At 46.2% G+C, this 72,089-nt stretch overlaps 1 protein-coding gene across 2 annotated transcripts; it reads right to left on the reverse strand.

Moving 5' to 3' along the window:
• Nucleotides 1–383: 383 nt before the first annotated feature.
• CD82 (CD82 molecule) lies at nt 384–47,754 on the reverse strand. Of its 2 annotated transcripts, none has more exons than XM_029582186.1 (9): nt 47,626–47,754; nt 25,690–25,771; nt 13,310–13,382; nt 9,823–9,947; nt 9,149–9,223; nt 5,785–5,892; nt 3,548–3,712; nt 3,374–3,457; nt 384–2,462 (listed from the first exon to the last, which is right to left on the reverse strand). In XM_029582186.1, exons 2-9 carry the CDS (start codon nt 25,750–25,752, stop codon nt 2,385–2,387), a joined length of 771 nt encoding a protein of 256 aa, XP_029438046.1. In that variant the 5' UTR covers nt 25,753–25,771; nt 47,626–47,754; the 3' UTR covers nt 384–2,384. The 2 variants fall into 2 exon arrangements, with proteins under 2 accessions (XP_029438046.1, XP_029438047.1); XM_029582187.1 differs by lacking the exon at nt 47,626–47,754 and adding an exon at nt 26,105–26,125.
• Between the last annotated feature and the right edge of the window lie 24,335 nt (nt 47,755–72,089).

The raw sequence follows: 72,089 nt of genomic DNA on the forward strand, positions 1-72,089 counted from the left end.
CAGAGAGAGGGTCTGTGAGGAAAGCGCTGTTTTACCCTCGCTCTGCCCAGGCTTGCACTGTGAGGTGGTGCTGCTGGCAGCAGGGTTAGGCTGGGGGTGGGGACTGCACAGGTGCAAAGGCCACAGGTTCTTTGTGCCCGTGACCAGTTTTCAGAGGTTAACGACTGCTGTACTTTCCCTTTAAAAACTAAACCACAAGGTCTCTGGGCTTTCTGCAATTAAGGAAGATGCTGACACTCATGGAGCAATAGCTCCCTCTTGTGGACAGAGCAGATTGCACTCCTTTACTTCCTCCTTTTACATCCCTGCAAGTTCCCTTTTAAAGAGACAGTAAATCTAAATGCACACAACATCATATGTAGGAATGACGCTGACACAGAAGCTTAAGGGTGCACCAAGAATGACCAGAAATATCCTCTGTACAATATTTTATTTAAAGACTAGAAAAAAATTTACAGAAAATCAGCGATACTTTGTATCAATTTTCAGAGGTGCTGGTTTCGTCTCATGACCGGAGATAGAGGTCAGGAATTGGCTCACACCTCACTCCCCCTGGAACTTATTCCTCCTCCTATAGCGGGAGGGTTTACACTTCTGAATTTTTTCAACCTTCAAGGCAGATAAAGACAAATCTTCACCGTAAGAGCACATCCATGACAACAGCTCAAGCACCTTTGACTGAAACACTGCACCTGGCCAAGTGAAGGCCAAGGCTCCTTGTGCCCAGCAACAGAAGGGAATCCTCCATCCAAGGAGCAAGAGCTTGACCTTTTCCCATGGTCAGTACCGTAGGTATCTGGGGCGGTAGTTTCTTATAAACCACCTCCCTCCAGGAGTCAGGTAAACCAGCGGTCCCAAGTAATAACATATTCCCATCACCTTTATAATTAGATCAGCCATAACAGAGGGGATCAGCGTGTGTTTTACCTGCTACAATAAGCAGGTCCAGATGGCTCCATGTTAGCCCTATTCCTTTTGCCCTCAGGTCACCCCCTTCACATTTTGTGATCATCTTCAGAGGCTCTATTGCTGCTGGGATGCTACTTTCCCATGTCTCATTTCACGCTGCTTGCACCCTTTTCTCAGTTGATCCAACAGGCTCTCCACCACCACTGGGCAGGGGTCACAAACACCACACTGGACATCTTCCTCGTCCCCTCTCTGCTCCCCATGGAGCTCATCTCCATCCATCAATTTAAAGTTAAACAAACTAACATATAATAATTACAAAACAAAACCACCTACAAAATAAATGTTGGCAAGTTGAGAAGGTGCAGAGCTTGTGAATCGTGTACGGTCTCCGAGGGCAGGGAAGCAGCAGAAGAAACCAGAAATCAAACCTCTGCACCTCCTCAGCTACAATGGCATCTCCCCCACCCCTTGCCAGACTGATGGCAGAACGGTCCTACTGCCAGAAGAGGCTATGGCAAGGATGGGTTCTGATGCTGCAATGCAATAATATTGTGTTCAACTGTGAGGAGGAAGTCCTGAGCAGCTAAGAGCAGGTTAAATCTGGGCAAGCCATAAAAAAAACCAAAAACAACAAGAAGATTTTCCCAGTCAGGAAGGGGGCAGGCCTTCTCACCAGCACTATGTACACCCACTCACAGGACCCTGCTGCCGCTAGCATCCGAGTCACCTCCTGAACACTCCAGGGCTGGGTGGCACCGCTGGTCCTGAAAAGTGACTACTACCAGAATTATATCAATTTTACTACCAGTCACAAAAACACATATATACACAGAGCACAGCTAGAGGCGGGATGGGGGAGTGGTGTACTGCAAAAGGTAGAGGATATCCCTATAAATGCTGTGGCTCTAGCAATCACGGGTGGGAGTGTGAATATATGTAGAGAGATATTTAAAGTACTTGGGAGACTGACTGTCCCCTGGAATAGCATCAGGCAATATCAGCTCTAGAGATCACTCTTCCCTTCCATTGGTTCACCATTACTGAGGGCTGGAGGCCTACGATTACCTCTAGAATACTAGTCTAAAAATTAACATTCAGAAAATGGATAGCCCAAGGATGCCATCATCACATCCACAGCCCACTCTGGAACACGGCCTGGTCAATAGTATAGGGGGGGTCATGCAACTGTGTCTGAAACAATGAAAAGTGCGGTTACACACAGCTGTGACCACCGCTATACCAACACCAGCAGCAAGGAAGGGCTGGGAACAGGTCCCCACTCCAGCTATGCCCAGGGAGCACTAAAGTGTATTTTACAGAAGAGTGCAAATCGTTGGCTAGGAAGACATGAAGGTCTGGTGAAGGATCTGCGTGGTGGTGTCAGCACCGTGATGCAGGGACGTGGATAGGGGCTGCAGCCGGAGCTCCCGCCTTCAGGTCGCTGCTGCTGCCACCGATAGGAACACGCAGGCTCAGTACTTGGGAACTTTGCTGTACTCTTCACTATGAATGTTCCGGCAGAGACATACGGACAGGACCATCCCAAATACCTACAAAGACAAAATGAGAAGAGTGTGATAGAGACAGAAGGAAAACCCAGAACCAACCCAGGCCCCATAACAGCAAACCCTATATTGCCAGAATTGCCCCCTTGAACAGCAAGCCCGTCTCCTTTCTGCTAGGGATGCAGCCAATAGCCACTGACTTGACCCACCCTGACATTCAACTCCTTCATTCACTTGACCATTAGCAACTCCCCCATGACTTGACTTCCATGACAGGCAGCAGCTCCTTCCATCGCTCCTGCACACAAGAGGGCAGCAGCTAGGAAGCACTTGACCCAACCACTCTGCCCATTAACAAGAAAAGCTGGATATGCCCTCATTAGCGGAGATGCTCAGAGCACCACCTCTGATTTATTTACAAGTTTTTATATACCGACCTTCCTCAAAAGACATCAAGTCGGTTAACAATACATCAATACAGTTCTTTAAGATCATAATCACGTATAATTTCACCATACAGAGAATAAAACAAGCATTACAAAATAAAACAATGCTATAGTTAAACAATTTTTATCTAAATAGATCACCAATATTATCCATACGTCTAAATATCCTATCACATTCCTCAGCTAGTAAATTACTAACCTATCCTCTTACATTTCTATATTTAAAATTCTAAACAATACAACTAAATACTAAAACTTAAAATATTCTTAACAAAAATTAAAAACTTAATAAAACTGAAGTGCTCACATGGCTCCACTTGTTAAGATAAGAACACAGTGAAGAAGGACCACATGACGACAGAGGAATACAAAGTAGGAGTCACGTGATAGCACTGTAGGAGGGTCACATGACCATGTGAATCATAAGTGAGGAATACCAGCCTGTAAAGCTCATATGACAGATGGATTACAAGAAGGAAAAGGAGACAGATGTGCAGCTCTGGTACTCACCTCAATGACTGCGACCCCCACGCAGATCCCCAGAATGATACCGATGTTATCCTGCAGCCAGCTCTGCACCCCTTCCATACAGCCCTAGATGGAGGAAAGGCAAGGAACCTCTGTTAGGCCCCTATAGCCGAAGCACCAGAAGGATTAGCCCATCTTCTCTCCCCAGGCATTTACCTTGGTATAGAGCAGCTCAACTGTGGTGTTGGAAGGCTTCATGCAGAACCCATTGGTGTCTGAGGTGTTAGCGTTGCAGGAGCAGGAGTACAAGGATCCAGAGCTATTGGAAATAATCTTGTTGTGGTTCCAATCACTAAAGTTTGTCCATCCACAGCACTTAAGCTATAAACAAATTAGGATTCAGTAAGAAGGAAATGCTTCCTGCCACCTCTCTCAGCCCTAGGCAGCGGTGCCTCCCTACTCCCATGCATCTCCCTCATCCCCAAGGGCACTGCCCAGCACGTATGCCATTTATTTAACGTTAAAGTGATGTAACAAGTGGTCATCTCGCAGGAGATGAGGACCCAAGGGTTCACCCGTGCACCTTTCCCACTTACTTCTGGACCCTGGCTCTATAGAAGGGGTTTCTGGGCAGAGGCTTAGGAAGGAAGGTGCTCTAGAGAGCTCATCTGAAAAGGAGCAACACGGAGCAGCTTCCTTTCGATAGCAGACACAAAACCGCCACGACTCCCCCAACGCAGGAGGGCAGTGGCCACTTGGGCAGGAGTTGGACGATGCAGGCCAGTTTTTAAGCTGCTTTCTGAACTGGTGGCCGACTTCATCCCTAATAAACTTTGCTTGGGGAGGTCTCTCCTCCCTGGCTTCAGATCTGCTCATCCCAGAAATTAGGCTCCTTTAGTTCTGGGTGGAACTTCTCATTTCTGTTGATGGCAATGGAAGGCAGAGCATGCTTAATGAGTTTTAGGTTTAAAAAAAAAAATCAGGAAGCTTAAAGAGCCCAGCTGATTCACAATACTAAGACAGAAACTAAGATGTTTCAATCCTTGCTTTGTTGTTGGGAGCAGCATTTGCAGTAAAATAGTGCACAGAATTTGGAACAAAGTAATTTATTCATAATGCCAGCAGAGGGCACCACTGCTCCCTCAGGTTTATAGCACTAAATCCCTGCAACAGGAGGGACTCGCTTTCTGTACTGGGAATGCATTCTCCATTAATCTGATGGGAAAGAAAGCCTCGATGTCCTTTTCTATAAGCAAGCCTCTTCAGCCTGGGGTTTTATTTACTTTTCCTCAACAACTGGTCAGTATAATACAAAAAAAAGGAGAAAATCTAAGCCAAAAACCCTACAGAGCAGACCAATTTTAAGGCCAACTAACCCATCCTGTCTGCCTTATTCCTGTCCACACTGCTCAGGATACACAGAGCAGGGCCACCTGTAGGAGCTCCTTATCCAAGTGCGTATTTCTCTCTCCTTTCTCCTCCAGCCTCTTGGGAGGGTGAGCATAAGAGATCCCCCTTAGATCTATACATCCTGCCAGACAGACCCAGCTGCAGTCAATTGGCTGACCCCCTAATCTGTATCCTGCTAGGCAACCTGGCTAACCATCTATTCATCCTTACTCATGTAGTAGCCCACGGGTACCAGCCTGGTTACACCCATAATGGCCTGTGGTATTGCTAAGTCTTGCTTCTACTCTCTCTCCACTTTTTTGTGACTGAGGATCTGCTAATTGTGGGCCTTCCTGAAATCAGGCTAAGAACCAGTAGGTCCTGCACTGGATATCCTCAGTTACAAGCAAGAGAATGAGACAACTGAAGTGCAACCTATCACCTCCTCAGGCCATGGAAGTCATCGCATCAGTCCCTGCAGAAAAATGAAAGGGTGGTAGCCAGGTAGGCCAAGTCCATCAGGATTTATTTCAGTAGCCAGAAGGTCCGTGCACAGTCAGCAGGGGGAGCTGGGGCAGGAAATAAGCACCAGGCATTGAAGGGGGCGTTTGTGAGCGGGTAGTTTGCTACTGGGGGATGTGGGACCAAAAACTAAAGTCTGTATCTTAAGAGTATTGGAAAAAGTGCAGTGAAAAAGTTAAAATTAATACACACACACACAAAATCTGAATAGGTTGTGTAAAACCCAGGTCTTTCCAAGCAGAAATTTGTTTAAATTGAAAATGAAGGGCCCCAAGCATAACACAGCTGTTTGCTTCCTGAAATGCAGCAGGGATGTTGGTGGATTTGTAATAGTTACTTGGCCTGGGTACGACAGACCCCTGCTTTGAAGGTCTTCCCCCTTTCCTCCACTTGTTTACAGTCAGCAGAACCCAAAACAAGCTAAGGGAAAGCAGACGCACGGAGCTGGAATTTCTCCTGCTGACTTCCAGGTGGGGGCACTACTCAGCTGGAGGCAGAGACAGGAAGTCCTGGGCTGTTGCACACTCAGGGGTGCCACTCACCTGTTTCTGAACATAGTCCCAGGTTTCCTCAGTACTGGTGTTCTTTCCATCCATGTAATCATAGTTCTCAATTAGATCTTCAATGACTACAGAAAGTTCTGTCTTAAGCTAAGAGAAAAGCAAAATGGGGGAAAAAAAATGAATATTTTATTTGTAAATATTTGCAGCGCTTTATATATTTTGGTGTGATCTAACCAAGCTGGGTTTTCCGCCAGTGAGCGGTTCTCTTCTTTAAGTACTAATGTCACAAAGGAAGGTTTATAGAACGACACCTGATGTGAAAAAAGGCTCTTGCAGGACTTCTTAAATGAAATTAGATAGGATTTGGAACAAGCCAAGCCTCTTTACAGAAAATGTTCATTGTGTGCAGCCAGGTTGCTTCCCAAGTCTGAAAGCCAGCAGAAGGTGCCCTGTTCAGCATTTATTTTACACAGATTCAAATAATGAAGCCCCTGTATATTCTAAAGGGTATAGGATCAGGAGAGAGCCAGAACCCACTTAATCCAGTACACGAGCAATGAAACAGGAGATGAATGGAGAGCAGACATATTTACATTGCTGCTTTTCCTATTCTAAATACAGATTGAAAAAAGTTAACATAAGTCATAGTATAGAAAATACAGGGCAGGAACCTAGGTGCCATCAACTTCACTGAAGTGATGATGTAAGAGAAAAAACGGACAGGTCCAGAAGGCTTTCATCGCAGTGAATATCTGAGTCATCTCTCTATTCAAGGCTCCAATACCCCTGCAATTTATTGGCTGCAAAATTTGCTACTTGCCCCAGAATTGTCTAATTACCAGGGAATCAGCTCAGGAGACCAGGGGCAGAGCCAGTTTGGGTCTCCTTCATGGACTCTGCCACCTGCAGTGATCTGGGCCAGCAAGAGCAGTGACAACACCTCCAGTCAGGTCCATCCCCTCTGCCATGTGGGTCCTGACTGCTCAAGTTATTTTAGCCATTGAGATGAAGTCCCAGTACATACACTGGGCTGCAATAGTTTAATCACTTGATAAAACTATATTAATACAGGCATTTTCAGCCCAGTTCTCAGGACATACCTAGGCAGTCAGGTTTACAATGAATATGCATGAGATTTTTGGAAATCTCTCATATGCATATTCATTGTGGAGACCCTGAAAACCCAACTAGCTAGGTGTGTCCTGAGACAGGGTTGAGAACCACTGCATTAACACAATAGCAAAAATATAGATAAATCATAGCAATAATGCATATATAAAAACAAAAATAATCTGAGCACAAAGATACAATAAAAAAAGATTATACATCCGAAAAGGGGAAGCATGGATGTGACCAGGTGTGCAAAAAGGGGGACGTGTGTGATGAAGTGACAGCAAACAATTCGGACATAAAGTAGTGCGCCAGAAACAGATGGAGTTGTAAAGCAGCAAGAAAGGGATCAGATGAACAGGAGGAGGCTGGGAATTGTAGAGCCAGGGAGACCAAAGCTGAATCCAGGGAAGAGAGAGGCCCATGAAATTAAGTTGTTCAATGCAGGTAAGGTTAATTTGGATTTACTTACAGAAAAGTGAAGTTGTCTGCCAGAGAGCACCCAGAGGGCAGCTACGGAAGGACAGGGGGACTGGGAGACCTGCTGCTTAGGGCAACAGTATAGGAGGAGTCAGCCAAGAGCAGCGTTTTGTTGCTGCGTGAAGTTTACGGCAGCCTGAGCAGGACGATGTTTTCCTGTTCTTACATACAAGTGTTTGAGATCTTTATCAGCCAGCCTCCTATTCCAAAAACTAGAGGAGCATGCAGAATTGCAAACTGATTGACAGCTTGTATATTATTTTATATAAAAGGATTTTTTTTGAAAAATCAATTTCAATCACCTACATTCTTTACTGGTTATTCCTCCCACCAACTTGTGAACTGTTGCACCTTCATCCATAAGAAATTGCCATACTGGGTCAGACCAAGGGTCCATCAAGCCCAGCATCCTGTTTCCAACAGTGGCCAATCCAGGCCATAAGAACCTGGCAAGTACCCAAACACTAAGTCTATTCCCCTAGACATTTATCCTGTTCAAATTATTTTATGCTACAGTGCTCAGTCAAAGAGGGGTTTTCAGTTTTGCTTAATTTTGACTTGCAGAATGTCATCCAGCCGCTGTTTCTCCCAGAATTAGATTGAGTGTTTCCTGCCCATTTGTTCATGGGAAGTGGGCATCTCTGAAATCTGCACAGTACTGAAGGAATGGACTTCAGCTCCAGTTCATTTAAGGACTTAGGGTCAGAGAGATTGCTATCAGGACAGGAAGAGTATCTTCAGGCGACTATAACCTATATCTCATGAGATTTATCTTGAGATGCAGGGTAAATTGTAAAAAAGAGTGGAGGTAGTGACAGTTACCAATAATTACATTTAAAAAACACATCAACTCGGTAACTGAAACAAGTCCAAACCGCAGAAAGTCAACCAATTGAAGATAAGTTATTATAAACAGCGAAAATCTCATTAAATGTTACATCTAAAAGATATTCTGTACATGGCCATCTCGCTCTGTACTTAGATCAGTAACGACATTTTCCTGCTTAATTATTTAAAGTATATGATTAAAAGGTAAATAAAAAAATAAGTTTAGACGTTCTTGAATGTTTGAACTGATCAAAAATGTCAGAAGCATGGACCTTTAGGGGCCATCTGTCTAAAGACATTCACTTTCATTCCTATTTTGCAATGACAAACCAGTGCCTTCAGCGTCCCTGTCATTCCCCTTGTGCAAGGGGCGACTGGGTCTGTCTGTGAAGGGGAGAGACGGTATTTGTGCAGCTACAAGTTTGTCATTCTGTCTCAACGCCTCTTGCTAGTAACTTCATTCTCAACCAAGCGTTAGTTCAGTGCTGGGGATGAAGGCCTTCAGAGGGTGCTGCTCTTTACTTAGAACTGTGTTGGGGTGGCGGAGGCTCCCGAAATCAGAACCCGACCTCCAGGTTCACAAGCGGCTCGGAGAGGGCTTCCTAGCTCAAACACTGTCCTCTCAAGGCAATAGGCAAGAGAACAGCAGCTCAATCGCTCACTGCATGAGCAAGTTATCTAACGGTGCTTGCAAGCAGTGGACAAGGAAGCAGAAGGAAGAAGTTAGAACAGAAAAAAATTCAAAGGATAGAAATTTAGATCTGAAAAAAAAAAAAAAAAAGCCAAGAATTGATGCGAGAAGGATGAAAGATGTCCTTAGATTGCTGATGCGGTAGCTCCCACAGCCTCACAGTATAGGAGCTGTACTGCCCTATGTTGTATTTAAGTACATCCATATTCTGAGGATGCAGGACATTTTGCAGCTCTCTCCAGAGTCACAAAAAGATCCTCGTGTCTTGCAGAGGCAGGAAAGGAGGAGCCTTACCTTATCGCGCTGGAAATAGATGAGCACGCCAGCCGTGACTTGGGCTATCAGGATCAGTAGCAGGCAGGCACAATACTACAAACCAAGAGAGAGAGAGAGATCAGGAGACTGAGCCACAGCTGAGACCAGGGGCCACTAGGGCCCCCTGCACAGAGCTCCACAGACACACAGGGGTCAGAGGGCAGTCAGGGCTGGAGATCTGCAGCCAGCTGGTTACGTAAGGGGTAACATGACCGAGGAAGGCAAATTGTACAGGCGGCATTAATCTACTTATCTAGCCACTCTCCCAGCGTGAAAGCTGCCAATTGTACAGACACCCACGTCTCAGTCTCCCGCCCTGAACTCATCTCAGACCAGAGGCCATGCAGCAGGGGCTTCAGTCACAACACAAAAATATTCCTGGCTAAAATACAGATAAATCCAATCCGGCAGCAGGGCCAGGAGTGGGCACCATAGTGCTCATGCCAGTCTCAGCAAGTGACTCTTGCCAGCTCTGCTCCCCTCCACGAGGCAACTCTTTACTTTTCTCAAAGTGCATCACCAGCCAGGAGTGTACCGGTGAGGCGCGGAAGCCAGTGCACACCCTCCCAAAAAGGTGGAGAGCAAACCATGAGAAAGAAACGCCCAGGAGGACCAAGAGCCAGAGAGATAGCACCAGACAGGCAATTACTCACCAGCCCTAGGAGACATCGGATTTCGTTTACTGCACCGACACAGCCCAGGAATCCCATCAGCATGGTGATCGCCCCCACCGTGATCAGGATGTAGGAGGCAACCTTCAGGGAGGCGGAGGAGCTCTCTGCGGAGAAGAGAGAAGCAGTGAGACTTCCAGGTGGAGTCGCCATCGCATGCTCGCTCCTTTATCCAGGTGTCCGACCCCTCCTGTGGGGGCAGAACCAGAGAACACCTTTCTGCCTCAGTCTTTACTGGGCTTGAATTTTTCTCCTCTCACTGCTAAATAGTCGGTCTCAGAATATTTTGGACATTTAGCTCCTATGGTGGGGTGCAAACCAGACAACGGCAGAAGGAGACTATTGGAAAAGAAAGGAAACAAAGATGCTTACCTGTAGCTTATGACCTCTGTGGACATCCAACAGCCCCAAGATCTGACCATTACTAGTTTCAGCTAGAAAGCTTTCCTACTCTTGCACAGTCAGCACCATGCGGCCCCCCTCAGTCACATAATAGTTTGCAAGAAAAAAATAAAAAGTAGAACTTCAAGGAACATGCAGCCGATTATCCTGCTGTGCACAGAGAACACAAGATACAGGTAAGCAGCAGTTTTCTCCAGGAACCAGCAGGGTGAATTGATCACACTCATGAGAAGTCCAACACCCATATTCTCCTTGAGACAACATACGGGTCTGGGTTTTGGCAGGAAGGAGTTTGAAAAAGTTTCAGTTAATCTTTGAATACATTTCTTGCTACTGACTGACCAAGATGTATTGCTTTGAGAGCAGTCAGTCTCTAAGCCTTAGTGTGGAGTGAGTGACGTACATAGTCCAGGAGAGCTATAGTTACTATGAACTTTACAGCCCTAAGGAGACAGACAGAAATCCAACTAGCTGTTGTATATTTGGTGACTTCTAATCCAGACTTGTTAGAGTCAAATAGAAAATCCACCCAGCTGTTTAGTGCAACATTTTGTGTCCTGTTAATATGGAAAGAAGAGTGCTCTTTTACAGTCTGAAGCTGTGGTATTCACTCCTAGCCTTTGAGGGCTACAAACACGTTGTGTTTTCAGGACACGCCAATATTTCATTAGAGATATTCTGAAAAAAAGTCAACCTGTTGACAGCCAAAGACTAGGAGTGAATAGCAATGGTCCAGGTGTGTAAAGCCTAAGGGAGATGTTAAACAAGACAACAGTTTGATCAATGTGAGAAATTTAAGATGTGTATGCAAAACTGCTATCTTTAGGGACAAAATCTGCGAAGCGAGGTCACTGGCAGTTGAAGTTTGCCGAGGTGACTGCCACAAGAAATGGCACATTCCATGTTAGATCTTGGTAATGGTATATATGTGTATATGTGTGTGTGTATGTGTGTGTATATGTGTATGTATGTGTGCTCAGAGTTCTCCTTGAATGAGTGACTGCCACAAGAAACGGCACATTCCATGTTAGATCTTGGTAATGGTATGTATGTGTATATATATGTGTATATATGTGTGTGTATATGTGTATGTATGTGTGCTCAGAGTTCTCCTTGAATGAGTGACTGCCACAAGAAACGGCACATTCCATGTTAGATCTTGGTAATGGTATGTATGTGTATATATATGTGTATATATGTGTGTGTATATGTGTATGTATGTGTGCTCAGAGTTCTCCTTGAATGAGTGACTGCCACAAGAAACGGCACATTCCATGTTAGATCTTGGTAATGGTATGTATGTGTATATATATGTGTATATATGTGTGTGTATATGTGTATGTATGTGTGCTCAGAGTTCTCCTTGAATGAGTGACTACCACAAGAAACGGCACATTCCATGTTAGATCTTGGTAATGGTATGTGTGTGTATATATATATATATATGTGTGTGTGTGTGTATATATGTGTGTATGTATATGTATATGAGCTCAGAGTTCTCCTTGAATGAGTGACAGCCACATTGAGATCTCAAGAAAGTGCAGGTAGTTTGAGGCTTGAGGTGAAGTAAGGCTTTCATAAAATAAGCTACAAAAAATAAAAAGAAATCTGTTGTCCCATCATCTCAGTCACAGTAGGCCTCTCCCCACACTGAATAATGATTGAAACCAGTGAAGGTTGTGCTCTAATAACCTTGGACAGGGGGGATTTATGAGCATCAGGAGGTTCCCTGGATGTTACGAGCACTTGGGAAACTGTTTCCGAACAACTGAGAAAAGAAATTAATCCATTTTCAACATTCGTTCTGTTAGAGGTAAGGAGTGGATGCCGGGATGGCACAGAATCCCTTGATATTCTGAAACAAGATTGGTTTCCTGAGCAAAAAGTGAGAGGAGAGAAAAGCCAAAGACAGAGAAGGAATGTGGTACTGGAGTAAAAGGTTTGAACCTGCTGTGGCAACCGGTGGCAAATACGTTACCTGCAGAGTCACCGCAGCAGAGAAATGCCATTCATGTCCCAGCTTGTCTGCTACCATGTCCTGCCCCCCCAAGGACTGGTCTGAGCACCCCTGGACTAAAGGATCCTAGCCCTGAGCAACACAGGACAGAGCGCTCCTTGCTTCCGACGGTAGAACCGGTTCTGCTGGGCATCATGGGGGCAATGGCTCTGGGCTCTCTGGCGGCCATTTTGAAAAACTAAGCTGCAGAGCAGAAGTAACGGGGGGGGGAGGGTGAAAAGAGGCCACTCTTGCCCCTGCAAGACCTGCCCCCCTCCCCCATGAGGAGGTAAGAACCAGGGGGGGAGAGGGGGAAAAAAAACAAACAAAATCATGAATTTTTTTTTTTAGTGAAAATGAGTCCTTCATCCGTGGAAAGAAATGAGATGTGGCCTCACAGTGCATGGCTGAAAGGTTTTTTGCCTTTTCCAGTTCAACGCTACTAAAAGTTCTGCTCTTGGTACCATCAGACGACATCACCCACATGCAAGAGCAATTTCTCCTACTTGTCCAGGAGACTGAGCCCTCTCCCGTGGAAGAGAAGCACCAAAGAAAGGAAATGGAGACCAACCCTCAGCAGCTGTGCCCACAGAATCAGAGACTCAGACTGCCCTGCCCACCCGAGAGACCCCTTCACCGAGGTGACGCATGCGTCTGTCCTCCAGCACCGGGGGGGCTCACGCCAGGGGAGTTCCGAGGATCCCTGCCATAGCAGCCCCCAGAGCCCCCATCAGGACCCTCTCTCAGGGCTCCAGGCTGCTCAGTTGCGCCTTTGCAGCGCACAAAGCGAGCGGAAGGAGACAGCCGAGGGTAATCATGAGCAGATGTGGGCGCTCTCCTGCAAGCGTTAGCCGTTTCTTTTCTGGAGGTTTTGTTGTTAATGGAAGCTAGAATGCCTAGCAGCTCGCTAGCACAGCCTGTCCAGAGAGGAGCGGGTCTTCCCTGCCGTTACATGCGCACGTTTCCTAATCGCAGACAAATAAGGCTGTCCTGAAATAACCCAGAAACCACCAACTCAAAATCCCCTCCCCAAAAATTAAAAAAAAAAAAACCCCACAGGAAATCACTTACGCAACACTGCAATGAAACTTGTATTGTCCACCAGGATCCATATCCCGAAGCCCAAGATCAGAGCACCAAGGATCTGAAAAACAAAAGCCAAACCACAGGGAAAGTTTTCACTGGGGTCAGAAAGAAAAGCAGGGAGGAGGGACTCCGTGTGCCAAGGCCGCACAGTTACGACCACCTTTCATCTGCCGAGACACGGGATCCAGTGCTCAGTTAGAAAGGTTCACAGTGCAATGGAAGAGAATCGGGCAGGGAGACCCAGAGGGGCAGCTTTTCCCTTACACTAAGCACCACTTGTTGAGAACGTGACTTTATAGATCTCATGCCAGCCAATGGGCTCAGATAGCACAAGTCACAGGCCTGCCTCAATGCCACACTCAGTAACTGCCGTTCCTGACCCCATCGGCTGCACGACTGCTACTGGTCCTACAGTGCACGATGTACACGGCTAAGGAGACAATTCCTGGGAAGGACGGCACGCAGATCCCACACTCTCAGGTCAGAGGGGACTCCTCTACTATTCAAGTTATTATTAAATATAAAAAAAGAGTGACCTTTCAACTTCACTCTGCAATCTGAATCTCACAGCTCCTCCCTTCTGTTTACAGCAAAAGCCAGCAAGGACTTTATTGCCCTCCTCCTCCTGCACACTCCCTTCCCCTCTGCCTCCTCCTCCTTTCACAGAGCTTCCCCTCCTGATATTCCCATCTTCACCTGTAGAAAGAGCCTCTCTGCAGTTCAGAGGGACTGCAAATGCTGCGGAAGCAGACTGGCCACATGGCAGAGACCATAGCCTTTTCAGAGGAATTACCTGCTCATGCACAGGGAGAGGAAAGGCTCTGCCGTAGAGAGGACTCCAATACTTGGCTCACAAGAAAAAGCTTTGAAGTACAGAAGGGGCTGGAGCTGAATATGGAACAGCAAAAGGCTACAGCAGGGGTAGGGAACTCCTGTATTGGAGGGCCACAACCCTGTCTGGTTTTCAGTATATCCACAATGAATATGCATGAGAGAGATTTGCATGCATTGCCTTCATTGTGGATCACGAAAACCAGACCCTATTGTGGCATCGAGAGCAGAATTGCCTGCCTTGAATCTGATTATTGATTAAGTCAGTGCCAGACAATGTATATAGGAATAGAGAAAACTGATTCTGATCCTGGCCATCTCACAAATCGGTTAAGTTAATTTACATCTGTACAGGCCCACAGAGCTGTTTCAAACATCTGATCCCCCACTACTTGCATAATTACTTTCCTGCTTGCTAACCTTTATGCAGAAGGGACGTGTATCTCAAGAACAAAGGTCTGATGTGCTTAACTGTGGCACCAGGACCGATAAGAACACACAGGACGATGTAATATCAGCGGCGCGTGGAAGACGGGTGCTCATGATCGAGTGCCTGCTCCAACATGCCCCGATCGACCTCTCCGGGACACCCGATGCAACATGGCTGCCGTGGTTAGAGGAAGGCGCTAGGGGAAGTTGTGCACCCCTGGTGCCTCCTCAGCAGCGGGCGCCCAGGAGAGGTGGTGCTCAGCGGGTTAGGAAAATGGACGCTCGTTAATCGAGCATCCCGCGGCACTTTTTTCTTATTATGTTTTAAGTTCCTCCAACTTAATATCGCCATGATATTAAGTTGGAGGAAGTACAGAAAAGCAGGATTTTCTGCTTTTCTGTCAAGTTCAGGGACTCCTCAAAACATAGTGCCTGTTCCAGGCAGGTGTTAACCTTTGAAGGTAAAAAATGTGCGTGTCGGGCACACTTTTTTTCTTTCAGTCGGAAGTAATAGGTAATAGCCTCATCAAAATGAATTTACATGTGATGAGCGCTATTAGCTTTGCAGGCAGTTGGACGTGCTAATCTGCTTATTGCATAAGGGGTTGTGGAGGTGCATCCAAAACGCGCGTCCAACTACAGGTTAAACAAGTGTGCTCGGCTGAGCGCACTGTACTGGATCGGCCAGACAGAGGAGGGGGATCTCTTCCTGCTTCAGGCAAGGTTAGATTTCTCACTATATAAACAGCCCGATCCAGTAAAGTCCGTGGGAGAGCGGACTAACGCCCGCTCTCCCGGCGCGCGCACCGGCCCCTCGCCGGTGCGCGCGATCCAGTATTTAAATGAGGCGACGCGGTGCAAACGAGGAAAAGGAGGCGCTAGGGACACTAGCGCGTCCCTAGCGCCTCCTTTTGGCCTGGAGCGGCGGCTGTCAGCGGGTTTGACAGCCGACGCTCAATTTTGCCGGCGTTGGTTCTCGAGCCCGCTGACAGCCACGGGCTCGGAAACCGGACGCCGGCAAAATTGAGCGTCCGGTTTTCGGCCCGACAGCCGCGGGCCGAATTCAAAATTTTTTATTTTTTTTTTTTTTACTTTTTTTTACTTTTGGGGACCTCCGACTTAATATCGCTATGATATTAAGTCAGAGGGTGCACAGAAAAGCAGTTTTTACTGCTTTTCTGTGCACTTCCCTGGCGCTGGAAGAAATTAGCGCCGACCTTTGGGCGGCGCTAATTTCTTAGAGTAAAATGTGCGGCTTGGCTGCACATTTTACTTACTGGATCGCTCGGGAATACCTAATAGCGCCCTCAACATGCATTTGCATGTTGAGGGCGCTATTAGGTGCCGTGGGTGGGCCGCGTGTTTTCCTCCCCTTACTGAATAAGGGGTAAGGGAAAACACGCGTCCAGAGCAGGGTGACAGTGCGCTCCGACGGAGCACACTTTACTGGATCGACCTGAAAGTAAATAAAGCTGTAATGCAATCAAGACCCCAGAGGTGGCAGCACAGACAGGAACCTAAGCTCTGTATATTTGGGTGTTCTCTGTGATAATTGTTATTGTCTGCACTCAACTATTTACTGTTATTTGTAAATTATTTCTAGAAGCTAATAATAAATCCATTATTGCTTTCACTTTGCAGCAAGACGTTTTAGTATTAAAGTTAAACCTTGTCAGATACTAATGCAAAGAGTGAGTGATTGGTTTGGACCTGGAACAGGCCTACATCTTCCTGTAGCAGGAAACAAGGATCCTAAGTGATAAGAATTAGATCAAGGGTCAAGCATTTAATCTAGTGAACGGGAGTGGCAGATAGAAGCCAATGGAGTTGGACTGCCACTCTCGACAGATAGAGGAAGTGCATGAGAAGAGAACTCAGCACCATAGTCCAGTCCTCAGAAAAGGAGATGAGGAAGAAGAGCAAGCCATGAAGGAACCCCTAGAAAGCCAGAAGCACAAATGCTCATAGGCTGGGCAACAGAGTTTCAGATCTTCAGGCCCTAATCATGGAGGCAGACTTGGATGTTGTTACTATTCCAGGGACACTGTTCAGCGAGCCTCACGAATGGGATGGAGCGAGATGACAGAAACGGAGTGGGGATGGGGTTAAGTACAACATCCAAGCTACCGCGGAGGCATGGGGACATGAAGCATTGTTGATAGCAATTCCATTTGTATTGGCGCAGTCTACAGCCAGCCTCCAACTCCGACAGAGGAACTGGGCAGAGATCTAGCCAAAGATATCCAGAAGATGGGAAGGGAGGGAGAAGTGTTGCTGCTGGAGATTTTAAGTGGGGTCTCTCTTCTGCCCTTCCAGAGACTCTGCTCACAGAAATGGGGGATGGACGCTGCTGGTCCTGACACTCACAAATGGCGACAGGAACTCCCAGGGTCTGGTAGGTGCCCTCCTGAGCACCAGGGATCGGACATAACAGCCAAGCAGGAGAGGAAACAACTGATTTTGGTAAAATGGGGGAAGGCTGGCAGAAGATGGAGGGGGATGAACAATGGTCTGAACTAAAAAGACAGCAACATTTCTCTTCCATAAAGAAAATAAAAGGATCTGGTTCTCCAAAGAGGTGGCTGAAAAGATAAAAGGCAAGAAGACCCCAGAGAAGAAAAGCTGGTGCATCTGAGAGATGAGGAAAGTAAAGGAATCGAGATGGGAAAAGCTCAAGTGGAAGAAAGGTGAGAAATCATTTTTCAGATACGTTACAGAAAGGAAGAAGGCCAGAGCTGGAATTATAAGAGTGAAAGGCAACAATGTGGAGGGAGACCAGGAGAAAAAGCAGAAATATTAAATTGAGTATAGGGTTCACTAAAGACGACCTTGGGGGAGGATCTCTGTTGGTTGGCAAGAGTACAGATAAGTGGGGGTGGATAGCAGCCCATAATCAGATGAGGGTTTGGGTGGAACCACAAAACGTGAGAGCAGACAAGGCCACGAAGCCCGATGAGCTGCAGCCCAGAGACGCTGGCAGGTCCGCTGGAGGAATTCTTCCATAGATCACTTCAAAAGTGCTAGCAGAGAGGGGGATGGAAACCTCACGCCTGTTAACCCTAGCCCGAGAGTGGGAAAATTAATGACTGCTGAAAGAAAGGATAGTGAACTATCTACAATCCAGTAGGTTTCAGGATCCAAGGAAACATGATTTTTACTGAAGGAAGATGGTGTCAAATGAATAAAATATCAACCTGAAATTTAGTGACCAAAGAATTAGATCAAGATGTGGTTTACTTGGATTTTAGCAAGTCCCAGAAGGTGATACAATCCCACCTAGGAGGTTCATGAATAAGACGAGCAGCCTGGCAGTGGGTCCCATGGTGACAGAATGGACTAGAAGTCTTGTTGGCTGACAGATGTGAGTGGGGAGTGGGAAACGGACCTCACTGAGGAGAGAAAGATTAATGGAGCATTCTCTGTGCATTTTCTGGGTGAGTGATATTACAAAAAGGTTAGAAGAAAATAAGTGTGATTTTGCAGAGAACACTAAGATTATAAAGTGGACACCACTTCATTCTCTGCTCATTCAGGGATATAAAAAGGAAGTTTGAGGAGAAGTCGAAGGTTTGTCAGCTGGGATTCTATGCCAAAAAATGCAGAATCAAGCATCTGGGATGCGGCACTCCCAGGGAGCCGTACTTGATGGGAAGGCGAGAGACATGTGTATGGATTGGGCGAGACCTTGGATGATCTGAGGCTAGCGACGCACTGCAACAAGGCACCAACTAGGGCCAGAGGGATACTGGGCAAAGTGGCAGGAAATAGGAGGCAATAAGGCCCTTCTACAGGTCACTGGTGAGGCTTTACATGGAGTACTGTGTTCTGGGTGCCATCTCTCAAAAAAGGATAGAGAGGTTAGAAGCGATACAGGGAAAGGCAATAAAGTGGTTGGCGTCTGCACCAAAGACATGAGGAACTAAATATACAGTTTATACCCTGGGGGCGAGGAGAGCTAGGAAGGATATGATTCAGATATTTAAAATGTCTGTAAGATATTAATAATGCACATGGAAAGGAAGCTGTAGGCCTAGGGGTGACGATATGAAGCTCTGAGTGGAAGACTCAGGAAGAACGTCAGCAAATAGCTTTCCACAGAAGGGTGGTGGATGGCTTGAATGCCCTCCCTGAAGAGGTGGAGAGCACAAAAACATAACAGAATTCGAAAGGGCATGGGATCAACACAGAGGATGGAAATGAGCTGAGATCAGATGGCAATTCTGGAGTAACCTGCAGTAAGCAACAATTTCACTCCTGATCACCTTGCTAGGCAGAGTGGATGGAGCTTTTGGTCCTCACCTACTGTCATTGTGACTCACCCCCAGGACTCTTCACAAACTGGTCCTCCCTTCCACTTGTTTTTCTGGGCTGCTGTAAAATCCCTAGAGAGAAGGCATGCGATGGCCCAAGCCCATTATTAAGCCAGGGAGGAGGAATTAGTAATTGACATTGTGCACCATTATGTACTCAAACAGCTGCAGAGAAGATGCCAAATGAAACCAAGACGAACCGCACCGCACTCAAAACCTGTTAAGGAGGTGGCAACACTTCTTCTCTGGGATAAGATGTTTGTCCTTTCAAGCACCTCCCAACTAAAAGGACTCCCCCCACTCCAATGTGGGTTACGTTGACGACGGGAGGCCCTTTATGATTAGGGCCTATTATTCAGGGCTCCTTTGCTAGAAAAAAAAAGCTTGCGTGCACCTCCCCCAGTGCAACATGCTCCAGACCCACCAAAAAAAGCTTGCGTGCACCTCCCCCAGTGCAACATGCTCCAGACCCACCAAAAAAAGCTTGCGTGCACCTCCCCCAGTGCAACATGCTCCAGACCCACCAAAAAAAGCTTGCGTGCACCTCCCCCAGTGCAACATGCTCCAGACCCACCAAAAAAAGCTTGCATGCACCTCCCCCAGTGCAACATGCTCCAGACCCACCAAAAAAAGCTTGCATGCACCTCCCCCAGTGCAACATGCTCCAGACCCACCAAGGCAGCACCCCCCACCCACACACACTTTACCCTGTATTGGTTCATTTCTATGGCAAAATAAGTTCTTGAAGTGTTTTAAAGCTCATTTAGTCTAAAAGTACCAGGGCTGCTGTGGAGCTGTATCCTCTCACCCCTCCAGTATGAATCCAGCACGAGCAGCTGAGGGAGGACCTCCGAGGAGGAGGAGAGCGCAGCATCCGGACCCACAACATTTAATGGCCTCAAGGAGATGCGTCCAGGGTTCATTTGAAGACCAGATCAGCTGTTACACACCCTCCAAATATGCAAGCGATACTTTAGATGAAAACACTAAATTCCTGCTCACTGCTGTTCCAGCTGTTTCTCAGGGACATGAGGGAGAAATTTCCAATGTAGTAAAATATTTGATCATCTTAAGGTAGGGCATGATAGCGTCAGCTTTAAGATGTTAATTTTATTTGGAAAATCTATATACATGAAAGACTTGCACATTTTAAAGATTTTTATTCTATGCTATGGATCTAAAATATTCTTATTCTGGTTTCCCTTTTGACAGACGTGGAGAAAGCAGCTCCTCTTGAGTTTGGATGAGAAGAAGCTTTAAACAGGTTTTAATGCTAAGGATGTGTGTTTAGCAGCCCCAGCCTGCACTCAGGTGCCATCCTGGTGCCAGACCCACGCTGTGGTGGCTACCAGGATGTCAAAACCAAACCACCCTGCTGTCCCAAAATGGAAACAAGGAGCCATAATTACAGGGCTGGGTTACAAGTGAATGGCCCAGCTTATTCCTGCCCATCTCTAACACAAGGAAAAGGCACCACACCACAGAGCCCAAACTGCTTCTCTGCTCTTCATCTGGAAGGAATGTGCACAGCTGCAGGGCCAAGCTCTTCTGCCAGCCCCACCCTGCAAAGAACATCTGGGCAGTCAACGTAGCCTGGCACTGCACCTCCTCTCACCCCCATACAATGCCAATGTGTTTCCTATAAATTATTTGTCCCACGGAGCCGAGTAGCACTCCTCCCCCTCCATGATCCTGGTCCAAATTCACCTTCTCTGTACAGCACCTTGAGTACTCTGTGCAGTTTTGGTCGCCTCACCTCAAAATGAGAGAGCGGGACTAGAAAAAAGGATGACCAAAATGATACCGTGGCTAGAACGGCTCCCTTAGGACCCTTCAACTTTGAGAAGAGACGAGAAAGGGATATAAAATCACGAGTAGGGAGACTCTCCATGAAACTAAAAATTAGAAAATGTAAAGCAAAACCAGAGAAAGTCTTGTTTCACTCAACACACAATCAAGCTCTGGAATTTGCTGCTTGGATGTGGTTAAGGCATCTGTCGTGGCTGAGTTTAAGAGAAGGTTTGGACAAGTTCCTGGAGGAAAAAGTCCATAAACAGTTATTAGTCAGACAGACTTGGAAAAGACACTGCTTATTCCTGGGAGCAACTAACAAGGATTGGATCTGCTCTTCGGGATCCACCAGGAACTTTCTGGGGGCTCAGCCTGACCACCATCAGAGGCGAGAGACCTTTTGGTCTGACCCTACTCAGCACATCTTAATATCAGATTCGAGCAAGCATCTCCATGGCACAACGGGCACAGGCGGGCGCTGCTGTGACCAGGGCTGCCACATTTTCAAGATGGGCCAGTAGTTAAAATACTATTCTCAGAGGTTGCTTGTTCTTCCAGACTGAACGGCATTTGCTAGGACGGAAGTCAGAGCAGAACTGACCACAAGCTTATGGCGCCTCAGGAAACAGCTGAAGAATTACGAAGGAGAAGTGCAATTGGAAGACCACACAGATGGTGAACGGTGCAATCAGCAGGTCTCAAGCAGAGTTAGGTGCCTGGGAGGAGGGGCATATTTCTCTCTGCCTAAAAGGAGAGGTGCAGTTACAGCCCAAGATGATTTAGCTTTCTGTTGTGTGTCCCCCTCCCCTGCACTGCTCCCAAGACCTCTGTCCTGCCTCCCCCTTTTGACCCTTCTAGCTCTCAGAGACACTGAAGGTGGCAGTAGCACCTGGCAGCAGTTTGCTGCCAAAAGTTTGCCACTCTAAGCCCAGGGCTGAGCAGAAATCCAGCTTGTCTCATCTCAGCAATGAAAGCCCTGCTTCTCCAGCATCCCGAGGAGTCCTAGTGAGAGCACATTCCTGGTATCCCACTGCAGAAATAAAGCATGTGCCAGGGAGGAGCAGCTGTCATGAGGTCCAGTAATATGAACTCTCTGCTCCCACAGTGCCCGTCTGCCATCACCACCCCAGAAAGGAGAGAACCACGTGTAATCAAGTTTCCTGCTTTAGTTCTAGGAACCAGAATTTACAGTGTTGCCAAGCCTGGTGCTGATGCCACAGGGCATCTCCTGGCAGGGACTGCAGCAGCCTTTCACAGGCATTGGAAGGAGACTTTAAAGAGCAGAGGCAGCTTGATGTGCAATGGCTCTCTGCACAAAAAACTCGCCCTGGAGTAGCCTCAGAACTGCTGGCTCCACAGGAGAAAAATCTAAGACAAATATGCAGCAGAACTGTTTTTTTTTTCATCATCGACGCTGCCCCTGGAGAGATTGTTCCCCTTGCCATACTAAATGTGGGAAAACACTTTCCAGCTCTGTAAGTTTGTCAGTGCCTACAGCTGATAAGCACTATATGGTCTGGGGGGGGGGGGGGTACTAGAGACAGGCCTCTGAGAATGCAAGTGATGGGAGTGGCACCCTGGGGCTCACTTGATTGACTTGCACTGTACTGCCAGACGCTGCACTAGGATCTACTCAGAGTCTGCCTTTCCTTACAGTAAGAAGAAAGACAAAAAAAAAAAAAAAAGAGTCAGCACAGCAAATGGAGGAAAACTAGATCCAGATGTGCTCCAGTTCTAACATCTGTACCATAATTCCAGCAACGGCCAGACACATGTAGCGCTTTTTCAAAGGCTACAAGGACTAGACTCAGCACTAAAGCCAGCAATGTTTTGCGTGTCCCTCAAGGCATTGCTTCTGAAGCTCACCAGTTTTCATCTCGGCTGATAAATGCACTCCTGCTCTGCCATTCTACCCAGTGCACCACAATCCTGCCCGACAGCACCCCCTGATATTTTGGAGCATTTCTCTGCCTATCCACCTCCGTCCTGACTTATAGCATATTCTGCTAGTTTCACTTTGCCTCCTCGAGTTCTCCAATTTTAGAAATTAACCAGAAAAAAAAAAAAAAAAGAGGGAGAAAGTCAATGTATGCAATGAAAAATGCCTTTTCTACCCACCACTGCCAGAGAACCTGGCCAGTGTACAGGGCATCTATGGACTGGGTAAAGCAGATTGCTGGGCATTTCCAGCAGAGAGCTGCCACATAGCATGGCCCAGCTTATGATCTCAGAAAAGAATTGGTTACAGTGGGCATCAAAATATCACTAACCAAGGAAAATGCACATATACATTTAAACAATACATTTTTATTAATATCATTTGAAACAATATATCCAACCAAGCTCAAAATATCCTAAACAAATAAACAAAACAAAAAAGGTGTTTATCCCCAATTATAAAAAAAGCAGCTCTTCAAACTTCACAGCACTTTAAAAAAAAAAAAAAGCAAAAAAACCCCACAGCTTTCCAAATTTTGAATCCAAACTTTTTCGACCTCCAAAGTTTAAACTTCGAAAAGTCCAAAAATTAGTCCTGGCTATATATTGTTCAGCTTCTGTTCTGCCAGAAAACCGCTTTGATCTCAAAACCTCACCTGACACTGCTGGAGGAAACCAAGTGCCACCCCAATAGTCAGCAGCCAAGCTGCTGAGATACAAAGAGGAGGGCTAGAGAATGCCCCCGGGTCCCGTGCAGGAACGGACAGGCTGCACCCCTGGAAGCAACGTCCTGGTTCTACCTGGGGCCTTTCAATCAAGAATTAGCACAGACTGGCAGATCGTCATAAGTCCCATCAAGTCCGCTCCGATGACTTCCACATTATTGACTGAGGAAACAGGGGCCGGAGAGGGACCGATCCCTCACAATGCAACAGGCTTTCAGTTCAGGGGCTGTGATCCAGTCCTGGCTTGCGCTGGCAGGCCAAAGGGAATGGGGATTTCCTAGCAGCTCAGAATTACAGTGCATGTGGTTTGCTTTTGCCACGCTGGAAGGAAAATCAGAGCCTGGAAATGTTTGTCTTGGTGAATGCAGCAGTTAAGCTCTAAGGATCCAAAGGCAAATGTATCATCTAAGAACATAAGAAATGCCATGCTGGATCAAGAGCAAGACCCACAGAGCCCAGCCCAGGTCACAAGTTGGTGACAGAACCCAAAAAGTAATCTCATTAGTTACTAGGGATGTGAATCGTATTTCTGACGATTGAAAATATCGTACAATATTTTCAAAGTCGTCAGAAATCGGGGGCTCCCCAAAACAGATAGGAAAACCCCATGAAATTGTTCAAGGGGTTCTCATCGTTTTGGGGAGGGCGGGAAAAACAGCACACAAAAATAACCCCTAAACCCACCCCGACCCTTTAAAACCAATCCCTTAGCTTCCCCCACCCTCCCAAATCCCCCAGTGCTCCTACCATGTGACAGGGGCTGGCCAATGGCACAGATACCCTGTCACATGGTAAGGGCAAAGGGCCATTGGCGTCATTTTTGTTAGTGGCAGCAGATGGCCCGAGAGCGGGAGATCGCTCCTGGGAGCGCCAGGTAATTTTAAAATGTTTTTGGGGGGAATCAGGAGGGTGGGGGAAGCTAAGGGGGTGGTTTTAAAGGGTCGGGTGGGTTTTTTGTTTTTCGGCTCAGGCGCAGCCGATTAAAAAAAAAACAAAACACCGATGGGACCGAACGAAAAAAAATCCACGATGTGAATCGGAACCAGAATCTATTCCGGTTCTGATTCACATCTCTATTATTTACTCTCAGGGATAAGCAGTGGCTTTTCCAAGTCTACCTGCACATCCAAATCTTTTTTAAACCCCGCCGTGTTAGTTGCCTTGACTATGTCCTCTGGCTACAGAGCCCACAAGCTTGATTCCCCATCTGTTTTGAATCTGTTGGTTGTTAGTTTAAGAACATAAGAAGTTGCCATACTGGGTCAGCCCGAGTTTCAGTTTTATTTGAAAGGATAAATAATTGTCCTTTGTTTACCCAATCCACCCTACTCATGACTGAATAAGTTATCATATCCTCTCTCATCATCATCTCTCTTCCAAGCTGAAGCGCTCTAACCTGCGTAGACGCTCAAAGGAGATCCGTTCCACGCCCTCTCTGTGTAAAGGGATGACATAGGCTTTTATAACTGAAAGGAACTCTGTGCCTTATTTACCATGGCCTAAATGAGACGCAGATGCCTACGTTCATGAACAATGTATTTAATTAATGCTGCTTCTGTGAATATTTCAGCTCTGCAGTATTATATAGATTAAAATGTTGTGTTAACAAACGTCTGGGGGCGGCAGGTTCACACTCGGATACTTTCCTAGAACACTAGGCAGTAACCCTAAGGGACTCGGACGTTCCCCAGAGCTGCTGGCCCACAGAATACCTCTACAATAAGTACAGGCCGCCAACCTGTGTGCAGGTCCTCTCTCCAGATGTGCCAGGTCAGGACCTCCCACTCTGAGCAAAGCAGCCCAAAGAACACAGGACTTGTCTGGCCAGCTCACAGGGCCATAGCAAGGGTATTGGGCACCCTAGATGAACCTTCAAGTCGTGTATGCCCTCTCTCCACCCCTCTCCCCAGCATCCACCCCTCCCCTTTACGCATCAATATAACCCTAATCTTTCTTCCCCCTTTATCCAGTGCCCAGAATCCTCTCTCTTCATGCGATCCTCACCTACTCCAGTGCCCCCTCCACAAATCCCCCAGTCACCACCCCCTTTTCTTGTAGTGCGGTGCCTAGAAGGGGCCAGACAGCATATGGAGATTTCTGGGCTCTTTGCTGTCCCCTGCCAGTTTTGGCTCCCTAGGCAATAGCCTGCTCTCATTTGGGCACAAAAATGTGCCTGCACGTGGTTACTTTCCTCACTGTAGATGGGGAGAGACTTAAGGGAACCAGAATCTAGTGACCTGGAAGATATTTCCTAAATATGCGTGTATTTAATTTATTTGGGAAATGCCCAAGCCGCTCTCTGGGGGTCCCCAGGGTACTGCCAGGAGCAAGACGTACTTACAAAGAAGAGCAGGTTGAAGAGGAAGAGGAAGTACTTGGTCACTTTCATGCAGCCTGTTGCCATCTTGGATCACTTACTGAACCTAGCAAAGAAAAACGAGAGGTCACAGGGGTCAGTATTAGCTGCAATACACAGGCTACCTTTTCCCCTTCCTGAGCGCCAGCCGAGGCACCCACCTAAAATCCCCTCAAGCTCTGCCTCGTCGGAGGAGGCAAATCCAAAACTGGGATTATTTATGTAAGACACTCAAACTGCATCTCTCAAAGAAATTGGTCTAGGTGGTGTCCAAAAGAACAGGTCATCCTAGGACAGACTTTCTATCAAAATAAACAAAGCCTAACATCAGGAGCAGACTCATTAAAACACAAGCTCATCACTAAACGTTAGCAAATGCCTCAGTAAATAAAAAAACCACCTTTGCGCCTCCTGTATCAGTCGTAATGGTTTAGGTAGCTCCCCTCTTGAGTGACCTTCACTGGCTACCCACTTGCGTCCTTTTTAGAATAGCTGTGGTGGTGTGAAGTCTTTTGAAAGTGGATTCATTTCTGCGGGTAAACTCCTTGCTGAAGATCTATGCGCCCACTCGTGCTGTTAGGTCCTCAAATACAGGTCTCCTTGAAGTACTGACCGGATACAACACGAGAAGGAACATTTTCTGAGGCTGCCATGAAACTTGGAACAGCTTGCCCCAAACCACTTAAATCTCTTTAAAAGACATTTATTTCATTTAGCTTTTCTGTAATCTTTTCCACAACTCGTTACCTGATAAAAATTTGAGTTAAATGCCAATTTTATTTTTTGTGTGTTATGTTGATTTTATTTTTTCACTTGTGTTGTTTTATGTCCTCTTATTGTGAATGTTTTAGGCCTCGGCACCAGGCGCACATATATTTATAATAAAGGTAAAGGCAGGACGTTCCATAGTTGAGGTTATATCATGGAAAGAGCCTTTCCACGTATGTACACCCAAAAAGCAAATTTTTATATATATACACATGCATACATACATACATACATACACATATATACGTATACTGCTTTGGTATGGAAGGCTTACTGTTTTGTAATTTGTAATTGTTTACTCGTGGCTTTGAAGGCCTAGATTGGCTACAACACACGTTACAATAGAGCTAATAGCACATGGGTTCCAGTGTCCCTTTTTCTGGTTGGCAATTCAGCAGTGTATGTAGATATAATATACATGTTTGTAAGAGATTGTCGTCCTCCTCTCATGTTCTCCTGGGGCAGCTCGTACCTGTGCACCGGACCGGTCTGGGCCACCTGCAGAATGTTCAGGAGTGAGGACAGCGGCACAGTGAGAGAGTGATCCTCTCTTCCAAGCAGTAACCAGTTTTTAATGCTGCTGATCTGCATGCACATTACTGGTGGGATGAGAGCACTGGCAGCGCGTCTGTGGAGATACTCAAAGGCTTCCAAAGCGGTGAGAGGAGGAGGAATGGTACTGGACCAAGGTCTAAGGAGGTTGTGACTTGCCCACAGTCGGTGAAAAGGAAAGGTTTTGTGCTTGTGTCCTGGGCATCCGTCGAACTCCCAGTTCTCTGCTTTTGCTCCTCCTGCTGTGGTGCAGGCTGAATGGATTTCAGAGTAATATCAGCACAACAGATCATACATACATACAGCAAAGACCTGCTGAGCACGTATACACACACACACACACACTTTGTATAAAGCATGTGCATTAAACCAGTGCATTAGCACAACAGATGTGCAATGCATCAACAATGCTGGTTAATGATTGCAGTTATGCAGCACCAGGGCAGAAGGGGCTGGGATCTTTCGACACATCATGGTATGAAGCAGATTTACAAAGGACGTGATAAGACACAGGGATCGGGTGGGAGGAGGAGGTTTTTTTTAGGCTGCACGAGGGTAAGACGGTGAAGTCAAATACAAAAACAAGCTGCTCATTCAGGGAGTGACTGAACTCCCCTACAAAAGCAGCCGCGGACCACCCCTTCCGAGTCAGACTCTATGCTGCCCAGTGAACGCCGGCGTTAACGCCGGATTCAGAGTTTCTCTGCAACTCGCCCCCAGTGCGAAGTTACTACAGGAAGAGCCCCTGATCAGTAAGGCCCTCCAGAAATGGAAACAGAAAGCAGCTCTCCTTCTGTAAGCCAGCGGCTAGAAGGCTGCCAAGTGGCCACAGGTCACTGCAGCAGAGATCTGCAACCTCCACCATGGCACAGCCATCACTAGAGATGTCTGGGCCAACGTTTACATAGCTAAAGAGATACCAGTACACGGAGCACCCCTTCCCATAGGAGTCTCTATCCCCACGCGACTTTTCCCTTTGTTTTAATTATTCTGTATATTTCTTTGGGAATGCATATAAATTATCCTGCCAATCAAGCTCTCTGAATCCATCTGAACAAAAACACCCTCACAAGGGTCCACCTGAATCGCCAATAGGACTTTACCTCCCAAATCATTTGCAGGGCAGTTAAAACAGGAGACTTGTCTAAATAAAAATGTTTGCCAGACAGGTAGACGGCCTACGCACAGCTGGGTACACCGAGGCCCAGAGCGATAACAAGATCAGTCCAAAGTCTTTGCACCAGCCCAGAGCTCCTCCCGTGTAAATCGAAACGGGTAATACCTGCAATCAGTTCATGGCCACATTAGCTCCGGCCTCACCCAGGAAAGGAGCCAGAGAGCGTCTGCTCCCTCCCAGCAGGGAAGTGCAAAGGCCTAAGGTTTCTGTCCTATTAGAATGAGGTGGGGAAGGTACCTGGGGCAGGCAGGGGATTAGAAGTCCTTTCCCGCTGGCAGAGAGTGAAGGGAGCTCTAGCAGAGTTGTAAGCAGAATGGTTCTTGTCCCTGCTGTAAGCAGATTCAAAAGCCTTGTTAAATCTGATATCCTGAGCACAGAGACACCCCCTCCACACAGCAAGGACAGCTGCTGAAGCCCTGGGAACAGAGAGGCCTTTGTTCTGCAGGAAGGGAGACTCTGCAGGCTCGAAGCTCAGAAACTCCACAGCTCATCCCAGTATTCCCGCTGGGAAAGCCCAAAGCAGAGGCAGGGTACAGGGAGCCCCGTGGGGAAAGGACCAAGTGGCCTGCAGGAGATTCCAGGCTGGGAGTCCTGGAGAGAAGTTCGCCATGTGGGCAACTTCCAGTTTCAAGCCAATAGACAAGAGAACAAGAGCAGAATAGCTCTGGGATTTTGCAGTAAAAGTAGTGGCGTTTAATTTTGCTCTCTCCCTAGGGTTTCCAACTTTTCCCCACAGGACACTAGGACTGGGAGGGGTACCCCTCATTTCCATGAATTTTAGATCTTGCCAGCAGCTCCTTCCCAGTTATCTCATGGATTATTAGAGGTAGTGCACACACATACACCTGATCTCAGAGGGTCAGAAGGATGCCGGGCAGGAAGGGAGCCAGAGCTGTCAGGAGGGACACTACACACACACCCCCCCCCCCCCTCGTCAGGGGGCTGGGGTACAGGCATGGGCACACGATATGTTTCTGTTTAACACCAGATAAATTCCAAGTTGTGGGTCCAGAGTGAGACCTGAGAGAGGAAGGTACAGCCTACAGAGCAACATCCCACACAACGGCAGCTGAGGCCTTGTGACCCATTCCCCCCTTCTGTATCTCCATGCTCCCCATTCGCCTCTCTCTCTCCCCCCTCCCCACCCTGTACCTCCATCTGTTTCCCACCTTCTCCTCTGTCTGGGCAGGCTCCCTACAGCCCCTCTCTTGTTAGGGAGGAGGTGGCACCAAGAGATCCATTGCCACAGCGACTGGTGGAGCCAGTGGGAACTGAGGGCGGCACCGTCTCACCCTATGCCATCCAATCACAGCACACAATGAGGGAAGAGGCGGGATCCAGAGAATCATGCCCCACCTCCTCTTCCTATGCTGTCCAATCACAGCATGGGAAAGGGAGGCAGGGTTACAGCACAACGCTCCTCTGATAAAAGAAAGAGGCAGGGTCAGAGTTTAACTAAGAGGCTGTGCCACCTGCAAAACCAGACTTCGCATCCAGTCCATCCTTCTGACTGGACACTGCATAGTGTGCCTGAAAACCTGGCAACCCCATCTCTCCACCTCTCTTCAACAATTGTGTTCTCCATCTCTGATCTACTCCCTCCAGGTGGCAAGCTGGGAAGTCTTACTAATTAAAGGGCTGGAGAGGAGAACCTTCCAAGGTGCCCCTTAAGTGACACTTGTCGGCCATCAGAGGCCACCACACTTCTACCAAGTCCTCCCTTCCTTAGCCCAAGCCCAGCACATCCATGACACATCCTAGCCTGATCAGCACAGTCAGATGGGGCTCTGAACCTGGATCCCCTATGTTAAAAAGTACAGTAGTGTGCCCAGCCCCCAAAAATTTGGCAATTTTTATAATGGGGAAAAATGCTCATGAATATCTGGCCCCAAATCCATTGGCAAAACCCTATGACATACTAGATCCGATCTAAATACTGTCACAACTATGAGATGGTATTTCTCCCAACCAGGAGACTGACTTGTATGTGCTCTCAAAAGCAAGTTCATTCACACATGAAGAGGACATGGGAGCTGAAATATTCACAGAGCGGTCATGAAACCAATGTCTTGTTTCAGTCTCCTTATGGCTCCCTTTAACATCTTCTGCTTGCAGCCATTCTCAGTATTACCAGCTTGTTCTCTCTGGACTAACCTCCAGTCACGAGGTTTCTGCCAATTCTAACCTAAGCTGACGCAGTTTCCATTTGCCTCCTGATAATTGTTAGTGTCCACATTCCCAGCTCTCACTCCAGTTCAATGGTTCTCAAAGAGGACACAGCTAGCCCATGGGTTTCCAGGATCTCTCGTACATATTCATTGTGGATTTCCTGGAAAGCAGAGGACTGGGCTGAGATTTAAAGGTTTCCCTCTTTCAGCCTGACATGCAACACCTTAAGAAGGAAGAGACTCACTTGCTACCTGATTTGATTTTCTCTGCTTCAATCTTTCGCAGTAGTTCAAGTGCTCAACAGCTGCGAGAACTTTGCACTACCGGAATTAGACATTGGTTTCATTCGAGCACAGATGGAACAAGAGGTCAAAAATCAAAATTGCCACTCTTACTGCTAGGTGTGGTGGACTTCTAGTTCTTTAAAAAAATTGTGCTCTCTCTGCTCTGTACAGAAAAAGATCAGACAAGATATAGAAATAAAAGACTCTGTCACATTTATTTGTAAATTCTTACATGGCACCACTTCCAAATCTGCTGTCTGGAATGCATTAAGCATTCATAAGAATACCTGAAAACTACTCATGAAATGCATGTCCTTACTCCAATGAAAAAAAAGCTATTTCTTTACTTTTTTCCCCATACTGTGCTTGCCCTGGTAGCCCATGTGACTAATTTTTCTGTATGGTCACTGCTGGAGAACAATGACAGGGAATCAAGGCTGGTTCAGCTCGATTGTGAGGGGCTTTGTCCCATTCCGTGCCTGGGAAAACGTTACGGCAGGAACAGAACTGAACTTGGCGCTGTTCCAGTGACAACTTAGGACAGCACCTTGGCATGCTGGAGCTGCCGTCGCGCGTCCTTCCTCTAGCACCTAATCCAGAGAGCAGAGCGTGCTGCTGCCCTTCTGGGTGGCTCTAGTGAGCAACAGCAGGACCATGTCTCCTCCACCCTCGCGTGAGAGTCTCCATGAAATCTACAGATGCAGCATATTTTAAAACCATCTCACTTGCAAAAATCATCCCCCCCCCCCCTCATCAAAGCAGGGAGGGGGGTGTAAGTCAGCTTCCTCATATATCCTTGAACTATGTCCCTCCAGACTTACAGGAAATTCCGTTATGGATAAAAATGAGATGACACAGCCATTTATACAGGAGCTGGGTCCAAATCAACACAGCAAGTTCCTGGAAGACTGACATCTCCCGGGAACCTCTGTTTCTCAAAAAACTGTCCCAACTAGTCTGATGAGAGGAAAGTACCAGAAACACCCAGCGCTCTCTACATAAGAAGAGCTGCGATATGAACAGTATGTGCAGCTCTTAAATCAGTCTCTCTGCCTCACGTCCAAACCTTCTCCCTCCTATCACGACACATCAAGAGACCTGAGGAGGAGAGGAGATTGTGCAAGAGACTCATCTATGCCCTGCTCCTCCAAAGTACCCTATAATGCAAGGGGGGCAGGGCGGCAAATCATGGAAAGCATGAGAGAGACTTCTGAAATCAAGGAAGGATGGTTTGAGTTTTAGTGGCCCATAATACAGGTAGCTCCAGAAAAAGTGAAAGTTACATTTTGCTTCTCTCCTGCAGCTCCTGTCCTCTGCCCCCAATATTGGTCACATCCAAGAATCAGGACCATCCTTACCCACTCTTCCCCTACCCTCACAGGTCCTGCCTAGTTTCATCAGAAGATCCCCTCCCCTGGGGCCCAGCCAGATGCTTCCTCTTCCAGCCTGCAGCTGGTGCTTGGGTTTCTAACTCTGGTTCAATGTATTCCCGAGAGGTTTCATCACCTGGATGTACAGGGCCCATCCAAATAATATATCATGAATAGAGCAGTGCATGTAAAGGATGTACCAGCAGAAAGAACACCCAGAAAAATCAAAGACTTTCCAGAAGAGACTCTGTATAATCCTGGAGGAAAAGAGAAGAAACAGCAACTACAGCCACAAAAACTGTATCTTGCCACTAATCCAGAAATGTAATCTGGGCAGGGACCTGCAACAGAACCCGAGAGACGTCCTCATTACTGGCTCCTACTCCGTCACTAGGAAGTCCAGAAAAATCCCAGAGCCCAAGTCACCTGATGTGTAAATTTCAGAAAAGCTAAACCAAAACAGAGAAAATTAAAAGTTCCACTGAACAAGTAGTAAAGAGTGAAGACAAAAAGTACTGAGAATATTTTCCATGGTGCCTAAGTTTTCTAAATAAATTTCCACCCTCGAGTATTATGCATATATTTTCTTTTCCTCTCAGTTTTTAAAATCACTTCCTTCATGTGATACTTTGGCAACAAACGTACACATTTTCAGGCCAGGAAAGTTTCCTGAATCTGAGAACATGAGGGAGAGGGGAGAGAGCGCCATGTGGATCGGTTTTCATGAGCACAAAATCCAAGCACACGTCACAGCAAAACAGGATCGAAAAGAAATGATTGCTGGTAATTCTGTGAAATCTTTTCTATATATGGGATGGGCTTTACTTTACTATTTAATGTATGTTAATGCCATTCAAGGCTTATAAAATAGTATTCCGTCGTGTAATGATATTCAACCTTTATTAAACCGTGCTTGCCTCGCATAAGTTAAGTCTTCTCTGAGGGCCTTAGCTCATTCTCTCTCACCCTTCAAACCTTGATATTGCAAATTCTGCTGGATTATGATTTCCAAGACTATAGTAAAACAGATTCCCCATGTGGTAAGATTCTTACCGTAATTGGTATTTTTAGTAAGAATTCCAAAGAAATTCTCTCTAGGATTCCCTGTAGCAGCAGAGCTCTGGAGTCTGATCCTCTCTTGGAGACTTGGCAACCCGAGTTGGTACAGGTTGGCTCCACTGTTCCTGGGAGAGCGATCTTGGGAAAACGAGGGGTAGCTGGGACAGCAGAGAGCTGGGCTGCCAGGCCCGGCCTCTCTCTGGGAAAGTCATGACCCCTCAGTAAGCACCAAATGGATTTCCCCCTCTCACCCTATTGAAAGGCCCTCCACATATTCCCCATCATCATGATTCATAGAAGCTATTTAATGATGCCAACGAATTACAGATTCTCTGCACTCCTCAAAAATCAGAAACAGTCCACCTGAGTCAGAATCTGTGCTACCCAATAAACCCCAAGGTCATCACTGGATTCACTGCTTCTCTGCAACTCAAACCCCCAGAGAGGTTATTACAGAGAAGCTGAGATTGCAAACAAGCTCGGCCTGCTTTCCCATTACACTGTCCCTGTGGATGCTTTAAAGAGGGAGACTTCATCAACAGAGAGAGAGAGGAAAAAATCCAGAGGCAGGAGATGCCTGGGTTGGTGGTGGGGAAAGGATTACCATGACACACTGCAAAATTACAAATACATAGACGCACACACAAAACGTTCCATGGAACACAAACATACCCCCCCCCCCCCCCCCCCCCCCACATATAGCAAAAGATTAATTCTTTCAGCCCAGGACACACTAAAGTCTGTCCCATTAGTTAGATCCCATTTACTTTTATATATCACAGGCAAGAAATTGGCTTTAAAGGCGGTCCTGCATATATGGTACAACTGTAACCACAATGTAAACTCTTGTACTGGACAAAATGAGACAGAGGGAAGAAGGAAGGAAAATGGAATTTAGGTCCCAAGGGAAAGGTTCTGACATAGAAGAGTTAATTTGGTACCCAGAGACAGCACAGGGGCTATCCAGGACTTCCAACAATGAAAGGGCAGATAAGAACACAAGAACGTGCCATACTGAGTCAGACCAAGGGCCCATCAAGCCCCAGCATCCTGACAACATTAGGTTGTCAGAAAAAGAATACACAACAAAATAAACCAAAATAATGAATGGCCATCAAGACTTCATGTTATTTGTTTTACCTCAAAAACAGCAAAGGTTTCTTTAAAAGGTAAGGAACAGCTATGATTCCTCTGTGGCATCAGATAGTCGCTAACCTGTATGTTTGTGAACGTGAGTGGAAATGGCTTACCAGGTCTATCGGACTATAGGAAAGATACAGAGAGTAGATTAGTCTTATGGACTGATGGATGTTTAGCACAGTCCTGTACACATTCCCACCTCTCACTCCAGTTCAATGGTTCTCAAAGAGGACACAGCGAGCCCATCGGTTTCCAGGATCTCTCGTACATATTCATTGTGGATATTCTGGAAGGCAGAGGACTGGGCTGAGAGTGTAGGCTTTTCTGGTCAAGCCAGGCTAAGTGGCCACTTTCTTTCACACTACGCTTGCTTGCTAATATTAAATACTAATGAGAAACAAGAACAACCAGATTTTTGAGCTCTCTGATTAAAAGTTGTGCTATTGTTGATTTAGTTCACTCAGATACATAGAAATTAGGTCAGACAAGCTGGAGGCATTATAATAGCAGAGGGTTTTTTTTCTTGAAATCAGAAAAAACAGTGGGATTAGTTTACCTATATCAAATTAGAAGGGCTACAGTATTTTTCTAAGGGGACAATGCATTCCCACTTTGGAGCTAATATTCAAAGGAAAACCACATGGGCAGCAAAGAGGCCAGAAGACTATCTAGGCATTTATTTATTTATTTAAAATCTTTTCTATACCATCATTCAGTAATGTACCATCACAACGGTTTACATAGAGGCACATAAATTTAGTTTGGTTAAAAAATGTATCTATGAAAGTGCCATTACAGTGTCGGTACATGCTTATATAATATACGTTATAAGATAGGTGACATGGATCTAGTCCATTTATATGATTAATAGGGAAATCATACAAGAATGTGCTTAAACTGAAGTTCTCTAACATGTGGCTTTCCTACCCAAATCACCGAGTACCTCCCCCTCAATCCAGTCAAATCATGCAACATGAAAACCTACATATAATTTTAATTGGACCACGTGAACAGACATTTTCAGACAGTCTGATTTAACTGGGTAAAAGACTCTGAGAAGATTGACCTAAAAAAAAAAATCAATGAACAGCCCTCGATGTAGGTGGATATGTAGAAATGTGGCTGTGACGATACATTCATTCACAGGCTATATGACTTATCTTATGGCCAGCGTCAAATGCAACACAGTCTCATAAGATCATACAATAGTGAGAGAGGAGCCAAGATGGCAGCAAGAAATGGCCATGGAGCTGCACTGGGATATTTTGTTTTTTCTTTTGCAATGCCTTCAAAATAGGAAAGGAAATGTGCAAATTTTTCCTCCAAGGCTCACCTTCCCCATGGCCAGCTTTCCAACAATCGCTTCATGTCCCACACTCTTGACTTAGGGGAATGAACCCCTTTATAGATTCTGGTGGAAGGTTCACCAGGGGAAGGGGGTTTCTTGTCATCTCCTGGATCTCCATCCACCACCAGCTGAACATAGCTGCGTTCTTGCAGGCATTCCTTCAGCACCGATTGATGATGTCATCAGCAAGATGGTGGTAGAGGGAGCCATGGAAGGCTGTGACTGATCAATGTTCTCTCCCACCAGCGTTTCTGAAGATTGGAGCAGAGTCCCTAGCCAAATGGTGTAGGGGCTCTTCTGAAAACTAATGGCATTTTATGATAGGAGATGGGCTTCACCAGCAGCCCACAGGGCCTCTTCAGTTCTTTAGCTCATCGTCAAGCCTACTGGGGCACGTTATCTATCTGTGCCACAGGGCTGGTGACAAGGTGAGGTGGCTGCCTTAGAATCCTTGAGTGACATTTTGCCACTCCAAAATTTTCCCACTTGAGGTGGCCACCTCACCCTGCCTCATAGAGCTGCCCCTCACATATCATCTACAAACAAATAAGCCAAAAACACATGTGCGACATGCTTCAAGCTGTACAGGCTGCTGGATTCCTATTACACACAGGTCCTCCGTGCCTTCTTCAGCCCTTACAAAATCAAGCTGTGGAATTTGATGCTAAAGGATTTGGTCAAGGCATCCAGCATAGTTGGGTTTGTGTAAGATCCTGAAAGAGAGAGTCTATAAACTATTATTAGCCAGGTGGACTTGAGAAACCCACTGATTAGCTCTGGGAGTGACCAATAAGGAATGGATCTACCTCCTACTGACCCAGACTGGTTGTCATCAGATAGGATGTTGGCTCAATGGACCTCTAGTCTGACCCATCACAGAATGTTTTATATTCTTAGGAGTGTGATGGGCACCTGCTTGTACATTTGACATCATTTGGATGGTTGCTTTGTCTTGACCAATTAACAGTAGCTTGCTCTGTGTGAGATTCAGCAGGTTCCCTGCCCATGGTTTACATTTTCACTCATGTCTGCCTGAGCTTATTGGCTACAAGGAACAGGATGGTAGCATTGCTCACATGGCAAGGAGATGGAGAGGCTGGAAGTGTGATGGGAGATCAGGAAAGTCATCTGGGATTGTAGTTCCCAGTGATCATTCTGGCCTGTTTTACAATGGTAACCAGAATAGAGCAAATACTCATCTCATGTCACAGACCAGTGCCCCCACAATCTCCTAATCATATGCAGAAACTATGTATGGGGAATTGTTCTCAGCAGGTGTAATTTCATCCACAGCTTCAGCGACATTTGTGACAGAGCAGCCCTAGAGACAGAAAGCTTGTTACACTACACCTACCACCTTCTTGGTCACAACAGTAGAATTTCCTGACAAATGCCTGTTAACAGTGAAAAACAGGAGAACGTCTGGTGTCCAGTCTGCAGAAATTTCCTCCTCCCCACCACAGAATAGGTGCAGTCCAGGCAGCAGAGCCAGCAACCTCCCCTCAACCAAACATCCATAGAACAGGTACAGCTAAGCCAAAAAAAGGTGTCTTATGTGGACATTTGTTCACTGAGAAGTGCACCAACACTTAAAATCCTGGAAGCCAGATCACCCGGGTGCAGTCTAAACTTCAGACAAGGAGGAAAAATGCATAGAAGCAAACTAAACAAAAAATGCCATAAAAGATATGAGAAAAGAAAAAAGTCAAATAAGTAAAACAACAAAGCAAAAAAACCAAAACCCAAAAACCTACAAAGTAAAAAAATGTCCCCTGGCTCCTACGTCTTCTAGAACTTCGTATTTCCACCCCTGCCATGTGAGAATGGGCAACAATTGCACTAATTAGTGCCCTGAAAGGTAAGAAGCAGTTGGGCAGAGCCCACATCTCAAAGGAACAGATTCCCTCCTGGAGATGAACTCAGCGCCACAGCAGATCATTACCAGCTGTGTGTCTTTCATGTCAGGTGAATTATCAAAAGAGATTCTCTGTGACCCCAGAAAGTCCCAGAGAGGCAGGACAAGCTGAAGCAAGCCACAGGCATCTCAGGAAAAGGAGAGAACTCGGGTAGAAGCTGCGGGAAGAGGTTGCATGTGAAGTCAGTCAAATTCCACTGGATTGCAGCCAGGCTGAAAGGCGACTCCGACAACCCTGCTGCTGAGATCCGCCCTCCAGAGCCAGGCAGGGCCCTCCAATCCTGTCCCAGTTACAACGCAGCCAGCTGGGGTTTCAGGATTGCACAGTGAACATGCACTGTATGCAAATCTCTTATTTGTTACAAGAAAAAAAAAGCAGGCAGAGAGGATGATATTTCCAACAGGCTGTTGAATATTTTAAGTTTTACATTTTTAGAATTACTAAGGTTCTCCAAGCTGCCTGAAGTCTCAGAAGCTTGCATTCTACAAAAGTATGCAACTGCATGCTAATGAGTTTGGAAACCTGAGCCACAACTATCTATGTTCAAACCATGCTGGTTGCCCCAGAGCTGAAACTAGAATTCAAGTTTCATTTGACGATAAAACAAGCAGCTCTGCTGGTCGTGACTGACAGGAGATATGAGGAAAAAGATTGGAAAGAGGGACACAGGTAGCCTTCAGACCAGCAAGGAGAGGATTACACCTAAACAGCTGTCCCAGCCTTGCTTCCTTACAGAGGAAGTCAAACAAATGTCAGAACTCCAGATAGGACCTCAAAAAACAATGAAAGAAATGAAGTTGTTGCTCCCTGGCCCTGGAATCCATCTCCAATTTACATATGAGCATGGGATAAATACAGGGGATCTCTAAGGAAGTGATGAGAATTATAATACGAGTCCCAAAGCAAAGCCCGTCAAGCAGCATTGTCTGAATTTGAAAGAAGGCTCCTCACCCAGGAAAAACGTTCCTAGCAGTCCATTTTGTATGGGTTTGACAGTTGCTTGCTTTGGTTATAAATATTACTACTCTTAACATAAAGCTTGGGGGTAACTGCACGGATTACCCTTAACAGAAACATGGGGGTAACCTGCACGGAGCGGCAGTCACTGCCCCTAACAGAAACACGGGGGTAACCTGCACGGAGCGGCAGTTACTGCCCTTAACAGAAACACGGGGGTAACCTGCATGGATCGGGAGTTACTGCCCTTAACAGAAACACGGGGGTAACCTGCATGGATCGGGAGTTACTGCCCTTAACAGAAACACGGGGGTAACCTGCATGGATCGGGAGTTACTGCCCTTAACAGAAACACGGGGGTAACCTGCATGGATCGGGAGTTACTGCCCTTAACAGAAACACGGGGGTAACCTGCATGGATCGGGAGTTACTGCCCTTAACAGAAACACGGGGGTAACCTGCATGGATCGGGAGTTACTATCCTTAACAGAAACACGGTGGTAACCTGCATGGATCGGGAGTTACTGCCCTTAACAGAAACACGGGGGTAACCTGCATGGATCGGGAGTTACTGCCCTTAACAGAAACACGGGGGTAACCTGCATGGATCGGGAGTTACTGCCCTTAACAGAAACACGGGGGTAACCTGCATGGATCGGGAGTTACTGCCCTTAACAGAAACACGGGGGTAACCTGCATGGATCGGGAGTTACTACCCTTAACAGAAACATGGTGGTAACCTGCATGTATCGGGAGTTACTGCCCTTAACAGAAACATGGGGGTAACCTGCATGGATCGGGAGTTACTGCCCTTAACAGAAACACGGGGGTAACCTGCATGGATCGGGAGTTACTGCCCTTAACAGAAACATGGTGGTAACCTGCATGGATCGGGAGTTACTGCCCTTAACAGAAACACGGGGGTAACCTGCATGGATCGGGAGTTACTGCCCTTAACAGAAACACGGGGGTAACCTGCATGGATCGGGAGTTACTGCCCTTAACAGAAACACGGGGGTAACCTGCATGGATCGGGAGTTACTGCCCTTAACAGAAACACGGGGGTAACCTGCATGGATCGGGAGTTACTGCCCTTAACAGAAACACGGTGGTAACCTGCATGGATCGGGAGTTACTGCCCTTAACAGAAACACGGGGGTAACCTGCATGGATCGGGAGTTACTGCCCTTAACAGAAACACGGGGGTAACCTGCATGGATCGGGAGTTTCTACCATAAGAAGCTTGCTGGGCAGACTGGATGCATCATTTGGTTCTTTCCTGCCAGCATTACTATGACAGCTTAGACACCACTTTCCCATCAGCAGGAAAAAAGAATTAGTGCTGCCCTTGTAGAGGACCCAGGCAAGACCCCCAACTCTGGAAGCTAAGGCAGCAAGCACAGAGCAGGGCCTGCACTAGAAGCACTGGAGATTTAATGAACAGAAAATGAATTCTAGAGCTTTGGTTCCCAAACCTAAATCCCTCAGCAGTCAGGAGATTTACACTGAGTGTGCATGAAGTAAATCTTCCTATATTGGTCTTCGATCTGGTTCTGGGCCAGGTTTGGGGACCCCCATTTTAGAAAACAGAGGGAAAGATGAGCATGGCAGAAATGTTTCAGATGTAGCAGAGTTCAGTGAAGTAAGAAGAGGAAGCAAAGTTGAAAAAAATGCAGCTGTGGAAGGAAGGAAATGCCTGGAGTGGTCTAACCCAGAGAGCTGGTGAGAAGCTACTGATCAGGGCAGTAGCTGAACGTAACCTGCTGTGATGCGCCAAGAAGAGGAACATGAAAGTGAATAAAAAGATCGCGGCAGTGCAGCGGTGGAGTCTGCTGACAAGTGGCAGCGCAGCGATGGAGTCTGCTGACAAGTGGCAGCGCAGCGATGGAGTCTGCTGACAAGTGGCATGCTCCTACTTTTCCAAGCTGGCGCTCTCTGGGTCACTGTCCCATCCCTCTATCAGGGACACGGCCTGGGCACTTCCTGCCTCCCCATTGCACCTTTTCCTCTGTACTTTAGGATTTAGTTGACCGTCACAAAACTTGTCCAAAGCAAAAGCCCCAGATCAATTCTTCAAAACTAACAACTTTGCTTCTTAACTCGCTAACTTCCTCTTCATGTATTCAGAGCAAGGAGGCAGCCAGACGCACAGCAGAGGAAAAGGCAGAACTATTCACATATTGTCCCCTCCCCCCTCCAAAAAACGGTCACATTTGAGAGAAAGTAAAGAGAGAAACCACAGACCAGACCGGGTGGAGACAGGAGGAGGGAAAGAGGAAGAGTGAGATAGCAGGGTCAGAGATTTCCTCACATTTCTGGCTTCCTAGGTCTGGACATTAATGCCTGGGCCAACGACCAAGGATTGTGTGGGTAATGTCCTCATTTCTGGGATTGCAGGCAATCATCCCCATCACAAGCCGCCAGCTGTCAGGAGGGGGAAAGATTCGCTGCCCATTCTCCCCAGAGGTGGTGGACGTACGTTTTGAATAAAGCAATGACTGGGGGTTAAAAATGTATTACAGGATTTTGTTTGGGTTACAGCCAAAAATGGCTGCTACCAGGTGACCTGAAAACAACTCAATATTGAAGCTTTTCACCCAGATCCACTGCGCATGTAAATCTATTAAGCAGTTAAATGCTTCCCCCAACAGGTTCATGGGAGCAAAATCCAGGGTTTTCCTAATTCCAGCTGCGTGGCAGGCCCTCGCCTGCCAGCACCGCGACGCCTAGGTCAGTATCACCCAGCAAGCTCAGGTGCCCTTCTGCCCCTATACACCCAAGTGCATCACAATGGGGCGGATGCAGGGAAATGTTTTCCCTTCCACGTATAAATAGCATCAGATTAATTAATGAGAAACTACGCCAGTGCTACAGAAACTGAGAAGGACACATCCATCCAGTCTGCCCACTGCCCTGTGCTCTCCCCCTCCCTTCCTCAACATTACCCATCCTTTATCTCCATCGCCAGAGTCCGTATTTAGCTCCTTCACACTTATAGCAGAGGCCACATATTTTGGTGACCTTCCTTATCAATATCCTTTTGTAGATATGGTGTTACTCCATACTACCTCTTCCTCTTCATGATACCTTCCATCCCAACTGCTTTGTCCCACTGACCAATAATATGGGTAAGAGATTTCCTACTTTGCTTTCCAAGCCCCACACCCATTACAATAAAACAAAAAACACGCAATCAGGAATGGAATAAATATGGCCGCAGTCTATTAATAACTCCGTGTACCCAAGCCCAATCCAAAATAATCACATCATATACATCAGAACAAGTCCGCCACCAGGCTGCTCTGCCACCTACAGCCCAACCAGCTTCCAATACAGCTCACTCTTTCGATATTCCCCCCACCAGTGGGGCTCAGCATTCCCGGTCCCTCCCTGCTACGACCCAGCAGGGATAAACCTCCAACGTGCCTGGTGAGCCCACCTGCATGTCAAATCCGGGGTTTATAACCCCATTTTTAAAATACTTAAATCACAATACCATCATGAGTCATCAAAAAGTCAATCCGTGCGCGGGTTACGCGCCACACGACGACAACAACTCACCAAAACAAACGATGAGAGCCCAACAAAACCATCAGCTGGGTGGGTGGGAGGGAGGGGAAAGGAAACCAGTTAAGTCAGCCCACGCTTAAAATGATCAGGGCTGGGAGGGGTGGATGTGTCACTGAAAAACCTCAGGGATGCCCACAAGGAAGTGTCCATCAGTAAATTAACCAATCCAATCGCAGTAACGTGCCTGGCCTTATTCAAAAAGGTAGGAGAGCTTAACTGAATCCTTCAAGCCCCAATCCCATCGAGCCTCCCCGAATTGCATCTCCCTTGAACACCTGTGGGAAAAGGCCAGGTTAAGGTTTGATTTTGAAAAAAATGCCCCTGGAAAAGAAACCAGCAAAAATGATTCTGATCAAAAGGATGGGAACAAAAAGCCAGGACCTCTGGCACATTACCTTCAGCAGTCAGGTCCCCTAGCCTGCCTTCTAATTACTTACAAGTTATCAAATGATGACCCCCCCCCCCCCAGGTCCCTGTCCTGTTTGGCGACTGCTAGTTCATCCCTTCCAAAATGGTATTGTCCTTGGATTGCTTTTGCTTTATTTTGAATAAAATGTAATCAAACCTTCCCCATTCTTCCAATTCTGTGGTCATTTCACCCCATCTAGCCCTTCTGACACAAATCTACCATAGAACAGGTATCAGCGGCAACCGGCTGGGAACACGTAGGAAGACACTGAGAAGGACCGCATCTAGCACCAAAGTGATCCCGCTGACCATCTCCAAATTACTGCTGCTTAATCAGTTTCTCACCCAGTCTGCAATCTTTCTTAAACTCCTAGTTTATGTGGCAGTGTGCTGACGTCCCTCCAAGCCGCATGTACTGTACCCTTCATGTATTACTCTGCTCACCTGAAATAAATCAGACCTTCGCCTTGTGAAACCGTGTTGCCTAAGATCCTGTTAGCCACCGCTTTCTAGAGCATTGAACTATTCTAGTAAGTTCTCCATCACGGATGTCCAGGGTTTACCGCCCTTCCTTGTGGAGCAGGGCTACATCTTAGATCATGAGCCCACCGGGGACAGGGAAATATAGACAGGAAGTGCCTGAAGAGCGGAATAGAAATCTGCTCTTCTCTAGTCCCCGGGAGCCTCTCCCCACTCACGCACTAAGCCGAGCCGGGGACAGTCAGCATTTTGGGATCCCATCGCCTTTCTACTTCTGGCATCTTACGTCACTTCCTTCTGACCTTACCTGTCGCCTTTAGTGCCATCCTCTTCCTTTTAGTGTGAAGGCTGAGCTCTCTCTCCTGTCCTCTTCCTTTCACTTTAAAGAAAGTTTTATCCCAGGCCTTTACTGATTGGGCAAGGGAGTCCTGTATTTGAGCCTTTGCCAGTCTAACTGCCCTTCCTTTGTTTCTGTAGGCAATTTCCAATCGGAAAAACACTGGAATGAGCTTTGCTACAGAAGCGGAACCAGCTGGAGGCTGCAAAATAACAGGTTCTCCATTTCTAAGTTCCAACATGTCCTTTTGACATTATGCCAAAATCTCTCCTTTTTTTTTCTCTTTTCTTTTTAAACACACCACAATTAAGTTTTATTTTAATTCATCCCTTTTGGAATTAAGAAAGGACACACCTATTATGAGCATGCCCACTTCATCTTTAACACATTACACCCTCCTGAGTTCATGTTTCCTGCTCATGCTAGATTTGTGCGATGTCGCAAATGTTTCAGATGACAATCAGCACAGCAGCACCACAGTTTACTCCAATCTATTACGCCAAGATTGGTTAAGTAGTAATACCTTTGAAATAAACTAACAAGACCCCCCGATATTTGCTCAGGACATGAAATATACTGTAATTATAAGAAATAAAGGGCAATTTGAATTATTTTTCTTTTGTCATGTGATTTATGCAAACATACAGGTTGTTTTACTTCTCCCCTATGCCAATGCCATCACCAAGTTTTTTTCTTCTTTAGCTTTATGGAGAATCTACAAACGAAGGCCTGGCTTCTCCATTCTCGTACAGAATGGCGAATCCAGCGGTAATGGGGGGCAGGCCTGGGAAAGCCGGCAGCCATCACACCACCGCGGTGTTATCGCTGCAGGCTTTTGCCACTGATAGCGCCACCATGAAAGGTGCTGCTATTGGGCGCGCTACTGGCGATGATAACAGTGCTTACCTTATCGCTGCCAGCGAAGATACAGCTGCGTCCGCCTCCTCACCGCCCCGACTCCTCCCCCGGCAAGCTATCACACTTTTTGCGTGCGATAGGCTTAGAAAATGACCTCCCCCCTAAGGGGGTTATTTTCTAAACCCTTATCGTGTGCGTTAGGGCCCCCATGTGATATGCAAATTAGGGGGAGGGGAAGAGTCGGGGCAGGGAGGGGATGAGTCGGCGGTGTTTTTGCTGCTGGCGATAATGTTTCTAACATTATTCGGCGCACTACTGCCGACGATAATTACACCTTTTATGGTGTTGCTATTCGGTGTGAAAGCCTGCAGCCTTCGCACCACTGCGGTGCCACCCGTTTTCGCAGGATTCACCATTCTGTGAAAGAATGGTAAATCCAGGCCTAAATTCCCAACACTAACTTGTTCTCCCAAAAGAAAAAAGCAAATCACTTATGTAAGTCACCTATTGAAATCTGCAAAGGTAGGCGGTGATGGTTAGCCCCAGTCTGGTGGCGAGACCCAGGCTCTGATCCCACCGTCCACAAGTCAGCCTTGGCTTGGAGGCTCTTTCGGGCAGGCATGGTGTTCACCCATAAATACCACACACCCCGCCAGGAGTGCAGATCAGTACAAAATCTAAACACAGCAACGCTAAGGCAAGGTGCAACTGCTGGCCACCAGTAACTAAAGTAAACCAAGTCACTACCACTGCCAGCCGCAGCCTCACAAGGCTAAAAGGTTTTCCTGCTGCCTGGATGGCTACCATTTTATTTCTTAAGTTGCACACAAATAGCAAACACACAAGATGCTTTCAGCCCCACCGTCCTCTGAATGGCAGGCAAATACTTCTTACAACCTTAAGCAATCTCTGCTGGCATGGATTAAAGAGCTTCCTTCATGATCCTGGCTCCTCACTGCTCTCCCCTCCCCCTCCTCACGCTTTCACCCTTTGTTTAACACGAGAAACAAGTTTTGCTGTCTGAGCTTCTTTGGCTTTCATGCCTCCTGCGCTGCTCCTCCTCCTCAGCAGGGCAGGCGGAAAGCACTACAGAAGCACAGGGCATTAACTCAATACTGCATCCTCACGCTGTACTACAGGGGCTTAGCTTCTTCCTTGTAACTTTGCCTTTTGAGGTCCTTTAAAAGCCGTATAATGATTTTAATATGTTAATTCTCTTATTCCAAATTTGCCTGCTCTTGAGACGAGAAAGACGAGTTTAAAATGCAGATATTTTATTTATCCCCTCCCACTGTTATGAATCGGGGCACTGCTGTGTTGATAGTCATGGGAGTCTACATGGAAACATGTTTATAAATATCTGGAGTCAAGTAAGGACATTTAAAAACAAAGGCACAGGTGTGAGTAGAAAAGGTGCAAACCTTTCTTTCAACAAAAACTGCATTAAGTCTATACTAGACCTAGAAAAAAAAAAGAGAGACCTACAAATAAGACTCCAAGAGGTATCAAAATATGTAAAGTAAAAAAAAAGAGAGTCAGCCTGGTGAGCCAGCTAAGTAGTGCAGCTGCTTTAGGGAAAGCTGGGCAGAAGCAGAGGAAATCTGTGTCCTTCTCAGGGCCTCACGTCCAAGCATTTGCTGCTTGCAGAGCTTTTATCATTCCAGGAGCGGAGCCCGTCCAGGATTCCTTTCTAAAAAATCTCCTCATTCCAGCTCCCTGACTTGTGACAGCGCTGGCACTGGATATATACGGAGGAAACCCCCGGTTACCACTGCTCAGCCCCTTCCCCTTGTTGCAGTTGTTTAGGGAAGAAAGTGCTTACAAGTCGTGGGGACTTTAGAGCAAGGCGATAACAGAACTGCATTACATCTGGATCATTTCTCCTCGTCTGTTTTTAATCCAATCAGGATAACAGTGAAAGTCAGGCAGAGTTTGTTTTGTTTCTCTGCCACTTAAATCTCTTTAAATAGCCTCCTTACATCTGGAAGGTGGGCATGAGCTGTGGGCCCCTGGTGCAGACGGTCAGGCACTCATTTTATACCTTTGTACCCAAGGACTTTATGCCTTGGTTTCACGCGAGTCAGAAGTGACTGGGAGTAGTTACTGTGCAGTCAAATGCGTGTGACAGCCGCTTGTAACAAGTTACTTTAAAACAAATAAACCTACTTTTCTAATACTGAGCAGAGTACAAAGTATCAACAGCAAGAAGGAGCTGCACTTAGCTGCAGGCCACAAGGAAGAGGTGAGTCAGTCTGGATTTTCCACTCTTGCTCTAACGTTTGTCACAGGAAGAAATGCTCTCAGACAAGGAGGGAGGGCTATGCCTCAGCCTGGCAGGAAGAGGACCTTGGGTGTGAAAGCAGCTTCCCTGCACCCTTCTGCCAGGAACAGTCCTGTAACTTGTCCCCAACGCCATCCCCGAAGTAAGACAGCACCGAGACGTCTTCCTAACGCTCACATACCCCACTGACTGCCCATCCGCGCATCCTGACTGCCCATCCGCGCATCCTGCCCAGAGTCCCAGCGCAATGCCACATCCTCCCCTCTGCACTGCCGACTTCGCTGTTAAGCTAAAATGCACAACACCAGACCCAAAATTACAAATCTGCACCCCCCCCCCCCCTACCCGGTAGGTGCAGGAAGCAGAATCAGAAGCTCAGTTACTTTTAAACCTTTCGAAAGTAAAGAAGGTTCCCTGTATTGCAACGTGGAAAGGAAGCCTCGCCTGGTTACAATCGCCTCTGTCCCCGAGGTGCAGGATCTGAATGCAGGCAGGGGAGCCCAGGCAGCAGCTGAGGAAGCGACTCCGGGCCCGGCCTGGCAGCTCTGCTCTCAGTTACGCGGTCACTGAGCGAGATTTACAGAGGAGCTGGGCTTCCTGCAGCCCCAGGTTTTATAAGAGAGTCCCCCGGGGGGAGTCATCGTTGCCGAGTGGGCTCTCTTGCCAGGCTGAGCTATGGCTTCTACCTCCTTAACGAGCAAAAAAAAGTGCTCGATCCTGAGCTGCACCTGAAGTGCGCGCGTATCCTCCCTAGCAACAAGCCAGGAGCGCTCATCCCTCGAGTCCTTGCTGATGTCACAGAAAATAGCCTAACAAGCACCTCCTAATGAAAGGCGAGCAAATAACCTGGGCTGAAAGGCCCTCCAAGCCCCCCACTGGCGAGCAGTGGTCACCAGAAGCCTTCCCATCGCCGGCTCGGTTTGTAATATTCAGTTCCCAGCACACAAGGAAGCGCGTAAGCAGCAGCAGCAGCCTCCAGAGGGCTCCGCAGATCGGCAGAGGCTCCCAGGCTTGCAGGCTGGCGATAACAGGTGCTTACTCTCAGCAACGAGAAACTTTCACCCTCCCTTGTTAACGTGAGATTTACTAAGAAGTCTGAAGTGCTGCGTTAGGGGAGCCTCGGTCACCTCCCTAAGAGGCTCCTGCCAGCTCGCCGGGAAGTTGCCCAACACCCTGGCCAGAACTGCTTTCGCCCGGTCCAAGTGGCCCAGAGCCAGCAATGGCGGAACCAAGCCCCCTCCTCCTACCTGCAGCTCCCGGTGCACGAGGCCTCGGACGATCGCACGGGCACCACCGATCCCAGCTATAACTTTCCGGGGCCGGCACGGGAGGCAGGAGGTAGAGGGGGTTAAACCCCGCCCCCACGGCGAGGGGCGGAGCCCGGGAGGCGGGGCTTTAACTCCTTGCTCCCCGGAGCCCAGTGAGACAAAAGGAACGGAAACCTCCCAGGGCTGTTTTTACTTTCTGCCCAACCACCATGTTCGGACTTTTTATGCACAGAAATAAAACCGAAGACGTTTTCCGTCGGACTCAGGTCATGCCTGGCTTGAGCAGCTTTCCAGAGCTCTCTCGTGCGTTTGCTGCTTGGGATGCATTTTCTCTCCTCCCCTCCCCTGAGCGACTCTCCTGGGCTTCCCTTTCATTTCCACACTTTGGGCCCTGACTCTGGCGGCTTTTCTTTTCTTTCTGGGATTTGGTGTTTGCTGGATGCAGCCTCACGGATCCCCGCGTTACATTTCTGTTTCTGCTCCTCTCTCTCTTATGGCTGTTCCCCTTCCTCCTTTTTTGTGGGGGGGGGGGACTCTAAGCTTTCCCCCTTTCCTCCCCCCCCCCCTTCATGTTCCTACTCCTGAATTCCCCCCTTCAAAGCTGCTTGAGAGGAAATAGGAGGGAAAGGAGCAGGCAGGAGTAGGGCTTAGCTGGTGAGGCCCCTGCAGCCCCCCCAAAAAAGCTCTCCCCATTAAAGACCCCTCGCTGCTGCCACTCAAAGCCCTATTACCCCAGGCCAGGCCATGGGCACTGCCAGCCCCCCCCCCCCGGGAGAGGGGGAGGGGTTTCTGAGAGCTACAGGCCGAGGAGTGGAGGAGGAGCCTCCCGGTGAGCTGTGAATGAGGGAAACCAGGGTTGCGGTCCTGCTGCTTGGGATCTGATGCAAATCCCTTAACCCTCCATTGCCTCACTTGTCTCCCATTCTGTCAGTCCCATGCAATCCCATGCGCTGCAGCCAGCACCCGGCTGGATGACTGTAGCAGTCATCACATGTGGATGAGGCTATCAGCTAATCCCCACGATGCAAAGTATTTCCTGCGCGGCCAATGCGCCCTTGCAATGCAGCAAATCTACGCTGGCGTAAAGGTCTGCGCGCTCAAGGGTTCATTTAAAAAAAAAACCAAAACTCCTGCTTTCAGTGATCCCTCCTACTAGTATTGTTGCAATGCTAAGCAGGAGGGACCACGTAAAGCGGAATCAGTAAAAAACAATATTCACTAAAAAAAAAAAAGAAAAATTCCGAGTGCCCAGTCTACACCCACAATATCCATGGTCCAGGCGGTGTATATGGTGCCGGTAGCGCTCGTATTGAGTGTCTGTTTCCTAACCCACACTGACAGCCACCTCTCCTGGGCGCCTGATGCCCAGGAGGCATTAGAGATGCCCAATTTCCCCTAGTGCCCCCTTTTTACTGCGGCAGCTAATTTTAATATTAAATCGGGCACCCGGGAGAAGTGGATCGCGCGCATTCAGTCATGAGCACCTGTTTTACGCGGCCGATATTGCAACAGAATTGTGGGAGGGACCCCTCTGCTCTTGTCTATGAAGCCAATTAAGGGAAGATTTGATGGATGGTAATAAGCAGAGGACAGTGGAGAATGTATCATGGTCTAGTTTTGAGCTAAGAGTCAGAAAAGGAAGTGGCATTGGTTGTTGATTGTCTTAAAACCACAGCTTCAAATTAAGATCCATGTCCTCTTTCTTATGTTAAATTGTTGAAAGAATATTCATGTTGGCTGACAACTAAAATAGTAAATAAAAGTTTAGAGGAAGGTGTGGTTCCTGGGCTTTTGAAGAGGGCAATTGTGAAGCCAATGAGGAAGGATTTAGCAATTTCTGCTTTGGAGTTATCTAATTATCGTCCCTTATCTAACTGCTGCTGGGGAGGATCGGCAGCAGCATCTCACAGACACGCAGAGTCTGCTGCACTCTCCAGGCTAATAGCTACATTCATGTCTATGTGCTGGTGCTGATGCAGCTCTACACGTGGAAAGGCTCCTTCCCATCAGGCACTAGAGGGCATTGTTGTGAAAGGGCTATACCATCAGCTGAATCCGTTTGAAGGACCACGTTCAAGAGTGATAATCTTCAGTGTGCCACCCTTTATTCCAGATGCAGAGCTGAGGTTGTATCTTGGAGCCCTGAGAGAGATAAAGTCATCTATCATGACTATTCCCCTAAAGCACTAAAATATATGGACTCCTTTAGGAAGCAGGCCTGGATAGTGCTACCACCACATGCCTAGGAGTAGCTACAAGGGAAGACTGCAAACCCACATTTAGGCTATGTTTATTCATTCTAATAATCTCCTCGACAGGGAAGGTGAGACTGGGACACACCTATGAAGACTGCTCTGTGGCCAAGAGTCAGCAGAGCAATAAGCCCAGAATGTGGCATCCATGCCAGCCAATCCATTTGTCAATGAACTTGCCCTCTGCCAGTCAAATTCTTGGTACAACAACCTTAATGCTGGTGAAATCCCAAAAGAGAACCCAGCATTCCTGCACCTAGAAGATGACTCTGGCTGCCTTCTTCTGTTGAGGCTGCCACCATCAAGATCATTGAGGTGGTGGCTACTTATTGGCTCCTTCAAGCATACTGGTAGGGGATAAAAAGGCAAAGAAGAATATTGCATGTGGCAAGAATGAGAGCATGGCTGAGGATAAAAATCCTTCACTTCGGAGTATGTGAGGGAAGGATACCATAGCCCTGGTGCAGGCAGTGGTGGGGAAGGGCTTGCATAAGAAGTCTTTCTTTTCCTTTGGAAGGGAAAAGGGGAGAAATCAGTCACTTTAATGGAAGAGGTAACCACTGGGCAATCCCTCCAGTGCCTAAGCAAAGATCCTATTGTCCAGAAGCAGGTGGCGCTGGGGGACCCTGGGATAGGGAGAGCCTCATAGAAGGCAAGACCAGTTTTGCAGTAGAAGAGGTAGAGAGTGAGACACTTCCCTATCACCTCTGGAGAGGATTACCCTGAGAAAGAGAAAGGAGGATGGGGAAAGCAGAGTCCATGGAGGAGATCACACACCTGTGGGCACTGAGCACGGTGTCTGCCTCCTCCTCATCCCTAGGAATGTTCTTCTTGTTTTAAACTCATAGGTCTGTTTTTTTGGTTTGTGTAGTGAGAAAACCTCACAGGTCTGTACAGGGATAGTAAGAAGACTCCTCTCCCCTATTAGACCAAGTGAGATCACCCTAAGCCTGGCTTGCCTGCTCCTGCTCCTCCCTTTCCCTTCCTTTTTCTGTTACTTGAGTTTATGTGGATGCATTTCCTTGGTTTCCTGAAGGATCTTCCATGCTGGTGCCTGGCCTTAGCTAAGTCTGGAACCTCGTGACACCCAGAGAAAGTGAGCGATTTGTGTGGCAATTTCACAAAGGTTTATCCACGTGCCCGGGTCACTGGGATCCTTGTCCTTCACCACTAGGGGTGTGCATTCATTCCCTATGAACTGGTAATCCGCAACGTATAGGGCCGTATTCGTGGGGAAGCGAAATGTATCGCGATTCCCCACGAATACAAAAAATCTTCACTGAATTATTTGGCCTTCTAAAGGAGCCAATTTAAACAACCCCCCCCCCCCCCCCAAGACTTACCAAAACTCCCTGGTGGTCCAGCAGGGGGTCCGGGAGCCATCTCCTGCACTCACACCCTTGGCTGCTGGTATCCAAAATGGCGCCGATAGCCTTTGACCTACTATGTCACAGGGGCTACCGGTGCCATTGGTCAGCCCCTGTCACATGGCCATCTGGCCATGTGACAGGGGCTGACCAATGGCATCTGGCCATCTGCACATCCCTATTTGCCACTTTGGGTGTTGGCTTAAATAGAACCTTTGCAGCTCTGTTGCACACAAATGACCCAGTTCTTGACCACAGCTTAGAGGGTTTAGGAAGGAGATTATCTTCCTGCAGGCAACCACAAATAAACAGGTTTTAGAAAGTCAGCAGATAATAGGCTGAGGAGGAGAGAAGAATGAGAAAGTTTCATCTTTTCCGAGCTGGGTTTCTCTTGTTACGCTTGAGTAATGTGGTTACATACCTCTAACTGGCAAAAATAAGTGACATATTGCACGTCACCTCACTTCTTAAGCACACACATATCCTCCATAGCAACAAACCAGCAGCACTCACTGCAGCCGGGAGATGGAGACCGAGCTCTCATGCCTTAATCCCAAAAGTCACAAGACTGCTGATGACATATAGAGCAGCAAAAATAAACATGTTCTAGGCCAATTCTTATTTTTGCAACACACTGTATAAACAAAATAGGTAATAGTTTGAGATTATTAACTCCTGCAAAATGACCTACAAGTCCCTCATGAGCAATGGTCACTTCTATCCCTGAACACAGGGTCGGGGTTAGATGGAAACTTGAGAGGGAGCCCCCAGAGTCTTGTGTCCTCTCACTCTTCCCCCATGGCTACCTTTCTGGGTCCTTTTCCTCCTGCCCCCTTCACCCCCTAAATCTTACATTTCTACACCCCTCCTCCCCTACCAATCCAGATCCTCTCACCACCTCCCAGCCTGGTCCCTTCTCTCCTCCTCCAGACAGGAAGACAGAAAGGCAGGTAGAGCGAGCAATCCTCAGTAATACAACCATTATAGATTTCCTAAGTAATTATCTCCAACAGTTTAACTATTATTTCACCTCCTTTTCTGAAACCCAAATCAGAATTTAAGCATATAAAACAGCACAGCCAGAAATTGAAACTTCTTATCTGCAGTCATCCTAATAGAAGTTGCTGTCTAGCAGAGAGGTAGCTATAAGGGATCTCAGGAGGCCTGTGCCCCCTCAGATTTGGCTCAGGCCCACTCCCCCCAGCAGCAGGATGCTGTCACATCTGAGTGAGCACTTAAACGTGCAGCAGTTAGAGAGCCAGGAGGCACAGGAATCACTGCCAGTTCATGATTCCTTGAATCTTTAAAAAGGCTAACTTGAACAGGGAAACAGGCCATCAAAAGTCTTTCTGTTTACTTTTGGCAGGTAGTTATTCCCACTCCTCTCAGCACCTTAAAAGTTTATAAATGCCTGGCTGGTTGGAAGCCCATTTGCTCACCCTGAGACACTAACACTTGCTGCCATAACCACAGAGGGATACTGAGAAATAGCCAGGGCAAGGAGAGCGAGAAAAGACAGATAGTACAGAGTGTTGCCAGAAATTAAGGATCTTGTAGCCATTGCCATGAAGACCTACATAGGATGGGGACAGGGTGAGGGGCTAGCTCCATTTCCCCGATGTTAACATGGGGGAAATGTCAGTTCTGGCTGCACTTCTGCTGTCTAGAGGCAGTGTGGGTGGGAGCTAGGGGTAGCGCTGTCACCCAGGGCTTTAGCAAGGGCTGTGCAAGACGGACATTTATCTGGGCTCCTTGCCTGGGCTAGGTTTACATATACGAATGTATTAATGAAACCCAAGTTGTCCCGTCTTCTTAATTTAAGCAATTTGCAATAAATAAGAAATGTGAACGGCAGAGTAATCTCAGTCCAAGAGCCTTGCTCAGAATGTCCCTGCCTGATTCTGGAAAGGAGGAAAGCAGGGCCAAGCACAGACCAAATGGCAGACATTGCTAGGTAGCAGTCAGATGAAAATCTACTTTTCCAGAGGATGGTGCCAGAAGGGAGTTTTATAATTCATTTCTGGATGGGTCTATACAATTTTTTGAGAAAGCCTATCCATGGATGTATAAAATTATATTATCTGCTGCATATTCTGAGAAATTAAAAAATAAAATGTAACTTGGCAACTATATACATATACATAGATACATAGAGATGACGGCAGAAAAAGACCAAACGGCCCATCCAGTCTGCCCAGCAAGCTCCCACACTTATTTTCCCAGACTTATCTGTTTCACCGACCACCAAGTTCAGGGCCCTTGTTGGTAACTGTTTGATTCAAGTTTCCTGCCACCCCCACAAGATGTCAAGAGGCCAATACTGAAAAAATATTGGTGCTACACTTAAGGAGTTAAGTACCTAGATCTAGCACATTTAAAAATGTCCCTAGCTGGGCGTTTAAACCGAGCCACCTGTTTGTACAATGAGGTCCATATTCAAAGGGTTTGTCCAGTTAATGTTTGGGGTTCAGCAGAGAAACCCCAATATTTTAAAGTGTTCCCCCCTCCTCCCTCTGCTCACCGGCTAACGTATGTCCGGACAAATGGTTGCCCAAATAAAGTGAGGTTAGTGCTGAGGGCATATTCCCAGGGCACAGCTTCACGTTGTCCAGCCAGTGCTGATATTCATTTCTTGGGTAATAGCAGCCTGGATGTATTGGGGTTGAATATCTGGTTAAAGTTACCCAAAGCTGTCCAGGCATGGCTGACTGAACATGAGCCTCTATGTGCCTAACTTTAGGTACCTACAGTGGGTGGGTCCAGGGCAGGGGCTGAATGCTCACTTCCAGCATTAGGCATGTAAAGTTTGGCAAGTGAAAAGCAGGTCTGCAGGTGAGTCAGTTAGGGACCTAATTTCAGCCCGAGTACCTAGATCTTTGAATATTCATCTTTCTTTCTTTAGGTGCTTTATATACCGTCGTTCCAAACGTAGATCACAATGGTTTACAATGTCAGTTTGAGAATTCTTGGTCCGCATTCTCATCGTTGTTGGCTTTCAAACTCTCTAGGTCAACACAACAGCAAAATCCTATCTTGTGAGCAGCATCTTTACCCCTTTATTCCCCATGTCACCTGTGCTCCTCAGACTGGGAATTCCCCTGGGGCTCTGGTGGAGCAGGAGTGACTGGGGAGCACTCTGGCCCCTCTTTGGACCCAGATCTAGGGGTGGTCCACAGGGACCGTGCAAGAAAGCCCAGGAACGGGGACTTTATTTTATTCAGGAGGTGCATTTAGTTGGTGGGGGTGGAGAAGAGAATGAAAAACAAAATGAAATAGGAAATGTTGCCTTTTCCTAACATCTCTAGTAATCAAAGAACCAAGGGAGACTTGAAATAAAGGCTGCAGAGCCCTCATGAGAGAAGCTGATTTAGCTTTTTGTTGCCTCCTGATTTGGCGTCCTGGGCAGGAGCCCATTTTTCCTACTCTGCCCATGGGATCTTCTCATCCTTGATTTCCCAAAAGAATATTGTCAGTGATCAAAAATCACTCAGAGCAAATCTTGACACTCAGTGGCCAATATTTCCTCATCACTGCCTTCTTCAGAGGAACCTTTCAACCAGTATTAAGGCTCCACATGCAATTGTCTTTCTTTATATGGCCAGCTAGGTTCCTTCCTAAAATAAGCTGGAAGATACCATAGGTAACAGAACCTGCCAGGTCATCTATGCCTTCCCTCAAACATCCCTTTCAAAGCTGATGCAAAAGATATTTTGAAATTGTTTTCTAAAAATCTGCATGTAGAGTACATTTAAAAAATCTTGTGAGTAAAGCTAAAGACAGCAACATCCATATGATGGGGACATTTAGCACAACTCCCGCATTATAAATAGGCGCCAGTGTTGTCTCTGTGGCTGTGCCACTTCCCAGCTCGGTAAGAGTGAGCACTACGTCAGTATGTCCCTGCGAGAGGGGGGGGGGGTGTATAGAGAGAACGTGTCCCGTCCCCCATACTGTGCTATTGGTTATGTGTATATGTTTGCATGTGCAGGATTCAGTCATTGCAAATGTTAGGGAACCGACTGATTAATCCTTAATTTCAGGTGCATTCTACTTCACCCCCTTCCATCTCTGACCCTTCTCTGACCTGCTGATCTACTAATGAGGGGGATTTCTGTGATAGAGGAGATGGTGAAATTTCAGGTGTATAGTGCAGTGCTTCTGATACAAATCCACAAGGACTGATGAGGCAGCCATGCCATGCTGGCTCCCCCTGGTGGGCAGAGGAAAGAAAGCCTAAGAATGCCCGGAGCCTGGAGGCGCTGTGGAGATGCTTCCCTATGGCTGCTCTGGTTTTCAGGATATCGTTCATAAATAAGCATGAGGCATTTACAGAAATCAATCTCCAACATTATTCTCTGTATCAACGGCAGGGGGTGGCAGGAAATTCGAATCAAACAGTTACCAACAAGGGCCTGAACCTGGTGGTCGGTGAAAGAGATAAGTATGGGAAAATAAGTGTGGGAGCTTGCTGGGCAGACTGGATGGGCCGTTTGGTCTTTTTCTGCCGTCATTTCTATGTTTCTATGTTAGTTCTTAATCCCAGTTATGCAGATGCATGAAAATGCACGTTTGTTGGGGGTATCCTGGACGCTGGTGGACCAGTTTGAAGACTAGCAGTGCTGGGACTCTCTCTCTCTCTGGAAAAGGTGCGGGTGGGGGGTGTTCAGGCTGAGATCAGTCTGCCATGTTACTGTGCTCATAAGAACATAAGAAAATGCCATACTGGGTCAGACCAAGGGTCCATCAAGCCCAGCATCCTGCTTGTCCCATGAAAGGGCAGCAGGAGTCTGTTTCAGTTCCACAGTGCTCATGATTTCTGCATCTTGACAGTAATCTGTCTTTGCTCTGTCCTGATGTGCCTTTCAGGTCACTGGTGAAGCTGAGAAATCCTTTCCCAGCATCAGAACCCCTGAGCATTCAGGTTCCAGTGTTTTTCTCTAGAAAGTAGACGAGCACTCATGGAAGGATTCACGTTCTTCCTTCTGTCAGCACCTTATCTGGGTCCATTCAGTTTCCGGAACAGGTCCTGGGAATTCCGGCTGCACGTCTCTAGTATAAACACATTATGCTTGCATAGGCTTGCAGCCTTAGGACAGGCTTAACAAATAGAAACAATACAAAAAGGCTATCCCTTTCTTGTCTAGGTTTTGGGAGTTAACACTCCCTTCCTCAGGCCAGAACAGAAAATAGAAGTGAAAGTGAAAAGGCAGTCTGATGAGAGTGTGAAAGCAGATTTTCTGGGTAGTTTGAGGCGCTATCAGACATTACAGGCTGTATAATGTGATGGCGCATGAGGAGTTCCTTTATGGTCAGTTCCAAAGTGTCTGATATGTTTTGATGGTGCAGGATAAATAAATACATTTTAACTTCTAAAGTCTTCATGGATTGATTTCAATTTTCCTTTATCCTGATCATAAGATCATTGAATCAGTGGCCTGTTATAAATGCAGTCATGGACATTGAGATCCTAAGAGCAGGAATGCAATTAAGAAAATGCCATACTGGGTCAGACCAAGGGTCCATCAAGCCCAGCATCCTGTTTCCAACAGTGGCCAATCCAGGCCATAAGAACCTGGCAAGTACCCAAACACTAAGTCTATTCCATGTAACCATTGCTAATGGCAGTGGCTATTCTCTAAGTGAACTTAATAGCAGGTAATGGACTTCTCCTCCAAGAACTTATCCAATCCTTTTTTAAACACCGCTATACTAACTGCACTAACCACATCCTCTGGCAACAAATTCCTTTACATTAGTTATGAGCTTTGAAACTTCATAGTTTGGACAGAAGAGGGAGACAAAAGGCAAGAAATTCACTCAGTGATTCACAGCGAGTGAAAGGCAGACGCTGGGATTCAGATAAATTTATTAGCATGACAATTTTACATGTGCTACCTAAGTAATATATAGAACGATTAAAACAAAGAGCCAAGAAAGGAAAGGTAAAAATTACAAAATGATAATAAATCAAGTAAAGGCACAGGTTATGGAATGTACAGCGTCGGGGACATGGCTCAGGTTTTGATGCTGGTCCATATTGTCCCTGGTCCGGTTTCATTTCTGGCCTGGTGGCAGGATACTATGTAATTTCCTGCTATAGCTCTCCTCATGGCTCCTTTCTTTTGTGGGAAGGCTTTTATTTTCATTGGGAAATGGGCATTTCTGATCTCTTTGTATTTCCCACAGCACGGGAGGAAATGCATTTCTAGTTCTCTTTCTCCAGTGTTGCATTGCATACAGAGTCTGGCTTCTTGAGGTTTCCAGTTCAGTTTTTGTCTGCAATTTTCTCTTTCTAGTCTGTGATCACTTATCCTGTATTTGGTGAGACTCTGTGTTCTGCATGGGTGACTGAAGTGAGGTATTGGGCTAGTGTGTAGTTTCAGCTTGTTTTGTTTTCTAATTTGTATCTCCCAATAGGAGGTGTAGTGGCATTCTAGGGCTCACTGCAATATTTTCGTTGCTGTCTTTTCATATGCTGAGTTGTAGTTGTTTGAGTTCCGGGTGTTGGTGCTGGATTGGTACAGCAGATTTGATACATAGGTGCTCAGTGTGTTTTTTCCCAGGGTTTCGTGTTAACAGAGAACTTGGTAGTACTACTGGTAATCTTTGGTTGCTGTGTGCCCTCTGGTGGTGATATTCTGAACTGCAGCCACATTCAAACATTTGGATTGAAACTTTCACATGAAAACAGGTTGCTTTTTCCTCCATAAAAGCAGCTTCAACAAAGCTTCCCAAGAAACATGAAATCTTTCCAATGTCATTGGTGTTACACTGCAGGGGGCAGGGCACTGAAACCACACCCACTTTCATTTCCAGGTTCAGGCAGGTAAGGGATACAGGGGCTGGTGCGAGAGTATTTGGTGCTCTAGGAAAACCGTATTTTGCTGCCCTCAAAATTTTGGCTCTCTAGGTATGGTTGCCAACTGGCTCCAGATTTTCTGGACAGGTTGATCCAGTCCTGGTTTTACCCCATTGCATGCTGGGACTTAGATATTCCTGTTGCATTCCCTAAGGAAATCAAGACTATAAGTATGCAAAGAAATAAAACCAGGACTGGATCAACCTGTCCTGAAAATCTGGAGGCAGTTGGCAAACCTAGTTCTAGGCAACCTGCTAGTTTGCCCAATGGAAGTACCAGCCCTGGGCCTGAAGTGACATCAGGTCACTGTTACATATCCTTGCTAAAAACTACCCCAATTTACTGCTTGGAATCACTTTCTTACCCTCTGTTCCAGCTCTGGGAAACTAGAATATGCCGGTGTGGGTGGATTTGCTTTTCTGAGCTGATGTCAGCTGACCTCATTTCATTCTGATCTCTTGTGACATCAAATGCAGTCATTCCCCAGCCCACATTTTGTTTTCCGTGTTCTCTGGGCAGTTAGAGTGTGCTAAAGGGAAAAAATGATGCTTAACCAGTACAGAAATGAGAAATGCATTTAATGTCGATGATGTTACCTACCTGGGTAAATAAATAACATAAAATAAGCAGGGAGTTCCAGAAACCCATTTTTATCAGATGACTTTTAGCACCAGGTTACTTTTTCCTGAGTGCTGGTACTTCTCACATGGCCCATATGGGACCTGACTCCTGATTCTTGCTAACAGCTGGTTCCCATGCTGTACAGAAGGCTTTCTACCCTGACGAACGAACGAACGTCTGTCCCCCACATTCCACACACCACAGCATACTCCAGGGAAGGATGTTTTCTTCAGGCTATGGAGCAGCTGAAAGTCGCAGTATTCAGCCTTACTAAGGCTCCTAAGCAAACTACTGCTTTTAGTAGGACATCAGCCCACCCAAATCCAAGTGAAAGAGCAGCCGAAGCTCTGGAAGAGACCCGAACCTACAGAGGAAGGGTCATACTACAGCCATCCAGGGCTTGGGCAGCTTTTCTGCCTTTGGAAACATGGACACATGCTGTACTCTTGGCTGCAGGATTCTTCCTTGTCTTGCCTTCAATATGGCAAGGACAGATTACAGGGAGAGCTGAGACAGTAGTGGGGCCTGGATGCACACCGAAACTAGCATGGCATTTGCAGTATTTGGGGAAACATTTACCTCAGATATGTAGGTTGCACATACATAACCCCTTCCCTGGCATTCTGATTTTCTGTCCCCCACTAAATTTAAACTGTGTCTTTTGGTTCTGTTTATTGTGTGTGGTGGGGGCAGAGTATAGAGATGTGGTGGTGAGAGGCTGCTCTGCATAGCTTCATGTACAAGACGCAATGATAAAGTCAGCTGGATGGCTGGTGGGTGAAAGGGAGGGGGGATGGGAAGGCAATCACTGCCAGTTGGAAGAGGTCTCAGGGAACCACCCACACTTTTTCAGTTCTGTAAACTATTTTTTTTTTTTTAACAAACATGTGGCAACCGATATTTGAATGGTGGCAAAAACATTTTGCAGCTCCTTTCTGATGCCGAAAAGAAGACCCACACACACACACACACTCACTCACACATACATGCACACACACACACTCACTCACACACACACACATACACACACACACACAGTCACAGACACACACACACACACACACTCACTCACACACTCACTCACACATGCACACACACACACTCACTCACACACACACAGTCACACACACACACACACATACACACACACACACACACACACACATACACAGAGCTGTGTCCTTGGCAGCGAGTTCTGCAGTGCACTGCACAATTGGACAAGGATGCATCATCTTCCCAGTCTGAGTCGCTGGCGGCTGCTTGATTGGAGGTGGTCTCTGTGGTGGGGGTTTACAGGGAGACCCCCCATGGAGTTCAGCTGCACTTTTCTCCACATCCCTCTGCTCTCCTTGGGGGTGCCTTGGTTACTTCTTCACTTTATTTTGAGAAGCTGTTGGTGCAGTCTTACAGTCCTCTTTGTACTGCTACATAATGCTCCTCTCTGGTTTCCCAGGCTTTCTTCGTAAGGACCCAGTTTCAGGAAGGTTCTCGTTGTTATGCTCCCAACAGGGTCCTTTGCAGTGGTTGCTGCCTCCTTCTTAAGCCTATGTTTAAGCCTCTGGGATATGCAGTCCTTTTCTTGATAAAAGCCATTTGATGATCCCAGAGCTGAGTGTTGTTGGCTGAGGGTGGCTGTTAGCTTGCAATGTTTCCTGTTTCTGGGGAGAAACCCTTGGTCCTCTGAATGCATTCTGGAGATGTGAGTAACTTTCGTATCTGGAGGGGGGAGAACAGACCCAGTTGACTCCTTCCCTAAATCTTGCATTGTAAGAGGAGGCCACATTTTGACCTTGTCCTCCAGAATCATGGAGAGCTGTGAAATTTGTGGTAAAATTGATTCTGTTGGGAGGTAGAGAATTTTGCTTTGTCTTGTTGGGCGAACACTAACCAACCTCTTGTTTTAAAAAAGGTTTTTGTATGGTGATGCCATGAGATTTGGAAGCTATATTATTTTTTAGGAGTGAAGCCCTTTACGACACTTAGGCAGCTTAAAAAATAGTCTGTTGTGAGATGGAAAATTAACTCTTTATTTTCCATCCCCATTGAGGCTAATGTTCCATGTTTATTTATAGTGTTAATATTTATTTTTAAAGCACCATCATTGGACTGTGCATTTATTCTTAGTTTTCCCCAGGCTGAAAATGCTGGAAATACTGGGACGCTGCTGAGCTTTGGAGGGGACAGCAGTGGACCTCTTGTCTAGAGAGCAGCAGATCTCAGCTGTACAGTGATCAGTGGCAGAGGCTGAACGGACTCGTTACTTCTAAATGAGAGTCCAGTTCCGAAGGATACTTCTGTGATCCAGGGCTATAAATCTCTGAGAGGGAGCTGATTAGTGATAAGAACATAAGAATTTACCATACTGGATCTGACCCAGGGTCCATCAAGCCCAGCATCCTGTTTCCAACAGTGGCCAAACCAGGCCACAAGAACCTGGCAAGTACCCAAACACTAAGAAGATCCCATGCTACTGATGCAATTAATAGCAGTGGCCATTCCCTAAGTCAACTTGATTTATGGCAGTTAATCAGTAAAATTTTCTCTATTTGCTGGCAGGGATGCAAAACCAAGGAGTCCAGACTGATCTGGGTATGAACAAAAATGCCTGCTCTAGAGATCCTGAAAGCCATACCTGTGTATGGCTCTTCAGAAATGAAGCTGCCTAGCCCTGATCTGCAAGTAGAGAAATGTAGCCAGCTGCCACCTCTCACCATGCTCAGCTCCTGGAAGGCTTCCTGGCAGCACTCAAAGAACCCTTTCTTTCTCTTTGGTGTAGTGGGTGCCAGTGGTTTGTGACTCCTCTCTTCTTTCTCTTGTTCACTGTGGATGGGGTAGTCCACTGGGTCTGTCTCCGGATTTGTACAAGAATCTTCCTGCCACTGCCATGTGTGTGCAGGTGAAAAGAACCTGGGGCTGAAGCAGCTAGGTTCAGGGCATAGGATAATCAAGCCAAGCTCGAAAAATCTCTCTTTCTGTAGGACATGACATTCCCAAAGCTTGCACTAGGCTTGGTTACAAAGATCTTCTGAGTAAAGTCAATAACCAACTGCATTACCTGTCGTTTCCTTTCTGCTGCATAAACTGTTCTCATGATGACATCGCGGGCCTGGTGGAGATTAGAGCTCCTCCTGCTTGCATTGGTGCAAAAAGGAACCACTTTGAGTTCTCCACAGCTGTGCTCAGCCTAGCCTGGAGCACAAAGTGAAACAGAAATAATAATTCAGATTCTATTTCTATAATTGAATAAACACATCCATCTTCTTTCGGCATACTCTGTAACTGCAGATGTACAGGATGGGAACATATGGGAGGCTGCAGAGCTCCAGAGAAGAGGGAGGAGAGCTGTAGGGAAGGGATTGGGAGGCAGCTCTGTAGCTTGTCTGATTGATCAGCAGAGTTGAAGGTATCGGATGCACTCTCTGATTAGCAGGGTAAGATGTATATAACACACTCTGATGGATGGGAGGTGCACCAAGTGGCAGAAAACATCCCAGCCAAATTTGTCTCTGACACTAGGTGGGGACTTAGGCAGCTTTCAGATGTGGTTAAGAGGAAATGATGGAGACTGGAATAATAGAGCCTGTGCCGTCTACTCCTGCCACACCTCTGTGGTATTTGGTGGCTGGAATTGAATGGAAGCAACCAAGGCTTCACGAGATGGGGGAAAGGGAAACACAGAACTCACTACTCTGGTGCCACCAGTTTATTAAGATTCAAATGAAGTTGAAGGTCCTTACTATATGAATGAGGTAATATGAGCCAAAAGGATGTGCATGTAAAGTGCGTTGGGGCTTTGTAGTAGGGATGTGCATTTGTTTGGAATGAATGGATAAGATGCAATAAATGAAACCATTTTTGTTTTTTTATGGCTCCTTGAAACAAATGGAGGGTGACCACAAATGTAAACATACATTTTCATCTTATTTGTTTGTGTTTCCCATTCAAGTCCTTGACCCACTAAAAAGTGCTGCTATGAGACTGGTAGCAATAGAAACCATCCAATACCTGTGATAGTTAGCATCTAGGCTTGAGATGAGGTGGGAGAAGTAGGCAAGTAGACAGGATGGAGGACCGATCAAGGTGAAGCATTTTTATAACTAGCCTATAGTTGGCAGCTGGATCAAGTGATGCTGATGTTCTCCTTCTGAAAGGTTGAGCATAAGCTTGTCCTTCAGAAGATCTCTTAGAGTCTTGAAAAAAGGAGAGAGAGGAATTTTGCATTGGCAATAGGCTTTTCTCTTCACTGCTGCAGTCACAATGCACTACTCTCACTGTGAGTGAGAAACAGAGATGTTGCTGCATTTTGTCTGTTCACTGGAGCAGGGCAAAGGACAATGCCAGTGAATAAATAGCAAGGATGGTAATTTTTTTTGTCCGTGACTACACAGTAAGTACTGCTTGACTGGCAGAGAAAGAACAGAAATGCTGCCCTGCCAGTATCTTTTCTGCCACAGTTTTTTTGTGTGTGCAAAAGGAATTAATATGCAGTGCACACATATACAGTGTGTATGAGAGAGAGACATATTTTTCCACACACTGCGAGGGTAGCTATAGCCACTAGATGGGCAGATACTGAGTTTGTTCCACTCGTAAGCTGCCAACTCTGTTTCTCCAGTTGGCATTGATTTTGCTAAGCACAGAATTTAATTCAGTCTGTCAGCTTGCCTGGGTGTGTGTGACAGACAGAAACTCAATCAATATTACAGTGATACAATAGCAATAAAGTATATTGTGACATCAAACCCCCCAGTAGCCCCTTCAAGTTCTATTATGCCACAGCGAGCAAAGGGGAGAGGTGGGATGGGGTATCCTGCTGACACTCTGCCTAGCTGCATTAATCCTGATGCTACACTTGGGGTCCTGCTATCACTCTTCCTTGCTGCCATGCACCTAATCTACCTCCTTGGAGGGCTTACTGCCTCTCAGCCTTGTTGCCATTTTCCAGACACTACACCTTAGGGTATTCCTTCCACTGTGGGTGTATGGTGCCTTGGGGTCTTCATGCCATGTTTTGTGCTGTTTTGTCCTGCTATCAGTGCTTGGGGATTTTTTCTGCCACCTTTGCTGCTTCATGGTGCTTTAGGATCTTCATGCTACCCTTTTGCCCCTTTGAGGCTTCATACCATTGCTAATGGTGTCCTATTTTGAATCTTTGGCGTGTTCATACCACTCTTGCTGCTGCTTTGATCCTCTGACTGTGCATTGGCAAGTGGAGGGAATAAACAGCCAAGTAGTTAGAGCTGCAAGCTGTGAACCAGGAAGGTAAGGTTTCAAATCCCACTGCTGCCCCTTGTGATCTGATGCAAGTCACCTTACATTCCATTGCCTCAGTACAGACTTACAGGGGACAGGGAAGCCTCCAGTACCTGAATGTAATCTACTTTGAGGTAAATGAAATAAATAATTCCTGCCACTGCTGGCACCTTTGTCCCTCTACAGTGCCTTAGGCTATTCCTAGCACTTTCCCACAATCTTGGCGCTTTCAAGTTCCCTTCTTCTTCTGATGATGTCTGTCCACAAGTTTTATTAAAATTGTTTAGAAAACCCTAATTTTGAAGCTCAAAATAGGTTGCATTGCTTCCCCCATTAACTTTAATAGGAAAGGAAAACCAAAACATTTTTAATTTTGTTTGAAACAAATAAAATGAATGAAGGTAACCTATGAAATTTGCCTTTCTAGTAAACCCAGGTCTACTTTCTTCAGATTGTGCCTGGTTTTTGTGACATCACAAGGTGTTTCCATGGTGATGAGCTGTGATGTCATAAGCACTGGGGTGTACCATGCTCCCATTCCTCTGCTCATTCTCCAGACTCTGAAACATTGACATCCAACAACTCCCTAAATGTTTTCTGAGGAAAATATGGTTGGGCATAAAGAGTTAGGATTTCCTGGATAGTGTTTTCCATGGCAGGATGGCCTAGCTAGAGGCTAAGCATGACTTCTCCTGGATGCAGATATTCCTAGGAGCAAGTTTCACACGGATCTTCCCTGATCACATACCCCAGACTCGCAGCGAGGATGAGACAGGGAGAGGGAGAGGAAGCCTCATGATCCCACGGCAGCTGTTTTTAACTTCCCTTCATGCTAAGCACGGTGTCCTCATGTACTGTTCAGCGGAGTCTGAGCACTATCAGATGTGGTGAAGCAATCTGCATGAGACTCAGGATGGCACATCTCCATCGTTCCCGCTGGCTTTCTCCCACAGTGAAAGTGAGCGAGTCAGTGTATTAGACAGAGTTAGAAGTCTACTCTCATATTCATTCCAGTCATCAACCACAGGGGAGAAAAGCTTATCTTTCAGATAATTACCCAGCTGCAGATCAAGCAGGGCATCTGGGAACTGAAGGAGATGTGGTTATGGTGAAACATTTTATGGCTAGGTTTTGAGACAAACGTTGTTCTCTGGCTCCAGATGGACTCGGCCATTCCTAACATTTTTCTAGCACTCATATGTGGTTCCAGACTTGTGTTCACATACACACCCATCTCACTAATTCCCTACTTACAGTCAACCAATATCAAATCTACACTTAGCATGAGGGATTTTACATGCTAACTGCGACGGATTCTGTAGCTGATGCAGGAGACAGGGATTGGAAGTGCTGACAGTTACTACAGAGGTGGAAGAGATTGTGGGGACAACAATCAGTCTGCCCAGAGGGGATGTTTGTACCCATGGACCTGCAAGCTCGTTAAACCTTTTACTTTTCAGAATCAACTCATTAATATAAAACCACATGCAAAAAATCTTGGCGTAATGATAGATTCAAAACTGACAATGTCTGAACATATATCTGAACTTGTAAAAAAATCATTTTTCAAGATTGATATGATAAAGAAACTCAAACCACTCCTTCTTCCTAATGACTTTCGACTGATTACTCAGGCTTTAATTTTATCCTCATTAGACTACTGCAACGCTCTTTTCCTTGGTTTACCACAAGCATCTATACGTCCATTACAATTAATACAAAATGCTGCTGCCCGCATGTTATATAATACACCTCGGTCGGAACACATCACCCCTGTTTTACAACACTTGCACTGGTTACCAATTACATACCGCATCACTTACAAAATTCTGACTACAATACATAACCTACTCTATAATACTAACTCCATCTGGTTATGTTCCTTACTACGAATTTACAGACCTACTAGACAGCTCCGTTCACTTGATAAATGTATCCTTGAAGTACCTACCATAAAAACTGTCAGTCTAGCACTAACCCGTAAACGAGCATTCTCTGTTGCCGGTCCAATACTTTGGAACGCATTGCCTGAACACATTCGTCTGACTGCTAGCCGTATAGAATTCAAGAAACTGTTAAAAACCTATCTTTTCACTCAAGCATACAACATATACTAAGTCCACTACATTATAAGTCTCTGGTATTTTATGCTTATTTTATGATTTTAATGAATTTGTACTTAATTTTATTTTTGATTTGTTTGAATGCAATGTTAGTGTAATATTACTTGTGTATGTTCTAATATGTAAACCGCCTAGACGGATAGTTCCCTACCCATTGTGCGGTATATAAGAATTGTAAATAAATAAATAAATAAACCAGGGATTTCAAAATGGAATTCTGCAAGTATTTTCCACTTCTCTGCTGCAGCCCTGCCCACTTTTTAATACTGGTAAATAGGAAAGAGCTGAGGCACTTTTACCTGACAGTATTCAATTGGCACATTTATGTAGGTTAGGACATATGAATCTATATAGCAATGTTTGGCTGTTGCTCTTCCTCCTCTGTGATGCTGATTGGGCTTTACTCATCTTTTGGCTCCACGATGTGACTGGTTCTGTCTTTAACTTCAGATTCATGGCCAGCCTGTTCCCTTGCAGTTTATGTTTGAAAGAATCAAGGTAAGCTCAGGCGAATCCCACCTCATCCAACCAGAGAACTACAATAACGCAAACACTAACATTTATTTATTTATTTAGAACTTTTCTATACCGACGTTCATGAAAAGACATATCACATCGGTGTACATCGAACCAAGGTTAAAATTACCTTAAACAAGGGTTACATCGAATAACATACAGCTGAAGACACATACAGATAAGAGCCAAGAAAAATAACTCAGGCATAACAAGACTTTCCCAGTAGGAGAAGGATTCTCTCTTCTTTGGTCATAATGGTCAAGCATTTATTTATAGGGCAAGAGCACACAACTGTGACCCCAGAGACATTTGTGCCTGTCTCTCTCCAGCACTTCCTGTGCAACCTTGAGCAAGCCACTTAACCTTCAGTTCGTTCCGAAGGGTATGAAGGAGTGTGATTCTGATTATTGCCTGCAGCGAGGTGGATGAGCTCTGATGTACTTGTACTGCTTTATCAGATGTAGGGGAAGCTTGTATCACAAGGCACAAAGTTAGGCCATGCTAAAGGTTAAACAAGAAGATTTAGATATGCAAAGCAAAGAAGAAAGGCTAAAGAGGTTAGGACTCTTCAGCTTGGAGAAGGGATGGCTGAGGGGGGATATGATAGAGGTCTATAAAATCATGCGTGGAATGGAACGAGTAAACGTTAATCAGTTGTTTACTCTTTCAAAATCTACAAAGACCAGGGGACACACAATGAAGTTACTGGGTGATATATTTAAATCTAATAAGAGAAAATATTTTTTTACTCAACAGAGAATTAAGCTCTGGAATTCATTGCTAGAAGATATGGTGAAAGCTATTAGTGTAGCTGCATTTAAAAACGGTTTGGACAAGCTCCTGGAGGAAAACTCCATTAACAATTATTAAGGTAGAGTTGCAGAAATCCACTACTTATTATTAGGATAAGCAGCTTGGAATCTCTCTACCCCTTGGGATCCTGCCAGGTACCTGTGACCTGGATTGGCCACTGTTGGAAACAGGATACTGGGCTTGATAGACCTTTGGTCTGACCCAGTATGGCAAGTCTTATGTTCTTAAGGTGCAGAGCCCTTTGAAATATTTTATTAGTGTTTGGGACATTTAAAAAATTGTATGAGAGTTTTTAATTATTTGATCTTTTATTTGTCATTTGTTTTTGGCATATTATTATTAGCATGTTTTTACTATTAGGATTATGTATTTATTTTATTTCTTGATTTTACTGTTTGGTGTTTGAGGAATGGTGATGGTTCTGTTTTTTTCATTGTTGCACTGCATAGAGAGTGTGGTTTCTTGTGGTTTCCAGTTCAGGTTTTGTCATGTTTATATTTATTCTTTGATTGCTCTGTTCTGTAGGAAGGGAGCTGGGATTGTTTTTGGTGGGCCCAGGACAGACAATGAATGAACGGGGGGGCAGCACAGTAGTTGCTCGCACAGGGCAGCCCTCAATCACTCCTTCATATTTCCTTTCACGGAGTCATTCAAAGACAGAAATGTGGAAGATGACGGCAGACAGACCAAGAGAGCAGCTTCCTCCAATCTCATCCCCGCTTCCCTGCAGCTAAGGATCCTTTCTGCCGATCCTGGGCTCCCCTGAATTCTGTTACTGCTTTTTCCATTCATCCACTGCCTGCTCTGGGATTTATTCTTCCCTAGACCAGGGGCTGCCCTGACTGCATTCAATCCAGCAATCAGAGGAGGTAAGTGAGAAGCATCTGAAGAACAGAATTTTCCTAAAATGTTCTATCCTTGGGCAGTCTGGTACTAACTGGAGCTGATCCAACAGGCGCACATGCAGAGAACACAAAAGGAAGTGCTCAAAACTCATCAGGTTTTTGGCTGATGTTGGTGGGAAAATAATTCTAAGCAGTGCAGCAGTGCTCACATATCAGACTAATGTAAAATAATGACTGTGCTAACCACAGGCCTGGAAAGAGAGTGTCAGCTGTCCTGTGCTATATAATAAGCAGCATGCTTGGCTCTATGGCACGGCAGCAGTCACATCCCCCTCCTTCAGCAAAATTATATTATTTTGGACAGTATATGAGGGTTACTCACTCTCTTGTGCATTCTCAGACTCTCCTTGCCTTGTACTGGGAGCTGCTCACTTTTGTTCATTTTTAGGTTCTCCTTCCTCCATGCTGGGGGCTTTACCCAAGGCAAGTCTTGCCTCACAAATCTGCTTCACTTTTTTGAAGGAGTTAATAAACATGTGGATAAAGGTGAACCGGTAGATGTAGTATACTTGGATTTTCAGAAGGCGTCTGACAAAGTTCCTCATGAGAGGCTTCTAGGAAAAGTAAAAAGTCATGGGATAGGTGGCGATGTCCTTTCGTGGATTGCAAACTGGCTAAAAGACAGGAAACAGAGAGTAGGATTAAATGGGCAATTTTCTCAGTGGAAGGGAGTGGACAGTGGAGTGCCTCAGGGATCTGTATTGGGACCCTTACTTTTCAATATATTTATAAATGATCTGGAAAGGAATACGACGAGTGAGGTAATCAAATTTGCAGATGATACAAAATTGTTCAGAGTAGTTAAATCACAAGCAGATTGTGATAATTTGAGGGAAGACCTTGTGAGACTGGAAAATTGGGCATCAAAATGGCAGATGAAATTTAATGTGGATAAGTGCAAGGTGATGCATATAGGGAAAAATAACCCATGCTATAATTACACAATGTTGGGTACCATATTAGGTGCTACAACCCAAGAAAGAGATCTAGGTGTCATAGTGGATAGGACATTGAAATTTTCGGTTCAGTGTGCTGCGGCAGTCAAAAAAGCAAAGAGAATGTTGGGAATTATTAGAAAGGGAATGATGAATAAAACAGAAAATGTCATAATGCCTCTGTATCGCTCCATGGTGAGACCGCACCTTGAATACTGTGTACAATTCTGGTCGCCGCATTCAAAAAAGATATAATTGCGATGGAGAAGGTACAGAGAAGGGCAACCAAAATGATAATGGGAATGGAACAGCTCCCCTATGAGGAAAGACTAAAGAGGTTAGGACTTTTCAGCTTGGAGAAGAGACGACTGAGGGGGGATATGATAGAGGTGTTTAAAATCATGAGAGGTCTAGAACGGGTAGATGTGAATCGGTTATTTACTCTTTCGGATAGTAGAAAGACTAGGGGGCACTCCATTAAGTTAGCATGGGGCACATTTAAAACTAATCGGAGAAAGTTCTTTTTTACTCAACGCACAATTAAACTCTGGAATTTGTTGCCAGAGAATGTGGTTCGTGCAGTTAGTATAGCTGTGTTTAAAAAAGGATTGGATAAGTTCTTGGAGGAGAAGTCCATTACCTGCTATTAAGTTCACTTAGAGAATAGCCACTGCCATTAGCAATGGTTACATGGAATAGACTTAGTTTTTGGGTACTTGCCAGGTTCTTATGGCCTGGATTGGCCACTGTTGGAAACAGGATGCTGGGCTTGATGGACCCTTGGTCTGACCCAGTATGGCATTTTCTTATGTTCTTATGTTCTTAATATGCATAAGAGAGATTTGTATACACTTCTTCCATTGTATGCAAATTTATCTCATGCATATTCATTGTAGATCTCCTGAAAACCTAGCCTGTTTGTGGCTCTCAGGGAGAAGAGTTGGCCACCCCTGTGATATGGGAGGGGTGGAACAGGTATTTAGGGGATGGTTATTTATCCCATCAAATAGTACAAGGACCAGGGGACACTCCATGAAATTAACAGCAGATTTAAAACAAATTGGAGAAAGTATTTTTTCACTCAACGCACAATCAAGCTGTGGAATTTGTCAGCGGAGGATGTGGTCAAGGCATCTGTCATAGCAGAGAATTCAATAAACAGAGTTTGGACAAGTTCTTGGAGGAAACATCCATAAAGCATTGTTAGGCAGCTGGACTGAGAGAGACGCTGCGCGTATCCCTGGGAATAGGATCTGGACTATGGGACCTGCCAGGTAGTGGTACTGACGTCCTCTGACCCAGCATGGCACATCTCGTCTTCCTGTAGAGACATTTTCTCACATTTTGGGTTTTCAGCATCGTCTTAGTAAAGAAGCTTCCTCCCTCCAACTTCAAATCATGACCCTTTCTTCTTGAATCCTTTTTTTCTCTGCACAATTAGACTTGTATTTTCGCCGTTTCTGCCCTATCCTGCCTTTTCCTGCTTTCCCCAGTGAATCCATTGGTTTGTGTTGGAGGCACTTATATAAAATGTCTCTTTCATTTCAGTGTCTTCCAGACCTCAGGTGGAGTCTCACAAGGGCAATATTACCTCATTATTCCCCTGGCAACCTTCAGTCCATCCGAGGGAATTACTCCTATGTCTCTTTCCTGCTTGCTAGTTTCCAATTCTTATCCTCCTAAATGATAAACAGCTAATCGAATTTTGCATCCAGATACAGGATTTCACTTTTTTTTTTATCATTGATGCATAGTTTCTAGAGCTGTGACCACTCTTCCTTTTCTTTGTCTGTCATAGGGCCTGATTAGCCTCAGTTCTGTTGGAAGGGAGGATTATAAGATGGTCCAGACTGCATGTGTCTGCTCCTCCCCTTACAACTTTTAAACCAAGGGACCAAGCTCCATCAAATTTTCCACTTTTCAAGGATAATGAGTGATTGGAGGCAGTGTGCGAGCAGGGCAAAGTTGGCAATTTTTCCATAAGAAATGCGTGTGTTCTCTTTATAACTTTGAAGTGACCTAGATCCTTGTGGGGGAGTGAAAGGGGGAGGAAGGGAGGTGGGAGATGAAAGATGGTGGAGGAGATGTGGGAAAGGGGAAAAGCTGGCACTTTTTCCATAAGAAATCATGGGGTATTGAACCAAAGCTGTCTAGAATATTAGACTTTCTATTGTAACTATGGGAAAAACCCCTTAGTAAATTATACTCTTACGTGTGTCTACCATGTTACTGATTTTTATATCATCTGCAAATAACCATATTTTCCCTTGTCCTTCTGCAATGTTAGTAATAAAAATATTTAACAGTTCTAGCCCTAGCACCAAGACTGGAGGTACCCCACTTGTTGATTACCAGCGTAGACTTCATTGACCATCTCTCTGAATTTTGTGGCTCAACCAGTTCCACACCCAATTAACAACTTTCGGTCCTAATCCCATACTAGTTAGCTTGCTCTCTAGTTTTCTATGTGGTACAGCGTCAAAAGCTTTACTGAAATTCAGACAAACAACTTCTACAGCGCCACCACCACCCTTCCACATCTACAACTTCATCAAGAATTCAATCAGGTTTATCTGAAATCCTGTTGTCTTGGATCCCGTCACTTGCTGCACTATCCATAGCGTTGCCCACTACTGATATTAGACTGATGGGTCTTTGGTGTCACTGCAGCTGCTGTACTCCAGTCCCTCCTCATCTTTAAAGGCTGTGAGGGTGCAGTCAACACTTTCTTGAGTTCCATTAGTAATCTGGTCCCATGGCCTTACCTAATCTCCTTGGTGTAAGTAATTATATACTTGT

Source organism: Rhinatrema bivittatum, chromosome 17 (genome assembly GCF_901001135.1).
Source record: "Rhinatrema bivittatum chromosome 17, aRhiBiv1.1, whole genome shotgun sequence".
NCBI lineage: Eukaryota > Metazoa > Chordata > Amphibia > Gymnophiona > Rhinatrematidae > Rhinatrema > Rhinatrema bivittatum.

Excerpts from the sequence above, each read along its gene's own strand:
- CD82 (XM_029582186.1), bottom strand. The coding sequence starts at position 25,752 with ATGGCAACAGGCTGCATGAAAGTGACCAAGTACTTCCTCTTCCTCTTC. Across the intron at positions 5,893-9,148 it reads TCTATTTCCAGCGCGATAAG|CTTAAGACAGAACTTTCTGT; the intron begins GTAAGGCTCCTC and ends CTTTTCTCTTAG. Across the intron at positions 3,713-5,784 it reads GGGACTATGTTCAGAAACAG|CTTAAGTGCTGTGGATGGAC; the intron begins GTGAGTGGCACC and ends ATTTGTTTATAG.